This window comes from Onychomys torridus, chromosome 8 (assembly GCF_903995425.1).
Source record: "Onychomys torridus chromosome 8, mOncTor1.1, whole genome shotgun sequence".
NCBI classification, from domain to species: domain Eukaryota; kingdom Metazoa; phylum Chordata; class Mammalia; order Rodentia; family Cricetidae; genus Onychomys; species Onychomys torridus.
The window spans coordinates 59,824,696-59,896,784 of NC_050450.1; the positions used below are offsets into that span (position 1 = coordinate 59,824,696).

Genomic DNA, 72,089 nt, shown 5'->3' on the forward strand with positions numbered 1-72,089 from the left:
CCTCCACATGGATTAGGTGTTACAGGTGTGAGCTGCCTGATGTGGGTTCTGGGAGCAGAACTCTGATCTTCTACAGCAGCAGCTCTTCGCCGCCTAGCCTTCTGTTCACCATCTTTTTACCATTGTACATGAGTTTCTCAAGCTGTGAATCCCTCCTCCATAAGGGATGACTTAACTAAATGTGTGACTGGGAAACATTGACAATATCAACAGGTTTGTGCACATTCAGTGAGCAAGATTAATTCAAATGTGCACTGAGTCTGAGGTGTTTCTGCAGTGTGTACTCTGTGACTCCCTCACACCTATAGTTCTGAGCACACAACGTGAGAATTTTGCAGTGATTGAGCTCAAGCACCATAAAACTTCTATGATGTTCCTGAAACACCTTGGCTCAGAGTCTAGGCTATTGTTGGCTCTGCTTACAGCATTTTCCCTGTACATATGAGATTTTCTATTCTCAGAGAAACATGATACCTCAATTTTGGAATGTAAAGATTTAAATATATCCCCATTTTCATTATCTAGCATATAAGAATCAAGTTATTATATCTTTGCATTGCATTATGTGAGAACATTCTATTTTACAAGTTGGTGTTTTGAGTTGCTGAATTGAGTGATATAAAGAGATTGTAAGTGAATTTTGGCTTGAGATTAGAATAGAGTTTCTACCAGCTTCTAGAATGTGCACTGCACATCTGTGTAAAGTACCAGAAATGTAAAATATCCATCAACTCTGAGAAACACTGAAGATTTCCAATGTCTACAGTATCAAATATTCCATCAAGATTTAATTCCTTATGCTAAACATAAACAAATACAGGCATTTCACTAGTTTGCAAATTTGCTGTCATTTTTAACAAATGGTAAAAATTACATTACAACAAAGAGTTGTTTGTAATAAATTTCTTTAAGATTTAATTTTAGTAAAAACATTTGATTTATATGCTTATATATCTACATACACAGAGTTATATGAAAATTAATTGGGATAAAGGGCTTGGTGGTGGGAAATGTTTGAGAAGCCCCCTACCTTTCTTATTCATATGACATTCTGTAACTGTGTGGTCATGACACAGGTGTGTGGGTTCACAGGGGGCTGTGGAAAGAAGACTCAGAGGCATCTTAAGAATGAATCTAGCCTTTCATGGCTGTAGGGGGGTTCAGCCTCAAGCACTATCCCTTCACCTAGGGCAGTTTTATTTCTCTCCAATACAGTTTAGCCAGTTCATTTCCATATGCTCAAAACAACATGAAAGGGGCTCCCAACAATACAATGCCAAGTGCAAATTCCTCCATTTCTCAGGTACCCTGGTTTTCTGGGTTTCCTGAACCAAGTTTTGCATAGGCCTTTGTATCCTTGGGAAACTCCAAGACAGGATTCACATGGAGGGCAACAAGGGGAACAAAAGGTGTCTGCTAGACAAAAGATGGCTTAGGGCTAGGTGCTACTCTCTGGAGCCAGGCCAGGTGCAGCTCAGCAGGAATGCCAATACAACATTCACTTTTCAGGGAAAAGTATCATCTCCTGTCTCCATTCCCATGCTCTCCAGGAAAGTTTGTATTTTTGTGGGTCAGATGGACTCAAGGCTGGCCACTCACACCATAAAGTAGGCTGGACAAGGCTTGTATAGGCTAGCTGGCTCCACTGGACATTTACTGAGATGCTCACCCAATGTAAACATCTGGCAGGAGGAGGCCAGGAAGGAACATCTGGCTCCCCAAGAGGTGTCCTGGAAACATTGCCATTTGAAAGGCAACACTGGTTGGTCAGGCAGAGCCAGGATTCAAGTGAGAGTGCTCACTCCTCAGCTACTAATGTCAGGATTCCTCAGAGACAGCACCTGACATCTCATAGAGGTCCATGATGAGATGAGGATGGGTGTCCTTCAGAGCTCGGTAGACTTGGTCTTTGCAGGACTTGGTCCAGGACCGGCTGAGGCTGAAGAGCTTCCTCATCTTGTCTTGGTTGGTGGCTTCAGCCCGCACTGCCTCATACTCCTCTTCACTCAGCACAGCACCATGCAGCTTGTCCAAGACAGGGTCCACTGATGTCACTCGGGCCACCAGCTGCTCCCGATGCTGGTCCAGGAAGTGTAGTGAGGCAGAAGGTTCTAGGGGTGAAGATGAGACTGGCTCTGAGCAAAGAAAGGCTCCCCCATGGGCTCTCCCATGGGCCGCCCACTTCTTGTTCCTTTCACATACCTCATCTGCCCCCCTGGATCCCTTCTTCCTCTAGAAGGTCATTTGAAAAATATCTTTACCTTCCTGAGACCAGTTACTAGTCTGACAATTACCTGATCATGGGGAGGGGTTCTTCCTGGGGTGTACAGGTTAGGAGTGGGTGGAGCTATTGTCTCTAGGGGAAGTAGCAAGGTGCATGGGAGCAACTCTGCCTTGGGTATGCACCTCTTTCTACCCATCCTGGTGAAATTTACAAGGAGAGACTCTCTCCTTTCTCACTGCCCTTCTTTCAAGAATCAGATGATCTACCAGTGGAACACTGTTGGTTCCTCTGGACTCTTATACCTGTTACTGACCTTTGTGAGCTGCAGGGATCCTGGGTGGTGCAGGCCTGAGGTCCACTGGAATAAAGGAGAGATGATGCATTTGTAATGGTGCCTGTCACCAATACTCAGTGCACTCTATGAAACTCTCATTCATGCCTGAGATTTTGAGAATGAACTACAGAAATTCTGATATAATGAAGAAGGTGAATATTTCCTCAGAGCCTATTGTTATATAGAGAGAGGGCTTGTGAGTGAGCAATAGGTAATTTCTCCCACAGGATCACAATTTTATCTTATAATAAATTCCATGTGGAGAACTAACCAAGTCCCTTACTGGTTGGCTTAAATTTTGTTGTTGTTGTTTTGAGACAGGGTTTCTCTGTGTAGTTTTGGTTCTAGTTCTGGATCTTGCTCTGTAGACCAGGCTGGCCTTGAACTCACAGAGATATGCCTGGCTTGGCCTCCTGAGTGCTGAGATTAAAGGCATGTGCCACCACCGCCCAGCCTAAATTTTTTGACACCTAACTCTGGTAGAAAACTATTTTCTTCACCTTGTTTTACCTTGTATGCTCACATGTCACAAATGTGTTTTCTTGATTCGATGGCAGAATCAATACAAAGCAAGACTGAGCACATAGAAATAGTGAGTTGATTTTAGGAACAAGTGAGGGAGATTAATAATTTTCAGCTCATGTATAAACCACAAGAGTTTGAGAAGACCCTAAATTCACTGTACTCTAAGAGTTTATAGAAGTCATTCCAAGGACCCAGTTTGTAGTATTGGAAGCCCTTGTTCTGTTTGTATGTAGGAAGTATGATACAGCTTCTACTTCATGCTAGCTGGAACAACTTGGTGCATCCTTACTTGTAGATAAACTGGAGCATCTAATGAAAAAAAAATCCCCCAATGACAATGAATTTTAAAACTAAAATGTAAGATTGTGGACACAAGAGAGCCATGATTAAAATCTTCTAGTAGTAGAATACTGTTAGGGACCAAGATTTCAGGAACCAAACATGAACCATGGAAAGTACTAGCTAAGCCAGAGAACAAGTCATAAACCCACCGCCCTCCCCCAGAGCAGTAACACCTGTTTGCTAACTGGAGGCTCCCAAAGATAAGAACATTCCACAGTCAGGTGCCATGGCAACTGAATGTAAAGAGCATTCCATGGTCAGGTAGCCTTAGCAACAGAACAAATGGCCTCTGACCAGTGACCTTAGCAGACTTCTTGCAGTTTCAAGACCTGCATGTCTCCCATGTTATGCACGCCTTCCATATCCCTTCCCCTTCCCTCTTTCCTGCCCCTTCTCCTCTTATGCTATATAAGCCATGCGGAGGAAAATAAAGTTTGGCAGCTTGATCAGAATACTGTCTTGCTGTCAGTCTCTTGTGTCCCCTGTTCTTTCATTTGCTCCCACAGGTGGATAGCCCCTGTTGAAACCCCGCTGGCCAGGGCAGAATACTTTGTCATATGAAAGGGAATAGACCCTAATGAGTCCTGAACAACAGAATTAAGAAAAACATGTGGAAGAGGTTGGCTTTATATAAATAAAAATAGCAACATTGCTTCTGTCAGCCAAGGATCAACTCTAAGTTGTGTGTGAACAGCAATAAACCTTTCCAACTAGCCTATGAGTTACTCAACCTGATGTTCAGTTTATAGGTTAGGAATGTGAGACTCAAATGAGTTAAGTCATTTTATAAGAGTCCCTGATGAGGATGTGCTGGAGTGAGATTCAAACCCTGGCCTGATGCTGGGGCATGTTAATTCTCCACCTGTGGGTCTCTGGGATTGACCCATTGACCACATGTGTAGCTTGTTTGTAGCAGCTCTGGAGATGGAACAACCACTGTTGGACAGCCAACAAGGCTGCGCCTCTCCAGAGGTACTGGTTAGGGTAGCTTGGTTTTGGCATTGCTGGACTAAGACTGTATTGTTGATGCACTAAAGAAATGTCACTATTTGACTTTCTCTTCTCCATGTAATCTTGAAAATATGGATGACTTACAAGAGCCAACAAACAAATAAAACAATAAATAAATGTATAAAACAAATTCTGAACACAAAACATAACCATAGTTTATATTTTTGGTTGTGAGCCCAGCCTTTAACAGCTGAGCTATCCCTCTAGCCCACAAAACAAAACATAACCCCCAAAATGAAAGAAACCTACAACAAATATTTTAAGACATATATCAAAGAATTATATTGAGGAAGGCCTTAGAGGATGGAAAGGGATCCCGCCATGATCACTGTTCCCAAGAATCAATATTGTGAAAATGGTCACACAAATAAAAGCAGTCTACAGATTCAGTGCAGTCCCAATCATGGTTCCAGGGTCATTCTTTACAAATAGTGAAAAATGTCTTGAAATATACATGAAACCACAAGAGACATAGGATAGCCAAGATAATCCTGAATAAAAACACTATTGTGGAAAGCATCAGCACACATGATTTCAAATTAATATTACAGCCATTTAAAATATAATAACATGGTGTGCACTCAAAACTCCCAGGTCAATGGAATGGAATAGAGAACCTAGAAAAAAGGCTCACAACCACAGCCACCTGGCTTTTGACAAAGAAACCAAAAATATACTCATGAGAAAAGACAGCCTGTTCAACAACAAATCATACAGGAAAACCTAAAGAGCAACACATGAAAAAACTAAACCAGGTGCCTATTCCTCTCCTTGAGAAATCAGTTCCAAATAACCAAAGACCTCAATGTGAGACCTAATATCCTGAACCAGGTGAAATGTAGGGAGAACATTTCAACATAGCAGCGTAAAGAAGGATTGTGTGAATAAGGAAGTGAAACCAACAATTCCTAAATCGAATCTCACGACCCTAAAAAAAAGTTTTGCATAGCAAAGGGAATTTATTTGAGTGAAGATGCAGCCAAGAACTGGAGAAAAGATTTCCCAGCTAAGATCTGACAGAAGATTAGGAACTAGAATATTCATGGAACGCAAAGACCAAATTCCAGCTGGGTGGTGGTGGCTCATGCTTTTAATCCCAGCTCTCAGGAGGCAGAGCCAGGTGGATCTCTGTGACTTTGAGGCCAGCCTGGGCTACCAAGTGAGTTCCAGGAAAGGTGCAAAGGTACACAGAGAAACCCTGTCTTGAAAAATCACAAAAAAAGCAAACAAACCCAAAAACCCCAAAAAAACAAATTCCAAGGAAATAACCCAACAACAAAGTGGCCATAGGAGAACTTCATCCCTTTCCTTCCTCTTCTCCTCTCCTCTCCTCTCCTCTCCTCTCCTCTCCTCTCCTCTCCTCCCCTCCCCTCCCCTCTCCTCTCCTCCCCTCCCCTCCCCTCCCCTCCCCTCCCCTCCCCTCCCCTCTCCTCTCCTCCCCTCTCCTCTCCTCCCCTCTCCTCTCCTCCCCTCCCCTCTCCTCCCCTCCCCTCCCCTCTCCTCTCCTCTCTTCTCCCTTGTCTCCCCTTCTCTTCCCCTTCTTCTCCTCCCTTGCTCTCACTCTCACTCCCTCTCCCCTCCGTACTTCAGAGCTACCAGGCACACAGCTTCCTGTCTCACAACCTCGACTCAATGATATCCTGTCTCTCCTAAATCTCAAATAGATGGAGGCAGCTGACCATGGACTGAAACTTGGTTCTAAGACCATGAATCAATACAAACCATTGCATTTTTAAGTTGTTTTCTCACATATTTTCTCACAACTGGGAACAGCTGACTAACACAGTGTCATAGTTTAAACTGTGGTCAGACCACCTGTTTTGGATCTAGCAAAAGACACGTAACTAACTAATCTCACTATTTCATGACACCAGGAATTAATGACAATATACCTTTCCCCACTCATTGCCTGTCTTCAACTTTTGGGATATCTGGACCTAAACTAATTTTACCTGGTTTCAACAAGGCCTCCCATATGAGATTCATATGTTTCTTGTCTCTGATTTGCAGCTTAATCCCTGAAGCCATGTGGCCAATGTAGATCTCAGAGAAGAGCTGGGATTCTCCAGGGCTCCGGTAGCACAGCTCTAGTTCCTGAAGAGAGAAAGAATTACTGTGTGAGAATCAACTACTCATCCTGTGAAGGAGGGCTGTCCCCACCCCGATACTTTCTTTATCTTGCACACCACATCAGACACTGGCTGTCTTTTGCAATGTGGTAACCCACAGCCTTTGAACACACATTCAGAAGGTTAAGGACCCAGCTGGGGCCCCATCTTGCTGTTCCTTGACTCATCACTGAAAAAAATCTCACAGGAAGCAAATTGAGGAAGGGTTTATGTTGTTTAGTTTCATGGGGGGAAATTCATGTAAGCTTGAGCTCCATTCTTGGTGGCAGGAGGTTATGGCAGGGCTCATAATATCCCAGGGGATGAACAAATAATACCATGAGGTTGGGAGCAGGGCATGGCTACAACCCTCAGTGCCTAATACTAATGATCTGTTTCTAATAGCCAGGCCTCACATAATTGTTTCCACAAACACTCAAAATACTACCACTGTCTGGGGAGCAAGTATCTAAACATTTACACCTGTAGAAGACCTTTCATTTTCAAACCCTAACACCTATGGATGAGTGAGAGGTCATCCTGAAAGTCCTGTTCACACAGCCTAAGCCAGGGCTTGCTCTCCAAGCCATGTTATGCTGGGCCCTTCTTTGTGCCATATTAAATCCAATTTCTCAATTCTCCTGGCCTTCTGTATTCATATTTGGTCCCTTAAATTGCTTTTTACCTTACTTGGATATATTCTTGCTCATCCCATATCCCAATTATTTTCTCCTGAATCTCAGTTTGCTGTTCAAGCCTAGTGACCTGCCCCACAGGTTTCCCAAGCCTGCCATCCAACCTTGAATAGTAGCGAACACCTGGATGCTCACCATTGGGATGATTTCCAGCTTCTCAGAACCAGACACAATGTAGCGGGATCCAATATAAAGAGAGTCTACTGGGGGTGGCTTGTTTATTCGAACATATTGGAATTTCATTTCTTCATCATCAATGGCCTAGGGAACATTGCAGACAGTGATTTATCTAGATTTCTGGCCCACAAATCTGTTGTGAATAAGGTGAGATGACCATTTAGTATATTTTTTTTGTGGGGTGGAGTGGTGACATATCCTAGACAGTATTGTACCTTGTATTCTGCAAAACAGAGTATCGACTTACTGGCCATTGTCACATTCATTGTGCGAACAGGGATGCTGCCACAGAAGAAGGGAGTTGGCTACAGATTGTGCATGAAGAATTCTCATCCTTCTGATGTGTGGAAAGAGGCTATAGAAGGCTGTGCAGGGATTAGTAAATGGGCATCAAAGCCATTTGGGGGAAACTCTGATGTGAGGAGGACCAAGAAGAGGGAAGAATCACACGCACACATGCACACATGCACATGGGTTCTCTTTATAGGACTGTATCCCCACTACCAGTAAGAATCTCTCCAAGGAGCTCACTAGCTGCATCTCAAGTTTTCTCTCAGCCTACTCTGGACTCCCTTTTGTGGTCCTCAGTGTTACCTTCCGAATGGTGCAGTCATTAGGGACCAGATAAAGGTGAACTGTCACTTCCTTTTGACTGAGGTGATAGTAGATCAGTGTGATGGAAGTGATGGGGATGAAGTGTCCAAAAGCAGGAATCATTCTCATTAGAACTCCCATTGGGGAGAAGCTTGGGTTTTCCAGTACTACATAATGCTCTTCTATCCTGGTTGGGGTTTCTAGGACCATCCCATGTTCTTGAAAGTGGGCCACATGGAACCAGGAGATGTCCACCTGTCCCTCTGTGAAAGAACAGATTCAAGAGATATAGAATTAATGCTTCTATTGATCCATGCTAGGTTGGAAAAATAGCACCCTATGATTTAGAAGACTACTGTGATTTGAATGACAACTGGCTTCTGTATTTGGGATGGAGGAGAAGGTGTGGTCTTGTTGGAAGTGATTTGCCACTGGTGGGCTTTGAAGTTTCAAAATCTCTTGCCTTTCTTAATTTTCTTTCTTTCTCTCCCTCTTGTGGATAGGCTCTCAGCTACTGCTTTCTGCCATGCTCCCAGCCTTGATGGTCATGGACTCAGCCTCTGAAATTTTAAGTCCCAATAAAATCTTTCTTCTATAAATTGCTTTGGTTATGATTTCTATTTGGTTTGTATTTCTTTTTGATGTTCATGAGAAAAGACTGTGACAAAAATTTAGGTTTTATTAATTAACTTCCAGTGACAGCACAGTAGAACTATCAACTGTTTCTTCATTATCAATCACCATGCCAGAGGGTGAGTGTGAGCTGTTGCCAGTGGTGACTCATGCAGACTGATCCTCACTGGAGGCAGTTTACCCTCAGCCCTGTCTAGCTGATGAGGGAGAATTTACAGTAGAGTGGACATTCTTCATGGTCTCTTCTATAGATGCTAATAAAGAATACTGCTTCAGGGGCTACTGTCAGAAACTTCACAATCAGAAGGTTCTCTGAGGTGCTTCCATTACAGATTCAGTGTCTTGGGTTTGGCAGTGTACCCTAAATTCTTAGTTGCAGAATAGAATTTTGACATCATGAAAGAGACCCAGGGTACCTTTGTTCACTGAAGAAAAGCTGGATGGATCTCTGGAATAGTTAATATCAAATGTGAACTTGATGAAATCTAGAATCAACTTGGATACAGGCCTCAGGGTATGATGGGAGGAGATTATCTTGATTGGATCAATTGAGCAGGGAAGGCCTACCCACTGTGTGTGTAGCACCATTGTATAGACTCGGACCGAAGACTGTGGAAAATGCAGATGGTCACATGAGCATAAGCATTCTGCTCACTCTTTTGATGTAAGGTCCCAGGTGACGCAAGCTCTGTGTTCTCAGACTTCTGTGTCATGACTAATTGTTTCTTTAACAGTGAGGCAAAGTAAATCCTTCTTTTCTAAGTTTCTGTGGTCAAGTATTTTGTTTGAGCTACATGTAAAGTAACCTGGACAGAAAATTGATACCAGCACTCAGGTTTTTGTTGTGATAAACCAAATCATGTGGTTCTTCAGCTTTGGAACTGTTTTGTGGCTGGAATGTGGAAGAGTTTTGCACTTAGGACTAGGAAAGCACTTCCTTGGTGAGAGCAGAGCTTAGGGGGACATTCAAGTGTGGAAGCAGGAAGATAAGAATGCTGAGAGAGGCAATGAAGACCAGTCCATGAGGTTGCAGAGGTTTCTACTGGGAACTGTAAAAGGATCGATTCATCCACCAGTTTTGTCAAGCATCTAGATTTATTGTGTTAATACCCCAAATATGAGTGGAGATGATTTAAACACAAGGGACTAATTTTGCAGGAGGAGTTTCAGGACAGAAAACATCCAGAATGACTCTACACATCTGCTGTAGCTATGAGAGAGCAGTGTCACTGAGGGGAAGGCTGCAGTGCAGGTGACACCAGGACAGGAGTCCTGAGGGACAATCTTACTCTTCACACACTCATCATGTGAAGATCCACATTCATTTAAAGGCAGAAAGCCTGAAGCGATGGTGTTCCCTGTTCCCCAAATGAAAATGCAAGGAAGTGTTTCCCATGGTCAGCATATCATACAGCTGTGGTCCAGGAGAGCAGGGAGAGGCCACATCTCAAGCTGTCAACAGAACTTGGCAGTGTCATCACTGTAGCTTTTTGTTTGTTTGTTTGTTTGTTTGTTTGTTTTTGGGGGGGTTGAAAGATGCTACATTGGTGGGTCACTGAGTCATGCTGCACAGTTGCAGATAGCAATGTGCCTGAGTCAAAGATCCTGCAAGAATCCTGAGGCCATTCAATGAACCTTTTTATTCATGGATCTTTTTTTTTTTTTTTTTTTGAGCTGAAGACTGAACCCAGGACCATGTGCTTGCTAGGTAAGCACTCTACCACTGAGCTAAATCCCCAGCTCTTATTTATGGATATTATATCAACTGGAACAGCCTGTATTTCTACTTTATTTTTTATGACTTCTTCAGCTATTGTATCTACCCTATTAAAACCCCTTTTGGAGCTACTCATAATCTTTATCACCATGAACAAACACTATCTTCTGATGTGAGCTGGATTCCACTCAGGGACTCCTTCAGGTAAAACAGAAATAAGGTCATTAGGCTGGCAGACATGTGCATCAAAAAAGATACATCAGACAAGAAGGGACAACAAAACATCTCAGTGTCCACCTTCATAATCTGCTGTGCCCTGCTAAGTAAGCCATGAGACCTTTCCTCATCACCACCATTCTACTGTCTGCTATGTGACATGTCAGCACCTCCCATTACCACCACTCTACTCCTTATGTTTCCCTTAGTTACCTTGGAGATCCACAAAATGTGGGAGGTACACAGCAGTCACAGCTCCCTGCTCAGCCTTGATGTCAAACAGAGGCCCAGCCACCATGTGACTGTGCTGCAAGGGAGTCTTGTCCAGGTATTGGCTCCAGGAACAGAATCCAATCTTGATGGTCACTGCCCTTGTCACCACAAAGTGGAGCCCTGTGTTGGGACAGTGGTAGGAACCAGGCACAGGGAACTGAACTCTAGAAGAGGGAGAGGCAGACACCAGTGAACATCAGCTCTGCTCCTCTGCTGGGTGCAGACCCAATGCAGGGCTGGGGACACCGCAGGGTTCATCCAGATGGCTATGAGTTCTGGTTCCTCTTCTAGCTGTCTGTGGATCCCTGATTAAGTCACTTAACCCCAAAATCTGTTTCCTCATCTATATGTAGGGGTAACAATGACAACACCATCTTATGGACCTATGAGCACTGAGTGATCTAATGCAGACCTACAGGTAACAGATACCTAGAGCAGTTAGATATTCCTGTGGTGATGAAATAGGAGTGTGTGTGTGTGTGTGTGTGTGTGTGTGTGTGTGTGTGTGTGTAGTTCTGTGGATCAAGCTAGGACCTTCCACACTAGTCAGCGGCTCTACCACTGAGGTACAACTTCAGTTTTTAGACTCTATGTTCCTGAAGTATATATTTAAGTATATCTAAGAGACAAGAGAAATGAAATACAATGAGGAGACTGATGCTATTTACATCATGAATAAAATAATCTGCAGAAAAATCACAATTCATATAATAAACAAAGTTGAGCACAGACTGTTTAGATGGAATGAAGGACTCCTGTCAGCTCTTTTGATGTGGTAATGGTGTGCTGGTCATGGAAGACAAGGTCCTGTCTTAACTGTGGGGGAGTCATAGTGAAATGTTTGTGTGTGAAGTCACCTGATGTCCTGGACTCACAATCCTGTGACAGTGATGAGAAAAGATGAATGTGAATAGTTGAACAAACTTGGAAAAATGGTTGCTAGAGCTGAGTAATTGGACAATGAAGGTCTTGTGCTCTCATGTTGTATAAATGTTTGAAAATTTTTGATGATAAAGATCCCTGTTTTTATAACAGCCCACACTTCTTATTCCAGTGCTGGCCTTGCAACCTGCCTTGGAGAGGTGAGTAGGTGGCACAATAGAGAGTAGTTGGGTGCTATCTGTGGGGATCTCTTGTGGAAAGTGTGCAGGGGAAAGCCAGCCTTTGCCAGGCAGAGCTCACTCACTGGTACAAGTTCCTCTCTCTGTCAACCACCTCAGTAGCCACAGGTCCTGTAGGGCCCCAGAAGTCATCTTCAGTCCCCAGTGGTTCCAGGGGCTTGTCTTTTGGAATCTCAGGAGGAGATAGATGGAAGGTCTGTAGTCGTGCAAGTTGTGAGCACCCCTCATCTAGAAGAAGCCAGGCACTGGTCACTTTATGTCTCCTCAGCCTTCCCTAGTGGTGACCCAAGGCTAAACTCTATTTCCAGGTTTTGTGTATGATATATATATCAAACATATGTGTATATACTATATATATGCATATTATATAGTATATATAGTACATATATTGCAATTTGTATAATTTTCTTACAACTGCTTGCCTTCTGAGTAACTCTACCACCCTAATATCTGCTCCCAACCCAGTTGTTGTGTTTCATTTCCTATTGGTCCATTGTGTTGATTTTCCTAACATGTCTTCAATGGGTAGGTTGTGAAAAGAACCTAACTGAAAAGATGAAGAATCAGTGATGGGGAAGTGATTCCCAGGCCATAGCAGCTCAGAATGAGACAGGGAGCCCTGGTACAGAGCCTGATGCAAGCCAGAGATTAATAGAGGGACAGCACCAACCCCCAAACCTGGGAGAGAAGGAAGCAGTGTTCCGTCTGTTCTAGTTGAGGAAGACCTTTAGAGGGGTGGGGCTCTTTGTGGAGAACTGTACAGTTCCATGTCAGAGACAGGGGGATAGAAATGATTTCCAGCACACCTGAGATCATGTGTTCTATATGTGACAGGGACACTGCACCCATGAAATCACAACACTATCACTGCCTCTATAAGATCTGCACAATGACAACACTAGTTGTCATGATACTGTGGATGAAGGAAATCTCATAAGGCCCCAGGTACTGATAACAGCTGCTAGAGAGGTATAGAATCAGTCCTCCTCAGAAAGAACTCCATAATAGGTTATCCAATCCCAAATGATCAGCCTTAAACATACATACATGACCAACTTCAAATGGGGTCATCAGGATGTATTAATATATACATATGCAAACATATGTGTATTTCTACATATTTTTAACAATAATATTTAAGAAGTATTCATTAATTAGAGAGAGAGAGAGAGTTTGTAGGGGGGTCACAAGGAGACTTGAAGTGGGCAGATAGAGGGATAGAAATCATCTAAATACAGTACTCATACTCATGTTTAAAATTCTAAAAAAAAAAAAAAAGCAAAATAAATTTAAAAAAAGAAAGAAATGCTGACTTCCTGTCACAGATGTCCCTTCATCTGGCAATCTTGATGCTGAGTCTGAACTCATCACATACCTGACTGTAGTCTCTGCCGCTTGCATGATTTTGGGCTATCATCCATTTCTTCTCCATCCCGCTTCTTAGTAGGATCCATCATACGTGGCTTCCTATAAACAGACAAGTTCTTTCCCTCAGATGTCAGGAAACACCAGGAAAATGGAGGTTGTGTACACCACATACCCACATAAAATCTAAGTCATTTGAATTTGAACTCAGTCTCATGCTTCTTTTCTCTAAGCATGCCTCCATCCTCCTGGGATACCCCAGAATTGGGATCACATCAATCCTTCCTTTGCTCTAGTTTGAATGTGTATCCCAATGTTCATACATGGGAATGATAGTCCCAAAGCCACAGTGCTGATAGGATGAAGGATAAGACACAATGAGATCTTGAGTGCTCTGCTGTCACAAAGGTGTTAATGTCATCATCACAGACATAGATTCCTGTGGTCTGACAGGACTTGTCACAGAAGCCACCTTGGCCTCTCACTTTCAGCTTTCCCAATTGCACAGTTGGATGGAACAGAAAGAAGGGCTTCTCTAGATGCAGAGTCCATGTCCTTACCCTTCCCTGTATCCAGATCTGCAAGAAATAATCTCAATTCTTTATGTTAAGTGCGCAGTGTTAGACATTCTGTTGTAACTGCACAATACAAACCAATAATCACTTACCCTGAATGATAATCACCTAGACAGTACCTCCCAAATCTCTCTCCTTTCTGTTCTCTACTCTCCCCTCCACAGGCTCCATCCTTGTCCTAGGATGGAGTGAGCAGTGTTCTGAACCACTGAAGTATCCTCTGACAGGCATCCCTGCTTCTGATCTGGTTCCTTCTAGCTCATTTTCTACATAGTAACTGACCATAAAAATGGGTGGAGATGCCCCTTCATAGCTGAGGTGCTGGAAAGCCTCTCATTTCTTCTGGGGAGAAGCAGAAGGTTCTTAGGATGGGTCATAGTTCTTGCTGTGGTCTCTGTCCACCTCTGGGTCATTCTATATCACCCTTTCCTGCTCACTGATCTCTAGGCCTGTGGCTCTCAAATCACTATACTCAAATGTCACCTGGACAGGCTGCTCAGTCAGAAAGCTCCCTGAAGGAAGCTTCCCCACCCAAAATTCTGAGTCAGCAGGGATGGAGTGGGGCCTGAGAACTGCATTTCTGTGGAGCTCCCAGGTAATGGTGAGGCAGAGCAGATGGTCTCCCACATGGTTTCCTGTCCCCTAATGGAGCTGCTCTCTCTGCTTCCTTAGAACCTCTATGTTTGCCTGGAATTTTCTCCTTCTTGGCTCATCCCTCATTTCCCATCTTTGAGAGTTCACTGCAGCTCACCCCAGCTTTAGAAGAGGTCAGACAGACCAGCACTGCACTAATATCCTTCCCAGGTACTGTGACTGTGGGGGAACAAGTGTCTCCTCCCTGAGAGACTGAGGTCATGCTTGCCTTGCTCACTGATGTGCCCTCAGATCCCAAAATAGTGTATGAAACACAGTAGGTCTGCAGGAATGTCTGTTCAATGAGTGGCTGACCCTCCTAAGTCTTTAGTACACCCTCCATTTCACATGTGTCCTAGCAGCTAGGAACTTGAGAACAGATGGGATTCAAGGTCATGAAATGAAATGTGCCAAAGTGGAAGAATATGGGGCTTCAGCACAGTCTCTGGATTGGAAGATGACTTTCCTGTCCTGTGGCTTCTCTTCAATTCCATAGTACAGTGTGTGTGTGTGCACATGTGTCTGAGTATTGGGGTTGGTACAGTGATACACAGTGTTTATTTTTCCCCCTAAGAGTCTTTCTGTCTGTATCTTTCTCTGCTCCGTGTGGTGACTGCTTTTATTGTTCAGTGGTCTTGGTTCACTGCTAGCTACTATTATCTACTATTATCACACTTGCTGTGCCAGAGGATTCACCACTCACTCAGCTTTTCATATTCTTTTTTCCCCAATTGAAGAAATTAAGAAGACATGTTATATGATTCTATGTCTTAAGGTCATACAACTATCACACACACACACACAAACGCGCACACACACAAACATGCACACACGCACACACACACACACACACACACACACACACACACACACACACATCTCACATCTCACATCTCACTCTTGTTGCTGCTGTGGTTTCCTGGTTTCTTCCTGGATCTCTGGATCTGTTTGTCTTTCCCATCATCTCAGGACCCTGTTCCCACCTCTCTGCTCTGGACCAGCCACATAGGGCCTGGGTTGACCAGTAGGAGTTCTGTGCCCACCCCTTACCATGTGCTGGAGATGAGCAGATGTGGATTCTTTGCCTCCAGGGCCCTGAGCTTCATCATCACCTGGTCACTGAGAGGTGCCTGGTCCAGCCTGTAAGCACAAGAGGGGGCTGTTTCTTCTGGGATCCACCACAGGCTCATGAGGTCTCAGGGTCCAGAATTCTGGGCTCTGTTGTCTGTGGATGGAGCCAGTGAGGAGTCATATTATTCTTGAGGTAAAATTATGACAAAGGAGAGAGAAGAGGAGAGCAGCAGCCTGAATAGAGGGACATGTGTCCATGATACAGTCTTAGTAAGGTTGGTCATTGTACAGGGAAATCTGAAGCCAGGATGAGGACTTTTGGAACTTTCCCTACCCCCTTCCCCACAGGTCAGTCATTGGAGACAGACTGTCCCAGGGAAGGGAACATGGCCATAGATGAGGGGAATCTTATTAGCAAGGGGCCACAGAGTAGCCATCAGCATTTTTAGTAGCTGGAGGTCATGGGCATATTCCCATACTCCCTATCTGGGCCGTTCTTCAAAGTAAACACATAGTCCTGGGATCATGGGTATTCTCCTTGAGGAAAAGAGCCTTGGATCCATTCTCATCTTCTTACCCCTTTCCTTTAGTGCTAAGGGAGGAAGCATTTTCCTTACACAACAGCCACTACCTGAGGTCTGCTGGTCCCATTCTTATGACCATTGAGTTTCAGGATTTTTGGTGTTAGGGTAGTGACCTCTCTGGGTTTTCACATCCTCAGCCCATAACCATAGCTATATCACTCCCATCTGCCTATTGTGAGGCACAGACAAGGATGGAGGGGAAGGTTCCTGCACCCATGAGAGGCTGAGCCATGTCACATGCAGCAGAGGCTAACTCTGAACAGGCTTTTCAGTCTGTAAGAAACAGTCATGGCTTAAAGCAGGCTGGGGAACAAAGGTGTTGAGCAGATGGGCCAGTTTCAGCTCCCAGAGAGGTAGAAAGAAGACCCTTCACTGCCCAACTGCATCTGTGCATTCAAACCAGAGAGCTGGAGAGAGGGCTCAGTGGTTAAGAGCACATACTGCTCTTCCAGAGGACCTGAGTTCAATTCCCAGAACCCACATCAGGCAGCTCATATCCACCTGTAATTCCAGTTCTGGGTGACTTTGACTCCTCTAGTCTCTGGGGGCACCTACACTCATATATACCAGTGGTTCTCAACCTGTGGTTTGTGACTTGTGTGTGGAGGTATCAAATGACCCTCTCACAGAGTTTGCCTAAAAGCATTGGAAACATCAGCTCTTACAATACATAACAGTAGCAAAATTATAGTTCTAAAGTAACGAAGAAATAATTTTATGGTTTGGGGTCACCAAAACATGAGAAACTACATAGAAGTGTCACAGCATTAGGAGGCTTGAGAACCAGTGACATATACATACACATAAATAACATAATAATAACAATAATAGAGTTGAAGCAGAAGGCTTGACAGAGGGAAGTCTCAGGGAACAGGCCTGATGTGCTTCTTCTGTTGGCTGGAAGAACCAGAAGTCTCTGGATACAGGGATCAGGAGCCTCTGCAGTTCTCTGAGCCCGTAAAGAGCATTGGCCAGCAACCTCTGGGAAGTTCCTCTAGAAAATGGCTGTGGGCCTGTGCTGGGAAGGTGGAGGCACAGGAGAGGGAGAAGCTCAGAGACAGCATGAAGGGCCTGAGTGGAGGACCATGGTCTCCAGGGCTGTAGTGTGAGGCTTCCCAGCTTGTGTGAAACTCTAGTGCAGGGGGAATGGCAGATTTCTGGTACAGAGGACTATCTCAGGCTGCTGGTGTGAAACATGGTGACTCACTAGTGCTCCTGCCTCTTTATTTTCCAGAGCTTTCCCCAACTCTGCCTCTGTCTGGGCCCTGGTCTTGGCTTGGCCCACCCAAGTCATAGTTTTTCTTCGGGACTCAGAAAACCCTCCTGAGCCATTCAGTAACATCGAATCTCTCACAGCTTGACATTCTCACAATACTGGTGACTCCACAGCATTCAGCAGAGCTTGTCAGTACAGAGTCATGTGCTGATGGGTGACCTATGTCTGTCTCTTTCCACATAGCATCAGGGGGACAGAGCCATGCGTGTTTGTGATTGCACCCCTGGGGTCTGGATCAATGCTTACACATAGAAGTCCTGATACAAATGCATGCATGCATGAATTCATGAATGGATAATTGAGTAAATCACTGTCCTGGAGTAAGGCAAACCTGGGAGTCTTTGGGATATACAGTCTTGCTAATACATGTGCTTCCACCCTGCCCAGCTACCCACCTGGTATTATCTTTGATTCTACATATGTACATTTTGTGTCAGTGCAATCTATGAGGGGGGTATGACATTCCATTTAATGATGAGGAAACTGAGTTTTAGAGAAGTTTTGCCCAAATCACAGGGTGTTAGTGGCACAGCTGGTCAGGAGCAAGGCTGACTGTGCATTATCTGTCCCCTTTCTTTTTTATGTCTTGTCTTCTAATAATGCACCTGTGTCCATTGCCTTACCTCCTGCCCAGAAGGAATCTTGGGGTCTTACTTACCACAGGATTCTGAGGTTGCAGGCAGGATTCCTGATCCCCTTATACAGCTGCCTCACACCACGGTTGCCCAAGTCATTCAGCTGCAGGTCCAGTTCAGCCAGGCTAGAGCTGGCCCTGAGCACTGAGGCCAGGTATGCACAGGAGATGGATGTGAGGCCACAGTTGACAAGGCTGCATGGGAGGTGATCACCATTAGTTTCTCCAGGCTCACTGCTCTTCGGAAGTGAGCTTAGGTCTCACTTTGTGAGCCCTGGCATGCAGTACTACCAGTGTTTAGCTCTCTGGAGTGCCTTTTCTAGTCTGGATAGATAATTCCATGTTTCCTACCGCTGAGCTACAGGATCAATGGAGTACAGGTTGGGGACCACTTCTCTGCTGTGATTTGCCCTGGCAGAGCTCCATGAGGCCCAGAACAGCTCACTGGTATGTTTCAAGAGCCATCTGAAGTGAAATTCACCAGCCATAGAATAGGACATGACTCATTCATCATGTGAAATCTTGGTAAAGATGGAGTCCCTAGAAGCAGAGTAGAAGGCTGGTTACAAGGGCAGAGAGCAGGAGGAAATGGGGGGGGGGTGACATTCCCTGGGCCTGGAGCTTTCTTCCCTCCTGCTTCATTTAGCCTCTTCCTCCGTGTTCTCCAACTCCTTTGTAGCCACTTCCTCAGGAAGTTTGCTCCATTGCAGACCTCATGGGCCTGTTGTTAGCAATAGCTAGTGGGGCTCCTTGCTGAATGCTGGTCTCTCATGATCCTCAAGAGTAGAAGCCATTTGATTATCATATCAAGTTTGGCATCTGTTATTGGTGTGGTCAAGAACATTTGGTGAATATTTGAAGAATACTAAATCTCACTCAAGACCCAGCTTTTGCTTTGCTCTCCTGTTATCCATCCTAGCTTCAGGGAAGAACCCAAGCCAGACTCACCACAATGTCTTTAGGTGACATCCAGGGTAACTCAGGGTCTTACAAAGACTCTGCAGTGCACAGTTGTTCAGTGGATTTCCACTTAGGTCCAACTCCTTCAGGTTTCCTGTGAACTTAAGAGTGGAGAAGAGAATCTTCCAACTGGCATTAGTGATTGGGGTCCACCTGGACCTGAGGGGAAGAGAGAAAGAGAAGGACATGAGGGATATAACTTGTGTGTTCACAGAGCCCCACACAGCTGATTAGGTTTCTATCTTCCTGAGCACCAAGCCTCAATATGCAACTCCCAGGATTCACCAGCTTCTACATGTTCCTTTGTCCCAATGTTTTGATGGGTGGTTCATCTATATCTTTATTATAACATGCGGTGTGTTCATTTTGTGTGCCTTTCTGACTTGTCTAAGTGTCCCACAAGGTGTGAACAGGTGGCTAGCATCTTTTCTTTACAATCTACAATAACAGTCCCTGGCACAAAGGGGGACCTTGGTAATTCAATCTCTTCCTTTTGATGAGAATACAACAGAATTCTAGAATCTCATAAAAGAAAACTGGACAGAGGAAGAGGTTGAGATCAACTCTGTGGTGGGATGTTAAGCATGGTCATAAACATTATTGTAGATGTGTTTGTCCATGTGGTCCCTATATATTTAGAAGAGAAAGGGGAGAGGATGAATAGATAGATAGATAGATAGATAGATAGATAGATAGATAGAGAAGTAGATAGATAGACATAGAGACAGGGAGAGACAGAGATACACAGAGAGGACAGAGCAGGATACACAGAAAGAGAAATTCACAGACATACATAGAGGTAAATGACAGACACAGAGACAGACAGAGACAGAGAGAGACAAGCAGACAGATAGAGAAAGACAGAGAGGTAGAGAGAGAGAACCGCCTTGAGTGCCAGTTCATTCCTTTAATGCCAGAAACCAAGCTTACAGAGGCAGAAGAATGGTGAATTTTTTTTTAACGGTAGCACATGCTTTTATTTTTTTATTTTTTGTTATTTATTATATTTGTGTTTTAATTTTACACATCAGCTATGCATTCCCCTGTCCTCCCCGCTCCTGCCCCTGGACCTGCCTGTACTAAGAGTGGTGAATTTTAAATCAGGCTGAGCTCCAAACCACAAGGGCTTGGTGTGTGCAGCATTTGATCCATAACACTGTAAACAAAATCAAAATAAAACCACAAGTTCAAAAACACATATCAGAGGTGGCCAATTTTGACTGAAACAAAAGTATAGGATGTTAAGAAAAACTAAATACTAAACTTTGAAGGACAGCATTTAAAAAAAAATTGTTTATTTTTCACTTTTTGTATGTGTGGAAGTTTGAATGTAACTGGCTTTCATAATCTTGTAGGGAGTGGCACTGTTAAGAGGTGTAGTTTTGTTGGAGTGGGTGTGGTCATGTTGGAGGAAATGTGTCACATGGGGGCAGACTTTGAGGTCTTCTTTGGCCAGGGTACCACTGAGGATGCTAGTCAACTTCCTGTGGCCTGCACACTGCCATGCTCCCCACCATGATAATAATGGACTGAACCTCTGAAACTGTAAGCGAGCCAAGCCATTTCAATGAAATGTTTTCCTTATAAGAGTTGCTGTGGTCATTGCATCTCTTCACAGGAATAAAAACCAGATCTAAGACAGTGTATGTTTGTATGCCTACTTGTCTGTGTGTACTCTATGCATGTGGAAACCTGCAGAGGCTTGAAGCAGGGCAACAGATCCTCTGGGACTGTAGATAAAGATGGTTGTGAGCAAGGTGATTGTCAGGCATCTGATGTGGGTGCTGGGAAATATCCACACTCTCTGAAAGAGCATCAGGCTCTCTTAAGGGTGGAACCATTCTATCAGCCACCAAAAGATGTTTCTTTTGATGCATGATTAATATTTATACTGACTGAAAGTGGAACTTCAGAATGTGCTAGTCATAAAAACATGAGGCACCATTATAAGCCACACACACACACACAGAAGCTGTTGCTCACTGTGGTGTTTTGAAAGAAAATGGTCCCCAAAGGGAGTAGCAATTTAAGGAGGCCTTATTGGAGTAGGTGTGGTCTTGCTGGGAAAGTGTGTCACTGTGGAGGCAGGCTTTTAGGTCTCATGTATGTTCAAGCCATGCACAATGACACAGTTCTTCTAGTTGCCTGCATATCAACATGTACTATCTACCTCTCCAGGACCATGTCTGCCTGTACACTGCCATGTCACACTATGATGATATGGATTGAATCTCTGAACTGTTAGTGAACGACCATAATCAAGTGTTTTTTCTGTAAAAGTTGCTTTGGTCATGGTGTCTCTTTCCAACAATAGAAACCCTAATTAAGATACTCACCTACCATTTTGAATTTTTTGACTTTGGCCAGCCTTCAGCCCTGTTTTCCTAGCATGCAATGCCCTTCTTGCTGATCTCCCTGCCTTGTCTGACTTTTCACTTCAACTGTTCTTTCTCACTAGCAGCTGAAGCCTTTCCCTTTCCCTTGGTGTTATCCTCAGGCTCCTAAGGCCACTGTCTGCTGTGGATATTGCTCTATGAAAATAAAGTTCTGATTGGCCAGTGGCCAGGCAGGAAGTAAGGCGGGACAAGAGAGAAGAGAATTCTGGGAAGTAGAAGGTTGGGGAGAGACACTGCCAACCGCTGCCATGAGAAGCAACATGTAAAGACACTGGTAAGCCACAAACCATGTGGCAAAGTATAGACTAACAGAAATGGGTTAATTTAAGATAGAAGAAGTAGATAACAAGAAGCCTGCCACAGCCATACAGTTTCTAAACAATGTAAGTTTCTGTGTGCTTTCTTGGTTGGGTCTGAGCGACTGTGGGACTGGCGGGTAAGAGAGATTTGTCCTGACTGGGCCAGGCAGGAAAACTCTAACTACAACTGTCCTTTGCAAGCAGGCTAGTGTACCTTGTTTCTCTCGCCCTAGCTGGTCTCTGTCTCAGTATATACTCAGAATTCTTCTGAAGCTTCAGAGAAGACCACTACTTGCAACATCTGTATCAAGGCTCTTCAAGGCTCACTTGTTTATAACCATAGACGCTTAGAAACAACTTATACTGGCCAAGGACAGGAAAATGATCCAGTTCACTAAGGTATTCTCCCTAGGCAATATCATAAGGCTATTCAGAATGATATTGTACTAGACCATTAGCAACCAGAGAAGACATCCTTGAGTCAGTAAGAAAAGAAATGTGAATATAAGACAATATAGTGCGGCTTAATGTTCCCATATAAAAGTATATAGAGAAAATATCAAAGGGCATGTCTCATTTTTTCTTTCATGCTGTGAACAAAACCTAGGGACTTGGGCTATTAGGTGTGGTGTTTTGAATGAGAAGTTACCCAATCATGGGCGTTTGAATGCTTGGCTCTGAATTGGTGGTACTCTTTGAGGAGGCTTGGGAGGTGTCGCTTTGTGGTAGAAAATATGTCAGTGGGGCAAGATTTAATATTTCAAAACCTTGAGCCATTCCCAGGACACCCCTTCTGTTTCCTGCTTGTGGTTCAAGAAGTGAGCTCTCAGATGCTGCTCCAGTTACCATCCTTTTCCTCTGCCATTATGGACCCTGATCCCTCTGGACCATAAGCCCAAATGAAGTCTTCTAAAACTTGTCTTGGCCATGGTGTTTTATTACAGCAACAGAAAATTAACCAATACACTAGGCGATCCCTTTATCAATGAGTTACATCTGTAGCCTGTAATATTTTGAGACAGCCTCACACCATGCCTGGGCTGGGACTTCTGACCTTTCCTCAGCCTTCTGAATTTGGGATGACAGGTGTGCATGACCAAACTCAGCTATCCCAGTTCTTAATGCTGTCCTTAACTGAATTCTTGAGGATACTTCTTGCTCAAAATTTTAAAGGTCTTATAATAGAAAACCCATAGCCAGATATTGGGGCAAATGCTGAAAGATCAGAGAGATAAAAGAACAAGCCACTGTCATGTCTTACCTCTAGGAAGCCTCAGTCTGAAAAGCTTTTAGTTTCTGCTTCCTCACACCTTATATACCTTTCTCTGCCCAGCTATTAAAGGTGTGTGTGCTCTTCCCAAGTACTGGGATTAAAGGTGAGTGCCACCACAGCCTGCCTCTGTTTCCCTCCTGGACTGAATCAATCTCATGTGGTTCAGGGTGGTTTTGAACTCACAGAGATCCACATGGATCTCTACCTCCCAAGTGCTAGGATTAAAGTTGTGTGCCACCACTGCCTGACCTCTATGTTTAATCTAGTGGCTTATTCTGTTCTCTGATCTTCAGGCAATTTTATTAGGGTACACAATATATATCACCACAGATACTAATTTTTATTGTTTTGATAATTGGTAAATGCTCACTCTTCTACAGCAAGGATGTTTTTATTGGTCCATTCTAATCATATAAAGTCATTGAGACAACTTCCTACATGTAAGAAAGTTTGATCACATTTGTTCTTTTTGACCCGTTTCCCATCATCTCTTCATCTTCTTCCTGTTCCCCAACCTTTGCACCACTACTTTTAAGTTTTTCACAAGGGTTCTTGCTGTGTTGTTAAATCCTCAACTCAAGATAACTAGCATGTTCCTTATTATTGCAACAGTCATGCCCTATGTAATTAGAGTAGTTGGCTGTCTTCTCTCCCAGTTTTGAAATCCTCAGGGCGGCAACTATGTCTGCTGTGGGATGTTCTGCATGTTAAATGTGTTGCTCTGATTGGTTAATAAATAAAACAGCGATTGGCCAGTAGCCAGGCAGGAAGTATAGGTGGGAGAAGCAGAGAGGAGAATTCTAGGAAGTGGAAGGCTGAGGAAGAGAGACCCTGCCAGCTGCCGCCATGAGAAGGTGTTAAGATACCGGTAAGCCACGAGCCGTGTTGCAACTTATAGATGAATAGAAATGGGTTGATTTAAGATGTAAGAACAGTTAGCAAGAAGCCTGCCATGGCCATACAGTTTATAAGTAATATAAGTCTCTGTGTGTTTACTTGGTTCCTTCCGAGCAGCTGCAGGACTGGTGGGTGAGAGAGATTTGTCCTGACTGTGAGCCAGGCAGGACCAGGAAAAGTCTATCTACACTATGTCTCCTCTTGCAAATGATTGGTAGTGTGTGACATAAAATCAGTACTTAATGAATCCTCTATAGAGGAGAGTAACACATATTGATACTGAGTCATCACTTCTGCACAGTGGTAGGAGACTCTGGAAGGGGAGGTCTACATTGCTGCTGGATTGGCAGGAAGTTAGGAAGCCTTCAGGCTGAGTGTCAGACTCATGCAGCCTTCATTGACACATATAGGGAAGTAATCTGGACAGGAAAAATAAAGGGACTCATATATATATATATATATATATAGTGATGATAGAAAGACCTCAGTGCCAAGGTCACCTTTATGGGGATAGGTGATGGTGTCTGTAGGAGCTGAATGAGCAGTCTCTCAGAGAGAAAGCATGGTAAGGGAGAGGATCAGTCACTGGGTGCCATTTGAACCCTGTGAAGGGTGAAGAAAATTGAATCAGAGAAGGTAGGTGGTTCTTGCCGAGGCATAGGGAGAGAGAAAAGCTCATAGCTCATCACCAAGTCAGGCACACAGAGGGAGGTAGAGAAAGATGATCAGATTTAGCAATTAGATATTACTGCTGCCCTGGAACCAGCTAAGAGTGCTGCTGGTGTTCAGAACATGTGTGCTCATGGGATCTACAGGGAAGCTGGAGAGAGGACTGTGTCTGGATACTCACAGAACCATCCTCGGGGCCATCAGCACTTTCTCCTGCTGTTCACCATGATTCAGCTGAAGCCTCTCCACATGGCAGCAGAACTTAATGCAGAAAGTGACCACCATGAGCTCCATGTCTGTCTGGACCAGAAGATGCTTTATGCCTGTCAGGAACCTTGGATGTAGCATATCCACTGGGGCATGCATCCTTGTTTCTTGATAATTTTCCATCACAAATGTCAGGAGCTCCTTATCCTGAATCTCATACAGACAATGGAGCAAACCCAGAGAATATGGTTGATGGTATAGGGCTTCCTCAAGGATGTGCCATTGCAGGTACAACCATGTCCTCCAAGGAAACCTGCAGGCAGAGATCTTCTTCATTTCTCCCATTCCCTTTTTACTTAAAAGACCAAATAGGAAGCGCAAAATGGGTGCATCAAACAGGTCATGTCTTCCATATACTTCTATCAGTGTTTCCACAATTCTATAGTTGTCCATATCACCATATCTATCCTCACTATCTACCAAGATGCAGGACATTGCTGCAAAGAACTCCTGGAGACACAAGTGGGCAAAGCTGTAACTCAGAGAGCTGGGCTGCTTTTGAAGGACACCCACCTTCAGGAAATTGTCAATGACATCCTCAGACAACCCTTGCTGCTGGAGATCTAACTCACTGAACAGGGTCCTTCTTGTACAGATTCCCTTAGCAGCCAGTGAGCAGAGCCTTCTGAGATGGGTCCCCAGGTGCTGGGCTGGTATTGTCTGAGAAAGGTATTTCAGGCAGAGGGCTGTGGTGGTGTGTGAGGTCAGTGAGAGGTCTCCTCTCTGTTCCATCTGCTGCTTCAGGCAAGTGCAGACCAGCCAGGACACCCAGGGCACCAGACACAGTGTTGAGAGCACTGGGTTTGATTTCACAAATCTAAAAGCTTTCATTGCTTCTCTTTTCTCTGTGAAATATTTGTAGATATATTTCTTCTGCCCAGACTCAGAGAAGCCCAGGACTTCCACCCAACGTGGCTGCCCCAAAGAAGGAATGAACTTCTGTAGGTCTGTGGTCCGAACTGTGAGCAACAAGAAAGCCCCAGGCAGGACAGATTTCCCCAGCAAACTGCCCAGCAGTGTGTGCACAGGCTGTGGCTGGCTCCAGTGTACACAGAACTTGGGATTTTTCTCTCCCAAGACCCACGCTGGCTCATCTATGCCATCCAGGATGAAGAGCAGCTTCTCGGGGTGAGACATGACTTGCCTGATGGGAGCTGCAGGCACAGTCTGGTCTTTTGCTATGAGCTCAGCCAGACTCAGCTGCTTGCACTGGGCCAGTTCTCTGCAGCTGAAGTAGAAGACATGCTGGAAGCGATCCCTGTAGAGCTGGCCTTCCTCCCATGCTCTCCTCACCTGCCTGGCCAGCGCTGACTTCCCAATCCCAGCAACCCCCTCTAAGATGACTAGCTGAGGCTCTTCCTGGGTATCCGGGTTTGGGTTAAATAAGTCTTGGATCTCAATCAGATGCCCCCTCTCCTCTGCTTTACTTTTACGCCATCTTTTCCAGACCAAGGTGTCCAAGCCTCTTGGGCAAGATTTTTGTAGAAGTAATAGCTGTGTGAAATTTTGAAGCAAATCCTTGGTTTTCCAGGATGCAGTGTGGTAAAGTTTCTCTCTTCCTTCATTCTGATGTATTTCTGAAATGAATCATAAACAGATGAGTGAAAGATGAAGCATAATTGTCCACAGTAGTTGTTTCTCCTTTCATTCTTTCTTCTCATGCTCTCTTCCTTCCACCCATCAACAACTGGATGAATTTAGACATCTGTCTAAGCTGCACAACATACTGGCTGTGGGCCCTGGGATATTCTGAACAGCGCAGTGCAAGGAATGTGAGATTTAGACTAGAAAAACCTAGTTCAAGTCTTCACTTGTCTAATTAATAATAATGCTGTACAATGTTCATTCATACTTTAGATATTTATTAATGTTTTACTCTGTGCCAGACCTGCTCTAGTGGTTGAGAATAAAGAGTGAGTTCACAGGCACAACTCTGTCCTCATTCAGTCTATGAGATGATCCACTATGAAGCTCCACTGTGCTTCAGCTTTCCTGTCTGTAATTGGGGGCTATGATCTCTACTGCAGAAGGCCATGGAGTACTGGGGAGATTATAGACATTGTAGCCAATGTCTGATCCTTACTGATCACATTGGCCTCCAGCATTGCTGTCCTGACTATATTCTGTAAGTTCTGAGATTGTGGGTCTGAAGGGATCATCTTGGAATGCTTAGAGTTCATGTTTCATGACATAGATTTGGACTCCTCTCCCCAGGCCTTCCAGATATTATTGGTAACAACAAGCCTTGTTTGTGACTACTGTTTGGATGTCTTTAGTTCACACTGAAACTCAGTTGACAGTGTGGCACTAAGGGGACAGGTGTAATAAGGCACTAAGGGTTTAGAGTCCTGGGGGCAGGTCCCTTATTAGCTGACCAATACTTTTCTTCTAGGAATGGGCAAGCTGTTGTTGGAAGGGCTTCCCTTTCTCTCCAGCAGGCAGCCTCTCCCCTATATACATTTTTCTTAAGCAGAGCAGTTATAGTCTCTATTTTTGGACTTCAAACTCCAGAAGTGTAATGAAATATACAAGTTCTAAAAAATCAAACAAAAAACCAACCAACTAAACACACAAACAAAAAAGCCACTAAGCATGGTTGTATAGTCCTGTAATTCATCATTCAGAAGACAGGTAAGAGAATCAGGAGTTCAGGGCCAGCTTTTCCATACTGTAAGTTTGGAAACATCATGGGCTGCAATCAGTCAGTCAAACAGTCAATCAGTCAATCAATCAATTAATCAATCAATCAATTAATCAAACAGGAATAACAAAAGTTACCCAGTCTCTGTTTCCAGTCCTGGCAATGGACAACAACTAGTACACTTGCTCTTGATGTCACCTGCCCCACCGTTCACACAGCACACTTTGCTGGCTTCCTCCCACCTGCCCTACTCCCCCTTCCTCCAACCAGTGCATCTGAAGAGTCCTCAGTCCACGTGGACCTGACCACAAATCTCATCTCAGCATCTTCTTTGGAAGGAACTCAAAGTAAGACAGATAAGAGGATGCCCCATGGACCAGAATCCAATCCTCAGCACCTGCTAGTTTCCCAAGGCACCTGTCCTGCCTTGGCCAAAGTACTGGAGAAAATTTGGTGAGAGCATATTATCACACAATTAGCCCTTCAGAACCTGGCTTCAGGGGCCAATTCCCCTTGAAATCTGGATCTACAGATCTGTTCACATTGTCTTCTGTAGGACACCATCTAACATCTCCTGAGTATAGCATGCTGATCACTTATGTCTATGGACAAAGTCTGCCTTACTTGGGCCATGTCTTCCCAAAGTGCAAAGAAAGGGCTCAGCTCTTCCTTGGCTGTGCTCCCCAAGTCCTCTCATCTGGGATGTATCTGCTACCATGCACACATCTAAGTCCTCTTCAGTTTTGTCATATTTTAAAAGCATCTGGGCAGCAAGTTAGTGAGTTTAAAAAGAAACCATGGTAACTAGAATTTGTTTCCCAAGATCCCCTGTACATGATGCATTTGCATTTTGGCTCCTGTTATTCCAGGCTCAGAAAGTTGTGTCAAGGGATAATCCACAGAGCAAGGTGTCCAGCTAGACTTGCTCCATGGACAAGCTCTGGGCATGGATGAAAGGCTCTGTCTCAGTGAATACGGGAAAGCAACCAAAGAAGATTCCAGATATCAATTTAGGTGCTCACAAGCACAAATTACAACCCCCCACATATGTATGTCCAAACACATGCAAAGATGCACACACACACATGTATTCAAAACACACATATACATGTAGGAAGAAGAAAAGGCCAATAAAAAATCCACATAAAATTGATTGAATGGAAAATATTCTACTTTGTGAGGCAACCATGCCACATTTTTTTCCTATTATTTGTGGATCATATAACATATAATCATGTATTATGTGTATGATCCTTATATTTAGATTTGTATCTTTAATTTGACATTTTAAAATTTCTTTTAAGTTACATTTTGAGAATTACCTACATCCATACCATATTTACATCACTTCCACTCTTCTTAGTCTCCCCTCCAATTCCTCCTGTGTCTCCTTCTTTCCTCTCAAATTCTCTATTTCTTCTTTAATGATTGTTACATTCATCCAAAATCCATCCATCCATCCATCCATCCATCCATACATCCATACATACATACATACATACATACACGTATGCACACACACTTTTTGGTGAGTCTATTCCATGTTGCTTTCATATATTTAAAGCTGACCACTTGGGATCTGATAACCTATGAGGGACTCATCTCTGGAGAAGACTGAGTCTCTCTCTCTCTCAGCATCCATTAATTGCCTGTAGCTTTTCATTTAGAGGTGGGACCATGTGAGACTTATTTGGAGTGTCTCTAGAGATCAGGAAGCTATAATTAGCCCAATAGAGGGGTAGGGTAAAAGGCCTTGAGGGGTGAAGACACAGTAGAACCATTGTGATTGAAAATGTTTAAGTGAGTTTTAAGTGGTTCAAGGTTTAAGTGAGGATAGGGATAGTGTGACAAGGGAGAAGAGTGGGTGGGATGAGTAAACCAAAACTAACGATGTATGAAAGATACTAGAGAACCACACCACTTTGTAAGCTAATCAAAAATATAACTTAGATAAATGTAGGATAGTGAGCAATGGGTACACAGTACTTTCCTCAGAAGACATGAGTCATTAAAGGCAAATTCCAATGCCAAGTATGGGGTACCTCACTAAGGGTTACTGGTCAGGGAGGATGCAGAGACTCTAAAAGCAGCAAAGCCTGGTGGTCTACCAGAACTAGAGTTAAGACCCCATTGCTGAAGACAACATACTTTTGTTACAGGACTTAGAGACTCCAAGTTGGAACAGACATGAAACTTCTTCCATGCTGTGTAACTGTCATAGTACTAAGAGGTGCTATGAGGACACTGTGGGAAAAAACATCAATGATATTACCAGATGGTGACCCTGGATGTTACAATACTGACATGCTAGGTGAGACAGACTCACAGGTGCAATAATGACATGAAGGTTGTAGAGTAGCCATCTGCTCCATGGTTAAATTTGAGGAATTTCTAATTAGATTTGAATTCCACAGCAGGGAATTCACATCTGTAAACCTGGTCTAAAGCTGATGGCTCAGGAGGTTATAGCCCCTAGGGAAAGACCTCTTGTTATTTTTGCTAGATGGGCAAAATGTTAATCTGCCTTCTGAATAGTTATGCTTATACCCATAGATTACTGCTTCACTCAACTGTCAGTGTTTGCTTTTCTGCAGGTCCATGGAACAAACAGGGTCACTCCAGGGTGAATTTTGGCATAGAAGCAGCAGGGAAGCCAGTTTCTGGTGAGCTGATTACCATTGCTTTGCAAAAAGACTGTTTTTTTAATGGTTATACAATTTACACCTTAACAAGTCAATTTCTGCATACCCAAACCTCTTCCTGAATTTCCCTTAAAGAAATAAATGCAAAGTAATTCTCAGTCACATGGAATCTTGTTTTTCCAAGTTCCCTTACACCCAAGTTTTTTCAGAGGCTTTGAACACTTCAGGAAGAACTCAGATAAGATTCAAACACTTCACATAGAGCATAGCCATTAAAAAGGTAACAGTCACAAAAGGTAGTTCAAGGGCCATGTGATAACATTCTGGAATTCAAGCCAGCAGCAATGCTCTGAGGGATTTCCTCCTATACTCAACTTTGGCCAGATAAACTTCTCTGTGTGGTGAACAGCAATTAATGTAGAGACTCATAGCAAAAATGTTGACTAAGTGACTGTTCAGTGCTTAGCTCTAAGTGGGACATCTAAGTGGAGTCCCCAAGACTCTGGGAACATTGCAAAAGAGGTAAAAGAAAGAATAAAGAGCTGGAGGACATGGAGTGCTGTGAGATGTGTTTTTCTGGATGTTACATGGCTGTTATACTCATGAACTCACCACAGCTATAGCTGCTTGTGCATGACTTGCATAATACCAACCCAAGAAGGTCAGTCATTTTTCTACCAGACAACACTAATTGGATTGAGAGACTTTATAAAACAAATCAACAATGAGAACCACAGAATGAAAAAAACATGGTTGGGGGTGTGACCTGGGGGAGTGAGTAGATGGGATTTGGGAGTGAATATGATGAAGCTACAGTAAATAAAGATATGAACTTTTCAAACAAATACATCAAAGTTATTTTAGACCTGTACTCCTAGACACAGCACCTTTTTACTCTGCTCACTCCATAGCTGCTTGCCTGGGATCTTGATCTCCTTCTAGATCCTCATCTCCCCATGGGACCCACCTGATCACCAGGAATATCTTAACTTATCCTGCTGGTGTGGAGACATAAATATTCTACCTGCATTCTCTGGAGTACAGCCCACCCCCTAATCCTGATAGGCCTGCAATTGCTTCCCATAGATCATGAACTCTTCCTGGTTCATTTCCTTTTCCTTTGGGACTCACTAAATAACAGATCCTTCTCTACCAAGAACCCTCTAGCTCAGTCATGTGGCACAGAGAAACAGATATGCTACATGTGCTCTGTGATTTACCTGGCATAGCCATTCTGAAAACTCTCATCAACCCAAGGCTACTTATACCACAACCATCCTTCAGGCTCACCTTAACCTACATATTGTGCTCTTATGTCTAGCCTGGTGAGTCTGTCTAACCTGCCTTGACTGAACCCTCCACAATCCCCAGACCTGGCCCCAGCCTAGGCTGTTGAGATCTACCTACACTCTTCCTTACCCCAGGCTGAGGCATGGTGGCACACTGTGTATGTAAACCCAATCTGATGTGTCCATATCAGAAACAGAAGCAACAAAAGAAACCCGTATGCCCAGGTGTCATTGAAAAACAAGATGAAAGGTCAATACTATATTTTCCCCTACCAATTTAACATTCCCATAGAAATGTTCTCCATTAAGAATTAACCTAGATGAACCTTAGGACCAAGAACTTAGCTGAACAATTATAAACTTCAAAGAATTAAAGGAGTTAAAGAAATAAGAAACAACTAGATGAATGATCTTAAATAGAATTAACTCAAAGAGAAAAATTGCCTGAGTGTTGTGCAAGAAAACACAAACACAAGACTGAATGAAACAACAAAGATAATTCAGTATTTGAAAACTGAATTCAACAAAAATATAGAAGTATTGATGAGAGTTCAAGCTGAAATGCAGATGAAATTGAAATCTCAATACCCAATTAGAAAATTCACAGGAAAGCCTTACAAATAGAATGAATCAAGGAGAAGATAGAATATCAAGACTCAAAAGTTAAGTAGAGCAATTGGATCACATAAGCAAAACAATATTTAAAAAACCTAAAACAAACAAACAAACAAACAAAAAATTAGATGAAATTGTAGGAAGTGTGGGACACCAATTAATGACCCAATCTTCTATCTATAAGTATAGATGAAGAAGAGTCCTGATCGATGCACAGACCAAATCTTCAACAAAATCATAACAGAAAACTTTCTCTAAATCAGGAAAGACAAACCCATACAGATACAAGAAGAACAGATATTACTAGTAGAAAGGATCAGAAAGAAAAATTTCCCACGACATATTATAGTTAGAACACTAAATATGCAGAGCAAAGAGAGGGTGGTGGAAGGAAGCTATAAGAGGAAAGAATAACTGATCAAATATAAAGACACACATCAGAATAACTGCTGATTGTTGCATGGAAACTTTGAGAGCCAGAAGGTCTTAGAGCAATGTATTGCATATTTTATAGGCAATGGATGATAATTTTGACTAATTATACCCAACAATACCATCTGTCATAACCGAGGAGAGAAAAAAAAAAACATTCCACGATACCAACAGGTTAAAATAATTCATGTCTACCAAGTCACCCCCTCAGAGAACACTGGAAGCAATACTTCTACTGGAGACAGGAATGAGCATAGCTAAGAGACAGCAGAAGGAAAACATAATTACAGAAACACACAGTGTGACTAGGAGCACCACCAGCAAACAAACAAGAAAACTATTATGGTCAGCATACACACCTTTCAATAGTAACTTCAATAGTATTAATGGGATCTGGTCCCTAATAAAAGGCTGGCTTGGTGTATTAAGAAAGATATCAGTCTTTCTGCTGTCTGTAATTACTCATCTTGCCTTTAAAGATAGGCAATACCTTAAAGAGAAAAGATGGAAACTGTTCCTAGCAAATGGGACCAGGTAGCAAGCAGGCCCTGCTATCCTAATACCTGACAAAATAGATTTCAAACTAAAAGAAATCAAGAGAGATGAATAAGGGCACTACATTCTAATCAAAGGAATAATTATTCAAGAAGACATTACATTCTAAAAATATATGCACCAAACCCTGGTGGTCCCAATTTTGTAATAGTTGTAGTACTGGAATGAAAACACAGAATAACGAATAGCACGTGATTTCATACTCCACTTTCTGTACAACACAAGTCATCTGGGGAAAAAAAAAAAAAAACAAAAAAACCAAACCAAAACAACTACAAAAACAACAAAAAACACAGAGAAACATTAGAATTAAATGATATTGTACATCAAATGGACTTGAAAGATACCTACATAATAATCCACTAATACAACAAAGAATATATTATCCACTCAGTCACCCAAGGAAGTTTCTCTGAAATAAACCAGCTCCTGAGACATAAAGTAAATCTTAACAAATTAAAAAAGTTGAAATACCTCATTGTATCCTGTCTGACCATAATAAAATAAAACTTAAAATTAACAGTAAATTAATCTGTAGTAAATACACAAAATTATGGAGATTAAGTTACTGAATAATGAATAAGCCAAAGAAGAAATCAAGAAAGAAATTAGAAAAATTCTATAACTAAATGAAAACAGAAAAAAAAAAGAACTCACAACAGAACAAAACCTCTAAATTAGTTAAAAGCAGTCCTTTAAGGGAAATTTATAGTTCCAAGTCTCTATATTAAATGTCAGAAAGATCACAGATAGATGACTTAAGACTCAAGAGTTTGAGAACACCAGAAGAAACCAATCATAAACCATTAGATGGCAAGAAATAATAATAATAATAAAACAGACAAAAGTTAATGAAATATAAGCAAAGAAAACAGTACAAAGAATCAATGAATCTAAGAGCTGGTTCTTTGAGAAAATAAAGATCGACAGACACTTGTCCCAACTAACCAAAAGAAAAAGAGAGAGAGGACTCAAATGAACAGAATCAGAAATGAAAAGGGAAACAATACAATAGACACCAAAGAAATTCAGAATCATTCAAGGAAAAACTTTAAAAACCTGTACTCTACTGAGTTGGAAAATCTAAAAGAAATGGACAAAATTCTGGACTCATCCAAGCCTGAAAGTTAAAGCAAGAAGAGATCTACAACCTAAACAGACAAATAAGAAATAAGATATTCCATGACAAAACCAGATTTAAACAATACCTATCCAGAAATCCAGCCCTACAGAAAATCCTAGAAGGAAAATCCCAACCCAAGGAAATTAACAGCACCCAAGAAAACACAGGCAATAGATAATTTCACACCTGCAAATCCCAAAAACAGAAACACTCACAAACAGGAATGAATAATCACTGGTCATTAATATCTCTTAATATCAATAGATTCAATTCACCAATAAAAGACAGGCTAACAGAGTGGGTATGAAAACAGGATCCATCCTTCTGCTGCATACAAGAAACACACCTCAACTTCAAAGACAGACATAATCTCAGAGCAACAGGTTGGAAAAAGATTTTCCAACAAAATGGACCTAAGTAACAAGCAGATGTAGCTATTCTAATATCTAACAAAATAGACTTTAAACTAAAATTAATTGAGAGAGATAGAGAAGTATATTTCATATTCATTACAGGAAAAATACACCAAGATGAAGTCTTAATTCTGAATATTTATGCCTCAAATCCAAGGGTTCCTACATTTGTAAAATAAACATTACTAAAGCTTAAACCACACATCAAACCCCACATACTAATAGTGGGAGACTTCAACACCCCACTATCACCAATGGACAGAAGCTTAACAGAGAAATAAGAGAACTAACAGATGTTTTGACTCAAGTGGACTTAACAGATATCTATAGAACATTTTTCCCAATACAAAAGAATATAACTTCGTCTCAGCACCTCATGGAACTTTCTCTAAAATTGGCCACATACTCAGTCACAAAGCAAATCTCAACAGATTAAAAAGAAAATCGAATAACCCCGTGTATCTTATTGGATCACGATGGCTTAAAGTTAGAGTTTAACAACACAAATTACAGAAAGCATACAAACTCATGGAAACTAAACAATGCTCAACTGAATCACCACTGGGTCAAGGAAGAAATAAAGAAAGAAGTTAAAGACTTCCTAGAATTCAATGAAAATGAATACACAACATACCTAAACATATGGGACATTATGAAAGCATCGCTGAGAGGAAAAGTTCATAGCACTAAGTTCCCACATAAAACATTTAGAGAAATCTCACACTAGTGACTTAACAGCACACCCGAAAACTAGAACACAAAGAAGCAAAGTCACCCAGGAGGAGTAGATGACAGGAAATAATAAAACAGAAACAAAGAGAACAATACAAAGAATCAATGAAACAAAGAATTGATTCTTTGAGAAAAGCAACAAGATGGACAAACCCTTATCCTAACTAACCAAAAGGCAGAGAGAGAACATCTAAATTAAGAAAATCAGAAATTATAAGGGGGACATAACAACAGACACTGAGGAAATCCAGAGAATCATTAGGTCATACTTTCATACTTTGAAAACCTGTACTACATAAAATTGGAAAATCTAAAATTTTCTGAATACATGTCACATACCCAAATTAAATCAAGACTAGATAAACAATTTAAAAAGACCCATAACCCCTAAGGAAATAGAAACAGTCATTAAAAGTCTCCCAATCAAAACAAAACAAAAAACCAGGGCCAGATGGCTTTAGTGCAGAATTCTACCACAATTTCAAAGAGTCAATGCCAATACTCCTCAAATTGTTCCACACAATATAAACAGAAAGAACACTGTCAAACTCCTTTTATGAGGCTACAATAACCCTGATACACAAACCTCACGAAGAAACAAGTAAGGGAGAGAATTACAGACCAATCTCCCTCATGCAAAAATACTCAATAAAATACTAGCAAACTGAATCCAAGAATACATCAAAAAAAAAAAAAATCATCCACCATGATCAAGTAGGATTGATCCAGAGATGCAGGAATGGTTCAACAAACAAAATCTGTCAATGTAATCCACCATATAAACAAACTGAAAGAAAAAAAATTACACAATCATCTCATTAGATGCTGCAAAAGCCTTTGACAAAATCTAATACCCCTTCATGATAAAGGTCTTGGAGAGATTAGGTACACAAGGTACATAAAGTAAACTTAATTAAAGGTGATACACAGCAAGCCAACAGCTAACATCAAACTAAATGGTAAGAAATTCAAAGTGATTCCACTAAAATCTGGAACAAGACAAGGCTGTCCACTCTCCCCATATTTATTCAATATAGTACTTGAAGTTCTAGTTAGAGCAATAAGATAAGAAAAAGATCAAGGCGATACAAATTGGAAAGGAAGAAGTCAAACTTTCGCTATTTGCAGATGATATGATAGTATACATAAATGACTCCAAAAATTCTATTAGTGAACTCCTGTAGCTGACAAACACCTTCAGTAATATGGCATGATACAAGACAAACTAAAAAAATATCAATAGCCCTTCTATCTATCTATCTATCTATCTATCTATCTATCTATCTATCTATCCATCTATCTATCTATGATAAATGGGTTGAGAAAGAAATCAGAGAAACAACACCCTTTACAATAGTCAAAATAACATCAAATATCTTGGGGTAATTTTAACCAAACAACTGAAAGACCTGTATGACAAGAACTTTAAGTCTTTGAAGAAAGAAAAATGGAAGAAGATATCAGAAAATGGAATGATCTCCCATGCTCTTGGATTAAGATAGTAAAAATGGCAACCTTTCCAAAAGCAATTTACAGATTTAGTGCAGTCCTCATCAAAATCCCAACACAATTCTCCACAGACCTCGAAAAAATAATACTCAACTTCATATGGAAAAACAAAACAAAACAACAACAACAAAAAAACCAGGAAAGACAAAACAATCATGCAAAATAAAGGAACTTCTAGAAGCATCACCAACCCTGACTTCAAGCTCTACTGTAGGGCCATAGTAATAAAAACAGCTTGGTACTGGCATAAAAACAGACTTGTAGATCAATGGAATTGAATCAAAGACCCTGACATAAATCAAAACGCCTATGAACACCTGATTTTTGACAAAGAGGCCAAAAGTGTACAATAGAAAAAAGAAAGCATCTTCAAAAATAGTGCTGGCATAACTGGATGTTGACATGTAGAAGAGTACATATAGATCCTTATCTATCACCTTGTACCAAACTCAAGTCTAAGTGGATCAAAGACTTCAACATAAATCCAGTTACACTGAACCTGACAGAATAGAAAGTAAAATGGGAATCAATCTACCTCAAGATCCAGCAATACCACTCTTGGGCATATACCCAAAGGATGCTCAATCCTACCACAAAGACATTTCCTTAACTATGTTCATAGCAGCATTATTCACAATAGCCAGAACCTGGAAATAACCTAGATGCCTTTCAACTGAAGAATGGATAGAGAAAATGTGGTATATTCACACAATGGAACATTACTCAGTGGTCAAAAGCAATGATATCATGAAATTTGCAAGCAAATGGATGGAACTAGAAAAAAAATCATCCTGAGTGAGGTAACACAGACCCAGAAAGACAAACATGGTATGTAATCATTCATAAGTGGATATTAGGTGAAAAGCAAAGAATAACCAGGCTACAATCTACAACCCCAGAGAAGCTAGGTAACAAGGAGGACCCTAAGAGAGACAAGCATGGATCTCCCTGGAAGGGGAAATAGAAAAGTTCTGTTTGATTAACTTGGAGCAGGGGAAGAAGGGAGAGGATTGGGGATAAGAACATAAGGGAACTGGATGGTTGAGTAGGAGGAGGGATGGAAAGGGAGAGCAATGAAAGAGATATCTTGATAGACGTAGCCATTATAGGGTTGGGGAGAAAACTGGTGCTAGGGAAATTCCCAGGAATCCACAAGGATTCCCCCAGCTAAGACTCCTAGCGATAGCGGAGAGGGTGCCTGAACTGCCCTTCCCCTGTAATCAGATTGGTGAATACTTTGTCATCATAAAGCCTTCATCCAGTGACTGATGGAAGCAGAGGCAGAGATCCACAGCTTGGCTCTGGGCTGAGCTCCTGGAGTCAAGTTGAAGAGAGGGAGGAAGGACTGTATGAGCAGGCCAGGTAAAGATCATGATGGAGAAACCCACAGAGACAGCTGACCTGAGCTAATGGGAGTTCACAGACTCTGAACTGACAGCTGAGGTGCCTGCATGGGACCGAACTAGGCCCTCTGAAAGTTGGTGGCAGTTGTGTGGCTTGGTCTGTTTGTGAGGCCCCTGGCAGTGGGACCAGGATTTATTCCTGGTGCATGAACTGGCCTTTTGGAGCCCATTCCCTATGGTGGGATACTTTGCTCAGCCATGATAGAGGGGGGAGGGGCTTGGTCCAGCCTCAACTTGATGGGCCAAACTTAGTTGACTCCTCATGGGAGGCCTTAGCCTCTATGAGGAGTGGATGGGGGTTTGGATGGGATGGAGTTGAGAGGGGGAGAGAGAGAAGGGTAGGCAAGGGGAACTGTGGTTTGTATGTAAAATGAAAAATTAAAACAAGAAAGAAATGCAAAAAATTACAGTTAAAAACAAACAAAAATCATCCCCACAAAAACAGAAGTACTTCCAAATTCCAAGAAGCAGATAAATACACACACACACACACACACACACACACACACACCAAACAAAAATCTCTCAAAAACTATATGCTAATATCCTTGATTAACATCAATGAAAAATCCTTAATAAAATGCTTGTAAATTGAATACAATCATTTGTAAAAGGCTTATCCACTATGATCAAGTTGGTTTTATACTGAGATTCAGGGATGGTTCAACAAACACATACGTGGTGTTTTGAAAGAAAATGGTCCCCATAGAGAGTGGTACAATTAGGAAATGTGGCTTTGTTGGACTACGTGTGGACTTATGGAGGAAGAGTGTCACTGCTGGGCTAGGCTTTGAGGTCTCCTTCCTCTATACTCAAGCTATGTCCATGTGGAAAAAGACTCCTTCTATTGCATGCAGATCAAGATGCAGACACTCAGCTCCTTCCCCTCCAGCACCATGTCTGACTGCACACTGCCATGATCCGCCATGATGATAATGGACTAATCTTCTGAAACTGTAAGCTAGCCTCAATTAAATGTTTTGCCTAATAAGAGTTGCAGTGGTTATGGTGTCTCTTCACAGCAATAGAAACCCTAATGCACTATATAAACTAATGAAGATAATAAATCATATAAAAGGACTAAAGAAAAATTACATGATTACAACAAAGTCTTTGACAAAACCCAAAATTCCTTCATGAGAAAAGTTGTAGAGAGAATAGGATCAGAGGACCCATAGCTCAACATAGTGAATGCTCTTTATAACAAACACAGCCAACATTTTCCTAAATGGAGAAAGACTTCAAATTAGTTCAGTTGAAATCATGAATGAGACAGGGAGGTTCACTATTCCCACTCTTTTTCATCGTTTAAACCTCTTTTCATTTTATTTTTTATTCTATGTGTATAGGTGTTTTGCCTGGATGCATGTCTGTGCACCACATGTGCGCAGTGCCCTCAAGTTCAGAAGGGTGAGAGATCTCCTGGAACTGGACTTAAAGAAAGTTGTGAGCTGCCATGTGGGTGCTGAGAATTGAACCCAGGTCTTCTGGAAGAACAGCCGGTGCTCTCAAATGCTGAGTCACCTCACCATCACCCCTCCCCCATTCCTTTTCACATAGTGCTCGAAGCAGTAGCTGGAGCAATAAGGCAAGAGAATGAAATTAAGTGGAAACAAATGGGAAAAGAAGTCAGATTATCTCTATTTATATATGATATGATATTATATGTAAGAGATCCCAAAAAGTCCACCATAAGACTTCCTTAAATGATCATCATTTGCATCAAAGTGGCAAGATAAAAAAAAATTGACTTAACAAAAATCAGTAACATTTCTATACACCACCACCAAATGCTCTGAGAAAGAGACCATGGACACTTTTCCACTTATAATAACCTCAAAGAAATCAAAATATTTAGGAATAATCCTAACTAAGAAGTGAAAGACTTCTACAATTAAAACTTCAAATCCCCAAATAAAGAAATTGAGGAAGACACTAGAAAATGGAAAGAAGTCCCATACTTGTAGATTGGCAGAATATTGTGAAAAATGACCATTTTGCCAAAAACAACTTACATATTCAATACAACCCCAATCAAAATGCTTACAACATCAGTTAAAATTTTTTTAAACATTTTTCCTTTTTAAGAAAGATTATTTTATTTCATGTGTAGGAGTATTTTGTCTGCATGTATGTATGTGTACCATGTTTGTGCCAGAAGCCCATGGAGGTCACAAGAGAACAAGGAATCTGAAACTTTAGTTACAGATGGTTCTGAATCACTGTGTGGGTGCTGGGAACTAAACCTGGGTCCTCAGCAAGAATAATAAGTGCTCTTAACACAGAACAATTTCTCTAGTCACTGCACCCACCACATTTTTCTCCTGTTTTTGTTTTTGTTTATTCAACAGAGTCTCTCTATATATCACTGGCTGTCCAGAACATCACTATGTAGACCAGGCTGGCATTGAACTCTCAGAGACCTGCCTGCCTCTGCATCCTGAGTACTGGGATTACACACCTGTGCTACCATGCCCCCTTCACCATAACATTCTTCACAGAAATAGAAAAAAAAAAATCCTAAAATTCATATAGAGCCTCAAAAACCCTAGACAGCCAGAAGAATCCTGAGCAAAACAATGCCAGAGAGATTACCATTCCAGGTTTCAAGATTTATTACAGAGCTATAAATAAAATCACAAATTTGGAAGGTAAATGGATATAACTAGGAAATATTATATTAAGTGTGGCTACCCAGCCCTAGGAAGACACACTCATGTCTTCTCTCACTTGTGGTTCCTCCAAATCTTCAGATGTTAGTATGTAACCTGGAGTCACTGCAGGAACCAGGGAAGAGAAAAGGAACCATGGGGTGAGAAGGAGCTCTAGAGAGGGGAGTAGAATGATACAGGTTCTAGGAAGGGGGAAATTGGAAAAATGAGGTGGAGGGCCTTTAATTGGGGAGAGGGAAGGGGGACAATATAGAAATAGAAGGAGGGATAAACAACACTATGGGTATTATTTAGGGGATCACATTGTTTCATAAGAAATTAAATTACATATATTACTTCTAAGTGCATGTGTATACACACATATGTACACACACATTAATGAAGATATTCCATTTGGGATGATACTGCTTCCACAAAAGCCATAGACTATGTAATATAAACTCTAGAAACAGGCATGAGAAGCCTTCTTTTGAGTTGTTAGCCTAGGGAGTAGAAGAAACTGGCTGAAGCTGAGGCAGGAGCCTATCCAAGAGAATAGACCTTGGAGCTTCAGGACCTGCATAATCTCTGAGATGCTCAGGTCCCACTCGTGTTTTGAGCTCAACTCTGAATGCCAGTTGGGCTAGGCTCACTGCTGACCCCATGGGTTCCAGATTCCCAGAGGGGTCATTTCTAGCCTGTGATTCTTAGCACTCCACCATGGCCCCTCTGTCTTTCCACTTAAGTCCCCTATCCCAGGTGCCCATACAGGTGGAGGCTCACTCATGAAGAAACATCATCTATGTGGACTTGAAGTCCCACCCAGAGCCCTCAGCTCAGCTTGTCTCTGCTTCTGAATTCAGACTCCTCAGGTTCCAGTTTAAAAAGTTTCCACTCTAAGATCTGTAAGTGTCTCCAGGACTCATGGTCTGAGCTCAATAGTTCCGAGGGTTTTGTTCCCAGGTAAGGGATGCATTTTGGGTGTGTTTGTGGATCTGGAAAATGAGGATGCATGCACTATGGGAAGGCTACAGTGATTGTGTTTGTCAGGCAGGCAGCATTAGGAGCCAAACAAGGCAGGCTGGGGTCCTTCCTGCTCACCCTCATACCCTTCTCTATAGTCTCATAGGGAGAAAGACACTGTCACAAGTGCTGCTGGGAAATGGTCCTGCTCTGGGACCATGAAGTCCACACATATGTCCTGGTTCTACACTAGTCCTCTGTGTGAGTCTCTATTCCTTTCTGAGCCTCAGCTCCCACATGTGGGGCTCTGGGCTTCTGTCCCACAGGGTTGTGAAGTATAATAAGAAATAAGAGAAACAGCAATCACATGAGCTTGTATTTATAATTAATGAACATTTATTGAATATTAGATGATTGCTTAATATTCAATGTGGATTATCACTTTACTTCCATAGTCCAAGAAGGCAGCTGTTTACTTTCCCATTTCCCAGATGGAGACATCGAGGAGGGCTGTAGTCTCCCTCTGCTCTGCTCCAAAGTCTGGGCTTGTAACTTCAATGTCACCAAATGCTTGTCTTGGGAGCTGGCTTGATCTCTGTGTCAGCCTCCTCAGAACCCCTTTGAATGCCTGCCTCTCCCCACTACAGCTTCTGACTGCTCATTCCCGGGGCTATGAGGACCACATGAGAGCCTGAAATGCATAGGTGTACAAAACTATGTGTGGCTTGGCATTCAGTTCCTGCTTTTCTGAAAGCTTTCTTGTTCCAGCCTCTCCTGGGACTTGTAAACTCTTTTAACAGGTCAGCCTGCCCAGGAAACCTGTCAGGAGGGCTCAGTGGTAATGAAGGGGTCACTGTAGTGGTGGGTTGGGGTCTTTGGTGTACTTACTTTGCATTAAGTCCTCTTCTGACAGAGAAAAGGGCTGCTGCATCTCCAGGTCCATTTCCAGGTGTAGTGGGAGGGGTCCAAGCCCTTTTGACCCTTATGCTGAGCCTCCTCTTTGACACTAGCCTCATGGGACTGAGCTGCTCCTGTGTTGATAGGGCCCCCAGATCATGCCCAACTGTGCAGTGCTTGTCCATACAGCTTCCAGTCTTCCTTCTGTTGTTGCTCCAAGCAGGAGGCAAGCGGATCTTTGTCTCTGTCAGCCATTTCTGTGCTGGGAAAAGGTGTTTGATTGGAACTGATGAAGGAAACCTAGAAATAAAAGAAAGAGCAGAGCAGCCTTTACAGGGACAATTGTCCTCTGGTCAGGATACCTGAAGGACTCCAGGCTCTCCTGGGGATGGAGACTGTGTGTCTAGGTGCAGGGCCTGGGCTTTATAGCACAGAAGAGGGAACTCAGGAGGAAGTTTATCAGTGGATGTGTTCTCTGTGGTGTCATGAATGATGTCAGTGGGTATTCCTTACTGCGCTGACTTTCCTGTCAGGTAGGTGTGCTTATCATTATGTTGAGTTGGGGGTTTCTCAGCTTGTCTAATGTTTCTTCTTTAGGTTATTATGATCATTTATCTGACCAAAGGACAAAGAAAAAGAAGGAGAGGTGTATTCTCTTACTGGCTGTTTCCTGTCAGAAGAGAAGGATGGAAATGGTTGTTGGGTCTGTCCCTAGGATTTAATGGGGTGTAGGTTGTGGAGTGACTTTGGGTAACAGGAAAAGAGTTTTAAATTGATCTGCTGAAGTGGATCATGTGATTGCTGACATTTTCTCCTGGAGAAACCTTTGAACACAGTTATTAGACAGGGGCTATAGTGAATAAGATGAGACTGAAGACAGGGGACCCAATAAGCTCCTAGCCAGGGCAGCCATTGTCCTAGTGTGGATAGTGATGACAGTGATTTGATCCAGGAGGAACTTGTGTAAATCTTTTAAAGGACAGGGGAAAATGGAAGTGTAAGGATAAGGAGGAATGGAGAGATGAAGGGGAGGAGTCAGAGTGGGAGGGAACAAAAGCCCATCCTTAGGAAGATGGCTGTCACTGAATCTTTGTCTGCTCCTTAATTAAGTCTTTGGCCCTCTCGACCAGCTTGGGTTTGTTGGCACAGAAGCAGTGCTGTTCCTGGAGGAGGACACAGTTCCCACCACTAGCAGCAGACAGGAGATCCAGGTCTCTATCTTTGGAGAACCACAGCAGCAAAGACTTGGCTCAGGCTTAGCCATGGAAAGTGATGGAGAGGGAGGAGTGGGAAGGTGGGCATCTGGAGAATGGAGGGTGGGAACTGTAGGGATGGGAAAGCAAGAAGGTGGAAGGATGCAGGACATGGAGTTTATAGCTGGGAGGATTAGAGGATGTGAATCAAGGGAGAAGGGTTGGAGGATGCAGGAAATGCGTGTTGGGATTTCAGAGACAGGAGCATGAGAGGATAGGAAGACAGGGATGGAGGATGCAAGGGTGGAACGTGCAGGACACTCACTATTCTCTTTTCCTCATCTTTATCCTGTTCTACTGTTCCACGCTAACAAAATCAATGTTTCAGCCATTACTGTGACAAAGTGTGAGGTGGGGTGGTACTGCGTAGAGGGGGACTCAAGAGCCCAGTTTGAGTTCAGGCTAGGCCCTGTGAAGGAATTTTTACAAGTCTCCTGTCCCTGAGCACCTCTAGAACAATCCAGAGACAACAAAGAAAACCAAAGAGACACATGGAAAAGTGTGGGGAGCCAGACAGATTCAAGACTTTCTCAGAGGTCCCGACAAACAGGCAAAAAGACATTCGTTCTCTGTCTTTGTCCAGGGGTGACCTAGCAAGAACAGCCTGATATCGGAGCCAGTGACCCAGAGTATGTTGTGCCTTCTGGGGACCTGACTCTTCCCCCTGGGCTGTGGTTATGAGTCCTAAGGCAGCTGTATCTGAGACATCCTGTATTCTTTCTGCTAACATTGTCTGACTTAGATCTCTTTTGACCTGGGCCACTTTCCACTACAAATAGATTATATGATGTTGTACTTTTAAATAAATTTGCATGGCATAAGTTATCAGTTTAGGCAACACCTACTGGTCCAAGCTGCTACTTTTGTCTTATTTCTTATTCTCAGGCTTCCCACAAAACCCCTCACTACTGGAGTCCCTTATTCCTGCAGTTTCAGGTCAGAAGGAGAGAGGAGGGTTCAGGACAGACTATGATAGGAACAGGCACATGAAGCATACAGGGGAATCCAGCCACCTCCCTCCCACTAGAGCTGGCCTGCAGACTCTCCAAGCAGGGCTGGAGCCTGGGCCCTGACTCTCAGGATGGATCACCCATGTCTGCCACAGTACAGTCAGGCCAGGATTTACCTTCCCACAACTCAAATGGTTGGAGGACTCTGATGTTCCCACTACTCACCTTGCTCTTCTAAGAGGCTCACTGATGTGTATGTCCCAGGCCAAGGCTCCTCAGCTAGTAAACGTATTCTTTGAAAGTGAAAGAGACTCCAGCTCCTCCAGGAAGCCAGGCACCAGAGCCTGCGCACATGTTCTTCCTCTGAGCTCTGGGAGCATAGTTTCAACACTATTCATCTCATTTCCTGTTTTGAAGTCTGCAGATGCCTGGGCTGGAGGAGGAGTCAGGCTTGAGAGCTTCATCCAGGCCTGCAGAGGCCCTGCCTCCTGAGTGCAGGTCTCATGTCTGAGCCTCACTTCACTCATCTACTAATGTGGGTCTCCCAGGTTTGCCAACAGGTCCCAGTTCAGCAAAAGCTCCTGGATCTCCCCAGCTCTGTGCTCTGGATCTCTGCACTCCCTCTCCTCCCTGTCACCTGCCCAGCCCACAGGCTCTTCATTTCAGGAAGTGAATCTCAGGCCCCAAAACCCTGGTCTTTTCTCACTCCTGGACTCTCCTAAATCTCAAATCTGGTATTTGATTCCCACTAACATCACCTTTTTCTACACGTGTGTGGTGTGTGTGCATGTTCATGTGCATGTGGAGTCACATGTGTGTGCATGTGTGTGACCTGAGAGCTTATGGATTTGGCTAGTCTAACTAGTCATTCATCTGGGGTACTTCCTATTTCCTCCTCCTGAGCTCTGGGATGACAAGCCTGTAGCCTTCCCAGCATGCATTTGTGAGGATGCTGTGATCAGAGCAAATGTCCTCATGCTTGCATAGCAGGTGCTTTATCCACTGATCTATCTCCCCAGACCTGACACTGGCTTTTAAACAGATCTGTAATCTGACTCTTCTCACTGTGCCCAAGGAGACTGCTGGTCCATCCAGCATCCTGGGTTTCTGTTTATTATCCTAACTGTCCAGCTGATGCTTCATGGTGTATTCTCAGTTGTGAAACCAGAGCCACAATCTAGTATGTAAATTAGTTTAAGTCACCTCTTGGTCAAACCTTCCTATCCTTTCTGTCTCACTGTGAGGGAAACACTGGTTCCTTTTAGTGGTCACGAGCTCTGCATGACCCTCTCCATCCCACCCTGCCCTTTTCTGACATTAGATCCCACTTCATGCTCCTCACTAACTCTGCTGTGGGTTATCTGCTCTACCTTTCTATTCCTTGAACACACCAGGAACTTGCTCATCACAGGACCTTTGCACTGGCTTCTCCGTTCTTTTGGAGTGACTTCCCACTAGTCAGAAGCTTGCTCCATGCTTTCTGAAACAGTGCTGCCCTTCCAGAATTACCCTCCTTCATTCTTCTGTTTGACACTTGTCACCACCCAACAGCACAGACTTGCTTTCTTTCTCTCACTTCTACCTACAAAGAGCATGGGAACTTTGGAATACAGGATGAAGTGTGTTTGTTGATTGTTATGTCCCTGGGCTCAAGGTAGTGCCTGATCCACAATATCAGCACAGAGGTGTTCAAAGTCTTTGGGATTTGTTTATTTCTTAATATGAATATTTGTCTAGTGGTATGTGTGTGTGTGTGTGTGTGTGTGTGTGTGTGTGTGTGTGTATGTGTGTGTGTGTATGTATGTGGTGTGTGTGTGTATGTGTATGTTTATGTATGCACCTGTCATGGATCATATGTACAAGTCATAGGACAACATTCAGGAGTCAGTTCTCTCCTTCCACTATGTGTAACTCTGTGATTCAATTCTGGACATCAGGCTTGGTGGTAGCTGCCTATTGTGTGAATCTCTTCCTGGGATAATATGATTGACCCAGGAGGGCCACACTCATTGTGGGCAGTGCCACTCCAGGACAGGCATTCCCAAGCTACGTAAGAAAGCAGGCTGAGTAGCTCTGGAGAGCAAGGCACTGAGCAGCACTCTCCATAACCTCTGCTGCAGTGTTCTGGTAAAACAGTTTTGGATACAATATATTTTGATCATTCAGACCACTACAACTCCCTCCCACAATGATTAAGAATTCTTCTTTCTCCATATCCTCAGCAGCCTTTGTCTTTTTTTGTTTTATGAACAGTCGTTTTGGCCGTGCTGAGACCCTGTGGGGGTGTGAGTGAGAATGGCCTCCATAGGCTCATAGATTTGAATGTTTGTCCTCAGTTTGTGCAACTGTTTGAAAAGGATCTGAAGTGTGTCCTTGTTGGAGGAGGTGTGTCACTAGGGGTGGGCTTTGAGGATTCAAAAGCCCACACAGCCTTCTCTCTGCCTTGTGCTCATGTATCAATATGTAAGCTTTCAGCTACTCCTCCAGCACCATGCTTGCCTCCTTGCTGCCATGCTCCTAGCCATGATGGCCATGGACTCCATCCATGAGCTCCAAATACATATTTTAAATTTCATGTGGTCCCATTTGTCAATTTGTCCCATTGTGTCTTGATGAGTAGAGTCCTCTTTAAAGAGGCTTTAGCTCTGTCTGCATTAGGAAGTGTTTTCCCCACTTTGCCTCTTGCAGATCCAGGGTTTCAGGTCTTGTATTAACGTCTTTGGTGCATTTGGAGCTGAGTGCTCTTCAGAGTGAGAGGAGAGAATCATTCTTCTACATGCAGGTATCCAGGTCTTCAGCACCACTTGTTAGCAAGGCTTTCTCTTTGCCAATGAATAGAACAAAACTCTTATTTTATTATCTAAAATATTTTCCATTTAGAATATTCTTGTTCAATAGATTATTTTAAGCTAGAACATATGTGATAAGTTATTCAAGAAATACATTAAAATAATTTCAAGCTGTGTTATTATAGTATGAAAACACTGCCAGGATACATGATTACCATAAAACATCATGACTGGATTAATAAACCTTAGTCTGTTTTGATAAGTTGTGGTCCCAGAAGTTTGAAAACTATATACTTCCTAGATGTACTTTGTAGAATCATCTCTAACATCTCTTGAACTGTTTAAACTTAAGACAAGAAAAGAAACAATAAATAAAATTAAATTTCTTGAGTTTAAATAATCTGATAATATGTTTTAAATAGTATTTCATTATATACATTTTCACACTTAATTTGTATCTGCATCTAGTGTGTAGTCTCATCTGTGTATGCTCAAACATTTGTTGACCAACCATTGTGTGACTTTTCTGGGGAGATGTAAAATTAACATCTGCCCCTAACTTCTGACCATTCCACTGTCCAAAGAATGACTTATTAAGCTCATCTTTATGAACAGAAATGAATTTATTCAAGATTACTAATGGAGCAATGGAAGACCACAGACATTTGCATGGACCCCTTCCCTGAAGTTGCCCCACCTTCTCTTACAGAGCTCTTTTTTTTAAAAAAGTATTTTTATTTTATAATTAACTTAATTTCACATATCAGCCATGGGGATTCCCCTGTCCTCCCTCCTCCCACCCCCCAGGCCTCTCCCTCTACTCCCACCTCCTCCAAGGCAAGGTCTCCCCTGGGGAGTCAGCCCAGCCTAGCAGACTCAGCCAAGGCAGGTCCAGTCCCCTCCTCCCTACACCAAGGCTGAGCGAAGTGTTTCAGCATAGGCCCTAGGCCCTGTCTGCCCCAGAATTGATGGAAACTTTGGTTCCTAGCGCCACCTAGTGTGAAAGCGGCAGAGGTGACACCAGGCTCACGCTGCTAGCTACGTGTTCATGTATTGCCCTTGCCCTTCCCAGGGTCTCTGCTGTTTGGGCAAGCACTGCCCATCTTGGGAAGGTTTGCTTGTTTGTTGCAATCAGGCTTGCTGCAAGATGGAGGTGATGAGGATTCAGAGGGCTGGATCATTCACCAGCTGTGTCCAGACCAACATGGCTGCCACATCTGGAAGGAAACACTGCACACTTAAAGTAAAACACACTTCCTGCATGGCCATGGCTTGTAATGCAACCATGAACCTCTGGCAGCTCCTGCCGCTAGAGCTTATGGAGAATTTTATAGGATCAAGGACTGACACTGTGGTGAAAAGTGATAAAGAAATTTCCAGGATATGATGACTTTGTCAATATTGTGTTGGAAGATGTCATAGTTTGAAATTACACCAGAAGGAAAAAGGATACAATATTAGACCAGATTTTTCTAAGTGGAAATAATGTAACAGTGCTGGTTCCTGGAGAAGAAAAGCTTGAAATAACAATGGATTTCTGTGGTGGTATTGTGTTCCCCGAAATATTGTGCATGCTAATAAACTTATCTGGGGTCACAGAACAGAACAGCCACAATAGTAAACATAGAGGATAGGCAGTAGTAGCGCACGCCTTTAATCCTAGTATTCCAGAGGCAGAGATCTACCTGGATCTCTGTGTGTTCAAGGATACAGCCAAGCCTGGTGACTCACGCTTTTAATCCCAGAAAGTGAGCCTTTAATCCCGGGGAGTGATGGCAGAAAGCAGAAAGATGTATAAGGCATTAAGACCAGAAACTAGAAGCTTTTGGCTGGTTAAGATTTTAGGCTTTTGAGCAGCAGTTCAGCTGAGACCCATTCGGATGAAGACACAGAGGCTTCCAGTCTGAGGAAACAGGATCAGCTGAGGAACTAGCGAGGTGAGGTAGCTGTGGCTTGTTCTGCTTCTCTGATCTTTCAGCGTTCACCCCAATACCTGGCTCCAGGTTTGTTTTTATTAATAAGACCTGTTAAGATTCATGCCACAGATTTCCTTGAGTTATTCTAGATTCTGGTTTCTTTTAAACTGTTAATATTTAGATTTCACAAAAGGAAGTTTCCATTGAATGGAAGTACTTTGAAGATATGTGTCAGGTCCAAAGGAAACTCTAGTCCCCAAATTTCTAGTGCCCTTTTTTCTCTCCCAGGGCCATTCTTCATTATTGTCATAAGGGACAAAAGGCTTTCTGTGGTGCTTATGGGCATACCAAAGCACTGAGTACCTGTGGCTCTTCTCAGGTCTTCTCATCCTGACCCCTAGCCTACACTTCTCAAGGGTTCATGGGCTTCCTTTCCCCAGCTCCTCATTCCTGTACAACCCTGTCCTTTGGGCTGTACACTTTCTTTTTGCTCTCTCTTTTGTCTTCCCCCTTGGATCCCCCTCTCTTGCTCTCCCTGAGTCCTTTCATGATCAAGTCCAGTCTGCTGGCCATGTTTGGTCTACAACTTTCTCTCCATGCTCTGGACTCTTCCAGATGTTCCTGGCTGTTCTCTCCCTTATATCTCCAATAAAACTTTCCCCTCAACCATACCTTGGAGTGGTCCTTTCCTACCTTTGTACAACATACACCCAATTTTCTGAGCTAATCATAATTATTTTTGAGGAAAAAATCATCTTGCCTTAAAAAAAGAGTATTTGTGGCTTAAAAACAAACCAACAAAACAAAACAGGAGGGATGTAGGTAGGCAGGCCTGTCAGGCAGCAGCCTAGGCCAATCAGTTCAGCTACCATCTGGGCCCAGATCCAGCACTTAGAGTTATTCAACCCCAGCATCTACTCCAACTATGAGCTGTTGGAGCATGTGATGGAGCTGGTGCTGCTTTGGCAGAGGGCCATTTTGACGTCCACAGTCTGTACTGCCACCAGAGACCAAGTGTAGGTTCTTAATGTGCTGATGCTGGATACCACATGGCTGTTCGTGGTCCACGCCATCACCAGAAACCATGTAGAAGCCCATGATCCATGCTCCCGGTGACTGTAAAGGGAAAGGAAGCTACTTTTGCAGTGGTATCAATGACTGCGGACACACAGTTGAGAAAGAGGGACGTGGAAAGGCTCCTGTGACAACCCCTATCTACCAGCCCCCTTAAAAACAGTAATAGCCTAGAAAGGAAGCCATCAAAGAGAACTCTTAAAATTTGTAATAAGGATGCTGAAGTGCAGCTCTCCACAACTGATAGCATCTGGTGGGGATGCAGGTTGTGGCGAAGGTCTCAGTTTTCTTTAAGGGGCTGGCCACTGGGAGTTTAACCATGCTCCAGTGAGTGCATGGACAACACAAACCAGACTTGTAGTTTTTGCTTTCTTTTCTTTTCTTTTTCTTCTTTTTTTGGATGGGATGTCACGAGGGTGAGGAAGTGGACATGAGAGGACAGGGGAGTGAGTGTGATTGGGGTGCATGATGTGAAATTCCCCAATAGTCAATGAAAATATCATGTTGGAAAACCCAAAGAAACATATTTAAGATGTCAAGAGCCAAAGATGGTGGATTTTGATTTTGCAATGTGTCTCCTAGAAGACATAAAATGTGAAATAAAAAACTCTACAATATAAGGAAAAACCAGGAAAACATAGCTACCCTGCTCCCCCACCCCCCACACACAACAAAGAAGCAAGTTCCCTCTGCTTTTTGTTGTGACTGTTGGTGTCAGGTCACATAGATAAACACATTTTATTAACAGCTAAGCCACAGCTGATAACTTGACACAAAACATTCTTTAATAATGTGTATTTACAGCAAAAATAATGCCTCTTCCCCAGCAGACAGCCATTTAAGTAGATAGCTGGCATTTTACAGCTTAATGCCAAGTAAGTTTCCCTTATGCAAGCTACTGTCTTTAGGACATTTAAAAACAATGAACCCTTAATCATCTTAAAGTTCAAGTTTTGGTAGTTTTACTGACATAATTGGGTTTAACTATCATTAACGCAAAATACATAAACTTGTCAAAAAATTTATTTATTTTTTCATTGTGTAAAGCATATTTCTCCCAAATCACTGGCTCATGTTGCATGAAAGTGTACTTTAAAGTCTCTATTTCTAAACACTTATTGTCCCTTTGGACTTATTAAAGGATCTGAAACTTACTGAAGATTTAGGAGTCACTTGTTGACACCACACTGTGACTAAAATGGCAATAGCTGTGCAGACAGAACAGAAAAGGCATCATAACATTTTTTTTTTTTTTTTTGTGCAAGGAAAATTAATACTGAGATTTTTCTGTTCTCTAACTATTTTTCCTCTGAATGTGCCATTATCTGACTGAAGCAACAAAACCCTTGCTTCATATATGTCCATATGACATATCTTCCAGAGGAGCCAAGCTGAGAACCTCAGAGCAGATTTGCTGCAGAACAGTCTCTTCTACCATGGCTTATTTCTCAGAGCATCCTGACTGTACCAGTAAGGAGACATGGGTTATCTAGAGTACTCATTAGCCTTGCATTCCAGGAAGTAGTCAGAAGAAAGTGATGTGAACTTGTTTTTATACACCAATAATTCATGAAATCAAATGTAGTAGACCTAAATATATTTCCCGTTTATGGATTTTTTTAAGAAGCTCGGACTTGGATTTACATTTAGCAATTGAGGAAGCACAAAAAAAAAAAAAAAAAAAAAAAAAGAAGGGAACCATGATCATGCCTAACAGTGACTTTGAAACCTTCAAAAGGATGATGGGACTCCACAATGATGATGCCACATGGACTATGGTAAAGCCATTAGTGCCATGGAAAGATCGACTTTGGATTACAAACTGTTTAGGACAATTTCGAGATGGCTAGCTGAGATGATCCAGCCTGACAGACTACTTGAACAAGGACTTGAAACAAGCCCTGCATTTTATCATTATGCAGCAGCGGGACAAATGATACAGGACTTGACAATTAACCCAAAAATTCTCTTTTCAGGATCCCCTAAAGATGGAAGTAATTTTAAGAAAACGATGCCCACATCCCCAAAAGGTGGGATGGGAAGTTTTTGGTCATTTAATGAGTTTTGGATATTGTCATTGTTCATGATGATTGGTTACAAGTTGTTAATTGTTAATGGTCAGGAAAAAAGCTGAACATGAAGATTAGATTCAGAGGTTTTGTTAAAAAAAGAAAAGGAAAAAGAGAAAATAGATATGAGGTAGATCACTGAATCTACCCTGAGAAAAAAGATAAAGAAATAATAGGATAAATAGGTAGATCACTGAATCTACTCTAAAAAGAAAAAGGAGAAGATATAAAAATGACAAAAGGTAGACTACTGAATCTATTATGAAAAGAAAAAATAGGATAAGTAATGAAAGATTTTTGTCTGAGTTTTATCAAATGTTACTGGACTGGACATTATTATAGATAATGGAGTTTTTCACCTGAATCTGTCAAATGTTAATGGACTAGACATCATTAATGTAATCTTGACTGTGTATGTTGTGTATATTGTATATACTTATTGGATATGATTTTTCTTGTATTAGTTATAACCTTTTTTAAATTTTAGACAAAAACAGGGGAAATGTGGTGGGTATTGTGTTCCCTGAAATATTGTGTGTTCCCCGAAATAAACATATCTGGGGTCAGAGAACAGACAGCCACTAGAACAGAGCCAGAAATGGTGGCTAGAAAATGGGAAGAGTAAGCCATAACAGAAGTTGGGCGGTGGTGGTACACACCTTTAATCCCAGCACTTGGGAGGCAGAACTAGCCAGATCTCTGAGTTCAAGGACACTTTAGAAACAGCTAAGCATGGTGACCCACTCCTTTAATCCCAGGGAGTGGGGGCAGAAAGAAAAAGGTATATAAGGCGTGAGGACCAGGAACTAAGGGGGAAAAAGCAGGTAGTTAGTTAAGCTTTGGAGCAACACAGTTCAGCTGAGATTCATGTGGAGGAGGACTCAGAAGCTTCCAGCATGAGGAAACAGGATCACCTGAGGAACTAGCAAGGTGAGATAGCTGTGGCTTGTTCTGCTTCTCTGATCTTCCAGAAATCACCCCAATAACTGGCCTCGGGTTTGGTTTCATTAATAAGAACTTTTAAGATTCCTACTATAGGGAGAAGCTGCCTGCCTGTGTGTGACGCAGTGCAGGGCAGGAGTTAGAATAAGGAAAACAGTGTGTTCTAAGAGAGAAAGAGAGGAAGAGGTCCACAGATTCCCACAGGCAGAGCTAGCACACCTACAGAGTCCAGAGGAGAAGATGGGAGGCACTAAGAAGCCAGGCTAACGGCTCTGGACATGGGCCTGGCCAGGAGGGGAGCAGAAGCTTGAGAGAAACTGGGAGGCCTGGGGAAAGAGACTGGTAGGGATACCCTTGTGGCAAACAGACAGCCTCACCAAGTCTCAGTTACTACTCTGGTAGGTAGGTGAGCAGTAGACAATCCCATTTTGTCATTCTTTTATAAAAATTAAAAAATTATTTGTGTGTTTGCGTGCGTGTGTGTGTGTGTGTGTGTGTGTGTGTGTGTGTGTGTGTGTGTGTGTGTGCTTGTGTTTTTGAATGTGTATCTGTCTAATGTGGGTGCTGGAAATAGAACTCTGATCCTCTACAATAGCAGCAAGTGCTCTTAATCACCAAGCCTTATGTCTGCCCCCATTTTACCATTGTACATCAGTTCCTTCCTTCCTTTCTTCCTTCCTTCCTTCCTTCCTTCCTTCCTTCCTTCCTTCCTTCCTTCCTTTCTTTCATTCATTCTTTTGACAGGGTCTTTCTATGTAACAGTCCTGGCTATCCTAGAAGTCACTTTGTAGGTGAGGCCTCAAACTCAAACTCAAAACAGAAATTCACCTGCCTCTACCTCCCAAGTCTGGGGTTAAAGGCATGCACCACCACCACCCAACTGTATGTCAGTTTCTTAAGCTATGAATCACATTTCCATATGGGATGATGGAACTAAATGTGGCAGTTGCAAAATTTTGCCAAGAACAAAAGGTTTGCGCAAATGCAATGTCCAAACTTAATTCACAGTGTGCATTGAATCTGAGGTGTTTCTTCAGTGTGTACTATGTTGCATCATGTGACTTGTGCAGACCTGTGGGGTTTTTTTTTTGTTTGTTTGTTTAGTTTTGTTTTTTATTTTTTGAGACAGGGTTTCTCTGTGTAGCTTTGCGCCTTTCCTGGATCTCGCTCTGTAGACCAGGCTGGCCTTGAACTCACAAAGATCCACCTGCCTCTGCCTCCCAAGTGCTGGCATTAAAGGCGTGCACCACCACTACCTGGCAACGCACCTATGGTTCTGAGCACATAGCCTGAGTACTTTGCACTGGGTGAGCCCACATGCCACACAACCTCTATGATGCATCTGAAACATCTTGGCTCAGAATCTAGGCTGTTCTTTGCTGCAATTACAGCCTTTTCCCTGTACATACAAGATCTTTTGCTTTTATAGAAACATGATAGCTTCATTATGGATTATAAAGATTTAAATATTTTCCTATTTTTGTTCTTCAGCATGTAAATATCAAGTTAGCATGTGTTTGCACTGTATTATGGGAGAATATTTGGGTTTACAAGTTTGTGTTTTGACTTGCTGACTTGAGTTACCTAAAGAAATGCTAAGTGAATTTTGGCTTGGGATTAGGACAGAATTTCCACCAGCTTCTGGAATGTGTGCTGCACATCTGTGTAAAGCATGAGAGATGCAAAAATCCAACTCTGAGAGACACTGAAGTTTCCCTACGTCTACAGCATCAACTATTCAACCAAGATTTAAATCCTCATGCAAAAATAATCAAATATATCTATCTCAATAGTTTGCAAATTTGCTTTCATCTTTTGTTAAAATTATGTCTTTTGATAAAATAATATTACAGCAAAGAGTTATTTAAAATAAATTTCTGTCTTATTTTCAGTAAAAATGAATGATTTATATACTATTTTATATGGATACATACCCAGAATTATGAAAAAATTTGGGGAAGGGGATGTGAAAAAATGTTTAATTGTTTGAAGATTTTTCCTTTTATTGAAGATAGATTCTTTTTTCTTACAATATATCCTGAATATGGTTTCCCATCTCTTACTCCTCTTAGTTCCTCTCCATCCCTAGCTCCAGTTCCAATCCTTTTCTTATCAGAAAAGAACAGCATTCTAAGAGATAGCAATCAAACATAACAAAGTAAAATATAAGGTAAAACAAAAACCATCACATTGCATCAAAGTTTGACAAGGCAAACCAACAGAAGGAAAAGAGTGCCAAGAGATGGCACAAGAATCAGAGACACACTCATTTACACACTCTAGAGTCTCATAAAAATACTAGGCTGCAGGCTATAATATATACACAAGAGGACCTGGTGCAGACCAATGTAGGTCCTGTAGGTCCTGTGCCTGCTACTTTAGTCTCTGTGAATGTATATGATCCTTGCTCAGTTGATTCAGTAGGCCTGTACTTCTGGTGTCCTCCATTCTCTCTGGCTCTTAGACTTCTTCTACTTCATCTTCTGCAGGGTTACCTGAGCTCCTAGGGGAGGGATTTGATGGAGACACCCCATTTAGAGCTGTTTTGCAAGGACTGACTCTCTCTCTCTCTCTCTCTCTCTCTCTCTCTCTCTCTCTCTCTCTCTGTAATGCCTGGTTGTGGGTCTCTGTGTCTGCACCTGTTTTATGGATTGTAGCTTGTTTATCTTTTATTTAATAGGTAATATCCACATATAAGTGAATATATATTATGTTTGTTTTTCTAGGTCTGAGTTACCTCATTCAGGATGATTTTTCTAGTTCAATCTATTTGCCTGTAAATTTGATGATATCTTTTTTAATAGTTGAGTAATACTGCATTGTGTGAATGTACCACATTTTCCTTATCCATTCTTCTGTTAAGGGACATCTAGGTTGTTTCTGGTTCCTGGCTATTATGAATCAAGCTGCAGTGAACATGGTTGAGCAAATGCCCTTGTGGTAGGATGAAGCATCCTTTAGGCATATGCCCAAGTGTGGTATAGTTTGAATTTGTGGTAGATCAATTCCCTACTCTTTGAAGAACTGCCATGTTGATTTCAATAGTGGCTCTACAAGTTTGCACTCCCACCAGCAATGGAGGAGTGTTCTCTTATTCCACACTCTTACTAGCATGAGCTGTCACTGGTGTTATTGAAATTATTCATTCTGACAGGTGTAATATGGAATTTCAAAGTAGTTTTGATTTGCATTTACTTGATGGCTAAGGATGCTGAGCATTTCTTTAGATGTTTTGCAATCATTTGCAGTTCCTCTATTGAGAATTCTCTGCTTAGATCTGCACCAAAAATTTTTGAGAACTTAAAAAAATTACTGTAATTTTTTATTGATTCTTTGGGAATTTCATATCATGTATCCCAATTCTACCCATTTCCCAGTCCTTCTATGTTTGCCCTTCACCCTTCTATCCTTCCCCCGCAAAAGAAGAAAAAAACCTACTTTGATCTTTTATATTTCCTGCTTCTCTATTACCTATTCATTTGTCATATTTTGGGGGCATGAATTCATGAAAAAGCCACCTGCTTGTGGCTCAGGCTGTTGTGACACACGGCCAGAATCCCTACCCTGCTGGCTAAGTTTTTGTTGCAGCCTCTCTGCAGCAAACTCCATAGGTTTTTGTGTTAAAAAAAACTGTAAGAGTTAGGCACTTTCATGTATCTCCCTTGCAGACAGCTGGATTTTAAAACCAGTCTCTTAAAGCCTAAAACAAACTTTTTCCTACTAACAAAAATGATAGGATATTTACTGTATCCCAGCTACTGGATCATTATGTTTCTATTAATATTAAAATGTTAATATATAAAAAATGTTAATATATAGCAAATTAAACACTCTAAAAAGTATACTGAGGTTTCTAGCTACCTGAAGATAACTTTAACTCCCTTTAATTACTCTTTTATTAAAGACACTCAAGGATTTGAGTCAAACTGTTTGATCCAAATTATACATAAAACAATTGGTCTCTAGTAGTAACAACATTTGTGGTATTTTACACCCTAGGAGCTAGTATTTCTTGATTAAATATATATTTAAGGTATCCTATAGTACAGTTATCCAGGATTAAAAATTAAACAATAGCCACATCTTAATAATAAAGTGGAAATTGGCAACATGATAGTCATTTTCGTCTTCCTAGAGTTCTTTTTCCCTTTCTGATTGCTAAATAAAAAACAATAAGATCTGGTCATATTACAAACCTACAAAATACTGACTTCTCCCAGATATGGCCTCTTGTTGATGCCAGTGCCATAAATAATATTCAGTAGCCTGGGAAAGGATGATTCTGTTGTGAAAGAATTAAAACTGGGGGCCAGAGAGATGGTTCAGTGGTTAAGAGCACTTGATCTTCTTGCAGAGGACAGGGTTTGATTCCCAGCACCTACATGGCAGCTCACAATCATCTGCTACTCCAATTTCAGAGGATCTAATGCCTTCTTCTGGCCTCCATGGGGACTAGGCATGGTGCACAAACACATATGCAGGCAAAACATTCATACAAACAAATAAGTAAATACTTTACCAAAGAATTAAAAATGATACTGAATTGTTATCCGATTTCTTCTCTGGTGTGCCTGTCCATTAACTTCTCCAAACTGGAATGCCGTGATAATAACAAAAATATAGAACAGATCAAATTTTTATTCACAAATAAAAATTATAATACTTTATTACATTTATTTATTTAGTCTACATGCATGCAATTATGTGCTAATACATGTGTGCGGGTTGGAGAGTACCTTGTGGAAGTCAGCTCTGTGCTTCCACCATGTGTGTTCTGGGAATTGAGCTTGGGTTCTCAGGCTTGGCAGCATGTGCCCTTGTTTACTGAGCCATCTTGCTGGCCTGAAGTACATTAATTTCAATATTGAAGGCTAATATTTTCTAAGAGCTAGAAATACCACTCTGCAGGAGGTTTGAAATAGCTATGAAATTAAACGGCACAAAGAAAAGAAAACCTAAAATTCAGATAATGATTCTAACATTCTAAATATGGAAAATTTTATGAAGCACATATAATTGTAGATAAATTATATGATATATATACTTAATTTGTATGTGGTTAAAATACCTATTTCCCTCACTTCATTTAGACAGATAATGTTATTAATTATTTTTGAACCTTAGGTATAATACTTCTATCATATGTCACACGTAAATGTTATATAAAATTAGAATAAAGATAAACCAGACCTACCATGATAGCTAATAGATTTTGATGGCATGATCCAGGAGTTTTTCCTTTAATGGCATTGCTAGTTATTCTTTTTTCTTAAAGACCACTTCCCCACTACTAAGTCTTTTCTATATGAGATCCTAGGAGTGAGCCTTCCTAGTAATCAGAAGCATAAAATAATACTTAAATTATATTTGGCCTCCACAGCCACAAAATGCATGATTGGTAATAAGGAGAACTGTGAATTAAAGTCTCCAGAAAAAAAGCTACAACTGGTTTGAACAGACTTCAAAGGCTGATTGGCTGATTCTAATGTCAGTGGCATTAGAGAGTGTTGCAGAGATATTAGAGAATGTTGGAAGGTTGTAGATCCAGAGTCTAGTTACAGGTTGTCTTGGGCTATGTACCCTTTATTGTTTACTTCTGTGTGTTACCTAACATCTACTGACTATTAGATACATTATTTGGAATGTATAAACAGACCCTCAGATTCTATTAACCACAAAGCGAAGAATGTCATCAGAAGGAATCTGAGGCCCATAGCAGGTGTTTCACCACTTTGCTGTAACCTGCCTGCCTGACATTTCCACCAACATATCTGAAGTGACTTTCCTTAAGATTTTCTTTGCTCTGTTACTATTAAAAACTTCATGAAACTATTATTTCATCATAACATGGTATTTGAAGTAACCTAAGTCTGTGTTCCTGGGTAATGGTCATATTTGACTCCAGAATAAACTATCTCTTACCTCCTTTGAGGTGAGAGCTGTGTGTTTTATTTCATCAGCTCTGAATCAGAAAGGGGTTTAGAAAGGTGTAGAAAGAGTTATACTTAGGCTAAGTATTGTTAAGTTCAACCTTATTCATTCTCTAATGATAGTACCTTAAAATATTGAACGAGAAATTGAAGAAGATGTCAGAAAATGGAAAGCCCTCCCATGCTCATGGATAGGCAGGATTAACATAGTAAAAATGGCGATCTTACCAAAAGCAATCTACAGATTCAACGCAATTCCCATCAAATTACCAACACAATTCTTCACAGATCTGGAAAGAATAATACTCAACTTCATATGGAAAAACAAAACACCCAGGATAGCCAAAAGAATCCTGTACAATAAAACAACCTCTGGAAGTATCACAATCCCTGACCTCAAGCTCTACTATAGAACTACTGTAATAAAAACAGCTTGGTACTGGCATAAAAACTGACCTGTGGACCAATGGAATCGAATTGAAGACCCTGACATTAACCCGCACACCTATGAACATATAATTTTTGACAATGAAGCCAAAAATGTACAATGGAAAAAAGAAAGCATCTTCAACAAATGGTGCTGGCATAACAGGATGTCAATGTGTAGAAGGCTGCAAATAGATCCATTTCTGTCATCATGCACAAAACTTAAGTCCAAGTGGATCAAAGACCTCAACATAAATCCAGTTACTCTGAACCTGATAGAAGAGAAAGTAGGAAGTACTCTTGAATGCATTGGCACCAGAGATCACTTTCTAAATATAACACCAGTAGCACAGATACTGAGGGAAACAATCAATCAATGGGACCTGATGAAACTGAGAAGCTTTTGTAGAGCAAAGGACACGGTCAACAAGACAAAGCGATAGCCTACAGAATGGGAAAAGGTCTTCACCAACCCCACATCTGACAGAGGGATGATATCCAGAATATATAAAGAACTCAAGAAATTAGACAACAAAATGCCCAACAGTCCAATTAAGAAATGGGCTATAGAACTAAACAGAGAATTCTCCACAGAGGAAGTTCAAATGGCTGAAAGACATTTAAGGAATTGCTCAGCATCCCTAATTATCCGGGAAATGCAAATCAAAATGACTCTGAGATACCACCTTACACCTGTCAGAATGGCTAAGATCAAAAACACAGAAGACAGCTTATGCTGGAGAGGATGTGGAGCAATGGGAACTCTCCTCCACTGCTGGTGGGAATGCAAGCTTGTACAGCCACTTTGGAAATCAATATGGCGCTTCCTTAGAAAATTGGGAATCCATCTCCCCCAAGAACCAGCTGTAGCACTCTTGGGCATATACCCAAGGAATGCTCAATCATACCACAAGGGCATTTGCTCAGCTATGTTCATATTAGCATTGTTTGTAATAGCCAGAACCTGGAAACAACCTAGATGCCCTTCAACTGAAGAATGGATAAAGAAAATATGGTACATATACACAATGGAGTACTGCTCAGCAGAGAAAAAACAATGACATCATGAGGTTTGCAGGCAAATGGATGGATCTAGAAAAAAATCATCCTGAGTGAGGTAACCCAGACTCAGAAGGACAAACATGGTATGTACTCACTCATAGGAGGATACTAGATGTAAAATAAAGATGACTAGACTGCTACACAACTCCAGGGAGGCTACCTAGAAAACAGGACCCTAGGAAAGACACAGGGATCACCCAATGACAGAGAAATGGAGATCTACATGAACAACCTGGACGACAGTGGGAGTAATGAAGGGCAAGATTTGAGGGAAAGAAAGCTTAGGGGAGCAGGAGATCTCAGCTAGATCAAGAACAGAAAGGGAGAACAAGGAATAACAGACCATGATAAATGAAGACCACATGAGAACAGGAATAGGCAGAGTGCTGGCGAGGTCCCCTTAAATCCACAATGATACATCCTCTGTAGACTGCTGGCAATGGTCGAGAGAAAGCCTGATCTGACCTAGTCTGGCGATCAGATGGCCAAACACCCTACCAGTCAAGCTGGAACTCTCATCCAATAACTGATGGAAGTGGATGCAGAGATCCTCGGCCAGGCCCTAGGTGGAGCTCCAGGTGTCCAATTGTTGAGAAAGAGGAGGGACTGTAAGAGTGTGAATTGTTGAGCCCAAGATTGGAAAAGCACAGGGACAAATAGCCAAACGAATGGAAGCACATGAATTATGAACCAAAGGCTGTGGAGCCCTCAGCTGGATCATGCCCTCTGGATAAGTGAGACAATTGAATAGCTTGGTCTGTTTGGGAGGATCCAGGCTATGGGACCAGGAGCTGTCCTTAGTGCATGGACTGGCTGTTTGGAACCTTGGGCTTACACAGGGACACTTTGCTCAGCCTGGAAGGAGGGGACTGGACCTGCCTGTACTGAATCCACCAGGTTTAAATGAATCCCCAGGGGAGTCTTGGCCCTGGAGGAGATGGGAATAGAGGGGAGGTGCTGGGGGGAAGCTGGGGGTGGGGCGGGAGGGGGGAGGACAGGGGAACCCATGGCTGATGTGTAAAATTAAAACACAAATATAATAATAAAAAAATTGAACAAGATTTCTTTTTCTGGGAGTGGTATTCATAAGAAGTTTTAGAAGAAATGGTTGGAATGTACAAGGAAAATGTAAAACAAGGCATTTAGTCAAGCAAATCTGGCATGTATTGATTTGAATCAATAAATCTTCTGTCTTCTACTTAAAATAATCAAAGACAGCATATTTGCCTGCAACATGAATTTAGTTGTGTTATAAAGTTGGACTTCAGAGTACCTACTAGAATCTCCTTCATGCAAAGCAAGAATAACCACACGTGCAGAATGTCCATAATTTTATACTCATGTTTGTATTTCTTAAATGGTTCTGTAAGCAAGTAGTGCCATCTCAAAGGAGCCAGCTAAGTTTTTCTCTGTTCCTAGATTTTAACTCTCTGGGACTCTGCTGTATTATTCAGAATCTCCTAAAGGCATGGAACCAATAAAACATTCATTTGACAACAAAATGAGATTTAGTAGATTGGCTCACACATTTGGAGGCTGGCCCTTGAAGGCTAAAGAGCAAGAAAAACCAGTAGCTGTTGAATGCAAGGACCTGGAAGCCACGGAACAGAGGGATGGATGATGTAGTTCTGTCTGAGGCTGAAGGCCTGGAATCTCCCTGGAGATCACTGGTGTGAGTGGGCATGGAAGAGCTAAAGAAGTGGGACCCTGAGGGCTATGGGTGGTGACAATAGGAGTAACCTGGCAAGTGGTTGCTAGCATGACCAAGATTCTGGGTTTGATTCTGAGATAAGCTGGCAGGCATCTTCCTTTTTTTTTTTTTTTTTTTTTTTTTTTTGTTTTTTGTTTTCAAAACGAAGGACTCAAAAACTTTAATTAAAACAGTCTTACATCTTTTAAGGAAGTCCAAGTGAGGCAACCTCCTGAAGTACTTTATAAACCCGACTCCCTGTGCTATGTGCGTCACCTGAGCATTTTAAATCAGTCTAAGAAAGCAATGGCGAGCACAGGGACCGACAAGTGTGCCCCTCCCTGGCTGGCCTGATGAAAGCAGACAGACATTTGGAAGTCCGAAGGGAAATCAGAAGGGGGTGGCGGCTGGAAATAACAATGACACTGCACTCAAGTAGTGAACCTTAAAGAAACTTAGACCCTAAACAGAGGCAAAGCCCATGAGTCACCCGATGACGTTCCAGCTAATGTCACCAGGTTATACAGAGGGCTTGACTGAAACAGGCACTTAGAGTGAGAACCTGTGGGCAGATGAGTGGATGCCTTGGTGCTGAATCAGTACCTGAATGTTACTTAGTTGTTATTTAAATAATTTCTCAATGTAAATGCTTCTGCACTACATGTCACTGCTATCAACTGCTCCATCAGCTTAAATCACTTCATCTGATCAAATCCCCAAGCCCCTTTCCTCCTGACCCTGCTGCTGTGGAACCCACCAGAGAGCAGAAGAAAAGGCAAACGCTCATTTTACCCTGTTTTTATTTCAATGCAACATGCAGTAAGAAAAAAAAAAATCAACAGGATTGATTAGCATTTACAATGCTTATAGAGAAAAAGGTCTTAAAAGCAACTTAGTTCAGATTTAAGGAAAAGCACTAATTAAACACAAATCTATTTCCAGATACTCACTTTGAACCAAAACGTGAGAGCATTTGGTAAATATTTATGTCTGCTGTTTAGTTGCATTATTTTATATAATCTCTGATTCTTGGGATATCCAGCCCCAATTTTCCTAACATAGCAGGGAAGACATATACATGTGACCAATTAAATTAAAGGGGGAAATGGAGCTGGGAGACCCCAGGGCTGCAAAAATATATACAAGCATTTACCTTTTCCAGAACAAAACATTTCTTCCATAAAAGTATTAAATAGCCAAGCCCTATAGAACTAGGGCCAGGACTACTTTAAATATAACTTCTGTATTTTTAAGAATATAGGGCAGAAAGCCTTTTGGGTGATATTTATACATTTTCACACACTATCTCCAGGTCCCTAACAAATCATGAAGCACTGTGCAGAATCAACAAAGCCGACTTTCTTACATCATCTCTTCATTTAATCTCATCAATTATTAGCAAAGCAAAGGGGAAATACTCAGGAAACTACAATCCTCATTTCAGCAACTGCATAAGATATTAATGACTATCTTCTTCTACAGCTCACTATGTATTTCTCTCTGTCTTCATTAAGCATGTCAGAAGATTATGGGTTTTTCTTCCTCTTCTTTTGAGACAGTATCCCATTGTATAGCCTAAGTTGTCCTAAAACTTGTGACAATCCTCTTGTCTGTCTTTCTTAGGCTAGTATTACAAGTGTATATCCCCGCTTCCACCTATGTTTTAATTTTTTGAATAAAAGTGTTACCTACATATTCATTTCTGGAGGAGATGAGCCATTTGTTGAGTTTCCTGGATTATGTTATTGTAGTTTCTCATTGAAACTCAGTAATGCTTTGAGACTTCTTGGACCTCAGATATATAGTTCGTATCTCTGCTGTGGAGTGGTGGTCTAATTTTGCCTTGGTAGTCTGGATCAATTATCCCCCTCCACAAACACTGAACCTCCTTTGTAGCCTGTTGATTTAGAAGCACATGGAGCCAAAAGTAGCCATGGGAAAGTCTTAACCTCTAATCCAATGGAATCATATTATGCATTCTGACAGAAGCAGTCCTTTCTCTGGAACAAAGACTTATAAGCCAGCATAGCAAAAGATCATGAGAAGTAGCAAATTTTTTGTTTATATGCCATATAAGTTTATAGTAAGATTATTGGTATTTCAGTTCTACCCCTTGATTCCTAGACATATAAATCTAAAAATAGACAAAACAGTACCATTATTGTGCTCTAGTTTAGAGATTACACAATCTCCTGGAAAGCCTTGCACAATCCCTGAAGGATGTCATTACCTACCTAGCACTCTCACTGTGTATCTTCAAAGCCCACCCCACTATTCTGTCATGCCAGCTGCTTTAGGATGATGGCTAACATGGCACAATCAACTAATTCCATGAGCATGAGCCTGTTGCCACACTTCTTTCTCTGTGAAATAAGTACTTTGCTAGAAAAATGGTATGTGTGGAGTACTCTGATGTTACATAACACATCCTGTAAATCTCTGTAAGGTATATTGTAGTTTGGAGAGGAGTATTATATACAGAGAGGGCAAATCAATAACCAAATTGAGTGTTTATCCCAGTGAGGACAATGTGATGCCCCTTCCATGATGGAAGTAGTCTAGTGTAAACCTTATACCAGGTCATTGGATGATCTCTAAGAGAATAGCAACACATTGGAAGATCAGTGTTGATCTATGCTGTAGGAAGATTGGGCAACATCACTGGCCATGCACAAGACAGTATTGGTAAGTGGACATCCATGTTACTGAGTTCATATATAAGTTTTATTTGTGCCACTGTGGTTAATGAGATGATAGGATGCATGAGGAAAGAAGTTTTCTAATGCCCACTATACGGGTCATCCTATCTATCTGATTATTAAAGTGTGCCTCTGTTGAGGTCATTTTTGTTGAATGTTCACACAGAAATCATAAATTATCACTCATTTCAAGAGGTCTATCAACATATTTCAACACCAACTACCCTCATTATTTTCTGATCATCCACCAAACCACTGGCTACAATACATGAATCAGTATATAGCTGCACATCTGACCAGTTTTATTTCAAAGTAAAATGCACAACCCAGTGCACTGTTTGAAGTTGTGACACTGTGAAGATTTTCTTCTATCACTGCTCTTTGAGTATGTTTTAGGAAGGGGGCTACTTGCTCAATATTAGGTGATGTGGTGGTTTGAAAGAAAATGGCCCCTAAAGGGAGTGGCACTATTAGAAGGTGTGACCTTCTTGTAGTAGGTGTGCCACTATGGAAGCAGGCTTTGAGGTCTCATATATGCTCAAGCCATGCCCAGTGAAACAGTCTACTTCCTGTTGTCTGAATCAGCACATAGCAGCCCCTTCCTCCAGCACTATGTCTGCCAGTATACCACCATGCTTCCCTCCATGATGATAATGGACTAAAACTCTGAAACTGTAAGCCACCACCTCAATTAAAGGTTTTCCTTTATAAGAGTTGCCATGGTCATGGTGTCTCTACACAGCAACAGAAACCCTAACTAAGACAGTAGTTAGTACCAGGAGTAAGGTATTGCTGTGATAGGATAGACTATGTTTTTGTTTGGAGTAATATGGACTTTAGAAATTTGGGTTAGGAAAGTGGTGGAATGGCTTTCAGCACTGCTTAATGGGACAGACTATTAGGAGCATGGAAGTCAGTGGTGATTTGAATTGTGTGACTGAATCAAGAGGATTCAGAGGAGAAGAATATTAACATGTGGCCTAGAGGTCATTCTTGTGCTTTTTTGGTAAAGAATTATGGTTGTTTTTTGTCTTTATCCAAAGAGTTTGGCTGATGCTAAAGTGAAGAGTTTTGGGTTAATTCCTTTGGCAGAGGACATCTTGAAACAGCCTTGTATAGACTTTGTTGTGTGGCTACTAGTGTTAATTCTAATGAAGATATTTAATGAAAAGGAGCAAGTTGAGCAAGAAAAAATATTTAAGGAGAAAAGAGGCACCAGGAAGTGGAGTGGAGCTAAGTCTTGTTTTCAAGGAGATAAACAGATTAAGAAATGGAATAAAGGGAGTAGTGACCTCAGGGCAAGATCCCATCCAACTAAGTTTCCAAATTCTGAAAAGGAAATTAAGAAAATCTTTGAGCCTAGTGTGGTGGTACATGCCTTTAATCCCAGCACTGGGAAGGCAGAGGCTGGTGAATCTCTGAGTTGGAGGCCAGCCTGGTCTACAGTGCAAATTCTACAAGAGCCAAACTAAGATAGTAAAGGAAACCATGGAAAACAGAAAGCTGGTAAAGTTGTAATTAAACAAGAGGGCCATGTTCCAGTCCCAGCAAACAGCAGAACTTGGCATCTTTGGTCACATGTATCTGGCTTTAGAGCCAAGGATAGAAGAAAGGTATTATGGAATAGCCTCCACAACTACAGAAAGCTGCTGAGGCTAGGCATGTGTCAGGGGTGTCTCTGAATGGAGGCCTAGAGAGGCCATTGTGTGACAATCTAAAAGTGAAGCCTGGATTGCCTTGGAGACCCCAGATGTTGGAGATGCCAGAGCCATGGGATACTTGCTGAGGATAGCTGCTAACAGGAACCAGCTCAAGAGACAGAAGTGTGTTGCAGTCAACAAAGCTGAAAGGAATTGGAGATCTGAAGAGTATTTTGACATCAGACATGGAGGTGAAGAGTTTGGCATTTACTTAGCTGGTTTTTGGTCTTACTTTGGTCCAATATTTCCTTACTATGCTCTCTGCTCTATGTTTTGGAAAGGTAATGCATATCCAGTGCCATCATATGTTGGAAGTATGTGGCCTGCTTTTCTATTTTGATTTTATAGTGGATAAGAGATTGTATTAATCTCAGAAGAGACTTTGAACTTCAGACTTCTAAATAACTTTGAGCCTATTATAGACTATGGGGACTTTTGAAGTTAGATTGAATGCATTTTTGCATTATAGCATTGCTACAAGCCTTTGGGGGCCAGGGAGTAGAATGTGGCTTGAAAGAAAATGGCCTACACTATTAGGAGCTGTGATCTTGTTGAAGAAATGTGTCACTATGGAGGTAGACTTTGAGGTCTCAAATATACTCAAGCCACACCCAGTGATACAGTCTACTTCCTGTTGCCTGCATATCAACATGTAGCTCCTTCTCTAGCACCAGGTCTGCCTGCATGCTGCCATGCTCCCCATCATGATGATAATGGACTAAACCTCTGAAACTGTAAGCCACTACCTCAATTAAATGTTTTTTTATAAGAGTTGTCATGGTCATGGTGTCTCTTCACAGCAATAGAAACTCTCACAGGAGGTGAAGACTACTAAAGTGAAGAACCGTGTATAAATAGACTCTAGTTTGAAAAAAGATCCATCAAAATTGGAAAAGAAGCTAGGAAAGTAACTTGGTGTACATGCGGTTCTACAGATTTTTGAGAGAGGTAAATCTATGGAAGGTTTTGGCTGAAAGCATAAAGAGGAGGGGGTGAGGGATAGAGAAAGAGGCAAAATGGTAAAATGAAAGGAAAAGCACATGATTTGCGCATACAAAGAATCCTAGAGAGTGCCCCACGGTAGAAGAGCCTGAGAAACATGAGAGCAATTCTAGCACCAAACTGAGAAATGTACAAAGAAAAGCAACATCTTTACAAACTTGATATGCAAGAGTAATGATTAAAATGCCAAAACTAAATAACTAACTAAATAAAAATAATAAAGTCTCAGAAACTGTAACTAGCAAACAATCGAACAAACAAAAATAACCTATCAGAAACAAGCAAGCAAAGTAATAAACAAATGGCAGCATAATAAAAACATGTTAGGTTAGATGATAACACATTGGTTACTACTTCCTTCATGGTGTTATGAGTTTTGAATTCTTTGCCTTCCTTTGATGTCTTAAGTAGCTAATTACACTGCTGGGGAAGGTATGCCTTGCAATTCCAGTTTAGACTTGCAGAGCCATATATGGGATATGCACTGCATGAGTACCTCTCATTCTTTTATGACCAGTTAAGACTTGTCACCTTTTGGAGGTAATTTATGCCACAGGTGCACTGAGATGAGTGAGGTAATTCTCAGTTCTCTCCTGGGAGGTGAGGCAGGATGGGTGAGAGCCCTGGATCTCATCAACAGTTTGTTAAAGTTTTTAAATATACATTTATTTTTGAGATTGTAATATAATTACAATATTTCCCCCTTCCCTTTTCTCCCTCTTAACCATCACATTTGCTCCCCACTCTTTTTCAAATTCATGGCCTCTTTTTACATTATTATTTCATGCATATATACATACATATTCCTAAATATATATAACCTGCTCAGTCTGTATAGTGTAACTTGTATGTATTTCTTTCAGGGCTGACTGTTTGTCAGTGGAGACACAATTGGTGTACTCTTACCTGGGGAAAACCACCTCTCCTGCTCTCAGCTTTCCTCAGTTGTCTATTGTTCTTTATATAGGTCTAAAGCCTCATGGGATTTTCCCACACCCACTTCGGTATGTCCACTGGTATTATATTTGTTCAGCTCACATTTGGCCAGTCATGTTGTTGAGATTTTATGGGCATTTCTTCTGACATTTCTAGGAGACACAATTGCACAGCAAACTCCCTGGTCCTCCGGCTCTTACGGTCTTCCTCCTCTTCCACAATGCTCCCTGAGCTGTAAGTACTGGAGGATTTTATAAAAGGAGCTTTTGGATCTGGGCTCCACAACTCTGCATTTTGACTGGTTGTGGCTTTCTGTAGCTGTTTTTCTGTTTCAGCAACAATCTGGATATTTTATTCTGCCAGCAGGTGAGAGAAGGGACTTTGTAAGCTATTGCTTAGTGGTTCCCATAAACCTCAGCCAGTTCCTACACTCTGCTTTAACTTTTGCTCCTAAAAGGTCAGTAAAAGAGGAAACATGCTTCCCGGGAAGTTTCCATTGCCTTAACTGCAGTGGCTTCTTTCAGCAGGCTTTACCAGTCAACAGCTCCCGCATGCTTCCCTGCAGAGATCTTGCCTGGCTCAGGAATTTCATTTTCAGTTCCTAGCTCTTGCAAGAAATGGAAATATGATTATTTTGATGGTTACTTTCATTGATAATGTTTCATAGCTATCATTTTATCTAGAAATCCAACATCTTGTGATACTGTATATAAAAATGCCAGCCAATTAATTTTACAGTTTGGGACTCTCTGCCTGGACAGGAGATAGCTGAAGATAGAGCTAGGAAACCACCAAATGATTTCAGCTGGAGACTTGCCCTTCCCTAGATCTCTGGCTGTCCACTCTGGCACAGTAAATGGGATCACTGGTCTTTTTGTTGTTGACCTTCTGGCATAAAATCATTTCCCCACCCTCTCTCCCTGGTTACAAGTTTAAAGATATTTTTCTGCTCTGTTCAGTCTAGTTCATTTCGGAGATCTGACAGAGTGGGTAGCACCGCCTCCAATCCTGGTGTCAGCTACTTGCACCTGTTCTGGAAGAGTAGTTCAGCTGTGATTATGACTGTATTAAAAAATAAGAATAGTGTCTTATGGTATAGTCTGTCACTCTGTAATTAAATGACTCTCTAAATATAATACAGCAAATACTTGTGACTAAATTTGTTTTGCAAAAATGGGAGGAGGAGGCAAAGACATTACTACCTTAAGTCAACATAGCAGGCTCACTTCTGACCCTCTACTTCTATTTAAGGAAGCTCTAAGATACGCAAAATTTCTACCTTGTTTCTTTCTAAGGGTGCATGTGGAATTATTGTAACCATTTTAATGTTCCATTTTGTGCCTAATATAGTATGGGACAATTTAGATGCTTATAAGGCATCTCTGGCCACAGACATAATACCCAGCAGAGGCATTATGCATATATCTCGAGCTGACAGGCATCTCAGACAGCAATTTGCTTACATATGGAGCAACTGAGAAAAGGCCAAGCAAAATCAGGACTTGAGGTGAATACTCAGACCTCAGCTACTGAACTATTAGGATCCCCAACTCCTGAAGTCTCTGCTCCATTTCTCCCAGAGGTCCATAATCAGGTGAGGATGGGTCTCCTTCAGGGCTCGGTAGAGTTGATCTTTGCAGGTCTTGTCCCAAGCCCTACTGAGGCTGAAGAGCTTCCTCATCTTGTCTTGGTTGGTGGCTTCAGCCCGCACTGCCTCATACTCTTCTTCACTCAGCGCAGCACCATGCAGCTTGTCCAAGACAGGGTCCACTGATGTCACTCGGGCCACCAGCTGCTCTCGATGGCGGTCCACAAAGTGGAGCAAGGCAGGAGATTCTAGGGGTAAAGATAAGACTGGCAGTGATCAAAGGCTCTACTATTATTCTCCATTTCTGTTTGTATATGTTCATGTGTGTACATGCATGTGCATGTGTATGTGCATGTGCACAAACATGTGTATGTTTGGATGAATGTGTGGATGCAGGTACACTTACATGTGTGAAAGCCAGGAAAGAATGTTTTTTTCAGGGTGCTGAAATTTTTTGAGACAGGGTCTTTAAAAAGCCTGGAGCTTGCTAATTAACATAGGTTGGCAAACTAGTGATCTCTAGAGATCTACCTGTATCCATGACAAGCATGTACCATGATAAATGGCTTCACACTGCCCCTGGACATACACCTCTCTACCCCATCCTGGTGAAGTTTTCAATGACAAAGTCCTTTTTTCAGTCTTCTCTCCCCTTCAGCAGCAGAGGCACACACTGGGACTATCAAGGGCTCATGTGGCCTGTGTCATGCTTACTGACCTGCAGGGGTTGGGGCATCCAGTCTTGGTGCAGATCTGAGGTCTCCTGAAGGAAAGAGGAGATGAAGAAGTTGTTTATTTTGAAAGAGGGTCTCATTCTATAAGCCAGGCTAACCTGGAACTCACTATGTAATCCAGGATGACTTTGAACTACTGATGCTCCTCTTGCCTTGATTTTGCCCAGTGTTGGGTTTGCGGTCATGAGATGAGTAGCTGTACTTGACTGTAACAGTTCTAGTTTTGAATGTATACCACACACCTTGAAATACTCATTCACTTCTGCAATTCTTAGTTTTTGATAACAGACTTCAGACATATCATTTAAAATCTAAAATAAGGATAGGAAAGGTCCTTAGATTTGTTCTAGGCAAAATCTCTTCCTTAAACATATGGAGAAAGTGAGGCCCAGAGGCTGTGATAATTTACAAATAGAGGATATATGAAAGAGCAATAAAAATCTCTCCCCATGTCACAGCCTAACTTCTATCCTGTTTTGGCCTGAACTGAATAAATCCTTGGTGGAGAACCAACCAAGTCCCTTATTTGATGACTTAAACCATCTGACATCTTGTTGTCAGCAGAAATCTATCTCCTTGCCATTGTTTGGTCTTT

At 41.9% G+C, this 72,089-nt stretch overlaps 1 protein-coding gene and 1 pseudogene across 1 annotated transcript; one reads left to right on the plus strand and one right to left on the minus strand.

The window, feature by feature from the left end:
• Positions 1–1,329: 1,329 nt before the first annotated feature.
• Positions 1,330–45,276, minus strand: LOC118589338 (NACHT, LRR and PYD domains-containing protein 1a-like). Its single transcript, XM_036196545.1, has 14 exons — positions 45,163–45,276; positions 42,726–43,034; positions 24,784–26,446; positions 19,057–19,227; positions 18,133–18,303; positions 15,594–15,683; positions 13,346–13,437; positions 12,036–12,198; positions 10,790–11,013; positions 8,011–8,273; positions 7,375–7,500; positions 6,389–6,530; positions 2,538–2,582; positions 1,330–2,111 (listed from the first exon to the last, which is right to left on the minus strand). The coding sequence occupies exons 2-14, from the start codon at positions 42,778–42,780 to the stop codon at positions 1,819–1,821; spliced, it is 3,498 nt and encodes a 1,165-aa protein (XP_036052438.1). The 5' UTR covers positions 42,781–43,034; positions 45,163–45,276; the 3' UTR covers positions 1,330–1,818.
• Positions 45,277–48,993: 3,717 nt separating this feature from the next.
• On the plus strand, positions 48,994–50,001 carry LOC118588693 (annotated as a pseudogene).
• The last annotated feature ends 22,088 nt before the right edge of the window (positions 50,002–72,089 follow it).

Excerpts from the sequence above, each read along its gene's own strand:
- LOC118589338 (XM_036196545.1), bottom strand. The coding sequence starts at position 42,780 with ATGGACCTGGAGATGCAGCAGCCCTTTTCTCTGTCAGAAGAGGACTTA. Across the intron at positions 15,684-18,132 it reads TGCAACCTCAGAATCCTGTG|GCTGGACCAGGCACCTCTCA; the intron begins GTAAGTAAGACC and ends TTGTGCTTACAG. Across the intron at positions 8,274-10,789 it reads ACATTTTGTGGATCTCCAAG|AGGGACAGGTGGACATCTCC; the intron begins GTAACTAAGGGA and ends GTTCTTTCACAG.